General features: G+C 48.7%; 2 protein-coding genes across 2 annotated transcripts in view; both read right to left on the reverse strand.

Annotated features, from left to right (window-relative positions):
* NR2F6 (nuclear receptor subfamily 2 group F member 6) overlaps positions 1-1,140 on the reverse strand; it is a 36,964-nt gene extending 35,824 nt beyond the window's left edge. The window contains exon 1 of the mRNA XM_077331966.1: positions 169-1,140. Coding sequence (XP_077188081.1) covers positions 169-440 — 272 coding nt within the window. The 5' untranslated portion in view covers positions 441-1,140. The remainder of the gene's footprint in view (positions 1-168) is intronic.
* A 36,767-nt stretch (positions 1,141-37,907) lies between these two features.
* USHBP1 (USH1 protein network component harmonin binding protein 1) lies at positions 37,908-57,773 on the reverse strand. Its single transcript, XM_077331967.1, has 15 exons — positions 57,659-57,773; positions 52,795-52,943; positions 51,204-51,319; positions 49,963-50,087; positions 49,312-49,572; positions 47,355-47,447; positions 45,990-46,132; positions 45,451-45,591; positions 44,985-45,085; positions 44,255-44,381; positions 43,605-43,869; positions 42,512-42,730; positions 40,504-40,625; positions 39,034-39,156; positions 37,908-38,705 (listed from the first exon to the last, which is right to left on the reverse strand). The coding sequence occupies exons 1-15, from the start codon at positions 57,689-57,691 to the stop codon at positions 38,516-38,518; spliced, it is 2,208 nt and encodes a 735-aa protein (XP_077188082.1). The 5' UTR covers positions 57,692-57,773; the 3' UTR covers positions 37,908-38,515.
* Between the last annotated feature and the right edge of the window lie 3,175 nt (positions 57,774-60,948).

The raw sequence follows: 60,948 nt of genomic DNA on the forward strand, positions 1-60,948 counted from the left end.
GGAACAGGCCTGGAATTGCGCTGGGGCAAAGAGGGCGATGGGTGGATCCGCTTTGGGATGGGGGGGGTGAGGCTGCCGGCCTTCACCCCACCCCCCTTTCCATAGCATCGCAATGAGGGGGGAGCTTCGGGTGCCCCCATCTCCCCCCACTCCCATCCCCCGGTTTACCTGCACGTGTAGCTGAGGTTCCTGCGGATGCTCCGCTTGAAGAAGCTCTTGCAGCCCTCGCAGGTGAAGACGCCGTAGTGTTTCCCGCTGGACTTGTCGCCGCAGACCACGCAGTCCACCTGGAGGCCGGCCTTGTCCTCGTCGCCGGGCTCCGGGTCGCTGGTGCCGCCCTGCGGGGAGGCCGAGTCGTCCTCGGAATGGCGCGGGTAGCCTTTCTCCACGCCGTTGGCGTCTCCGTTCGGGTCGCCCCAGCCCCCGGCCACCATGGCCATAGCGCCTCGGGCGCGGCCGGGGACAGGGGACGGGGTGGGGGGAAGAGACGGGCCCGCGCCCCTCCGACAGCGACCGACGTGGCGGGCGGCCAAGCGGGGGAGGGTTAATGTTTGACCGCCCGTTTAAGGGTGGGGGGGCGCAGCGAAAGCAGAATCGAGGTCAGGCCGGTTAATGATTAGGGGGATCCCGTCGGGAGGGGGAGGGATCTTGCGGGGGGGGCGGATTCAAACGACCCCCCCCACCCACCCACCCACCCACCCAAAAAAAGGAAAGGGAGATTCGCGCCGCGCCAAAAGGGTCCCTCCAAGTTGCCAGCGCCGCCGCAGCCCGGGGGGGCGAAAGCGAAAGCGGCCCGGGAGAAGTTGTCCCGAGTTGCGCGGCGCTCCGATCCGGCGCCGACCGCAGGGGCGAGCCCCGCCGCCCGCCGCCTCTAGGGAGGCTCTCTCCCGCGGGCGCCCGCCGGCCCCATGGCGCGCCCTCCAACGCGGGCTGGCTGGCTGGCTGGACGGCCGCCTCTCGGCCCTCGCTCTGCGTGCGGCTTCTCGGGGCCGCAGGGCGCACGGCTCCTTTGGAACGGAGCGCGGCGCGGCGTTGCGCGGCGGCGCCAAGTTCAGGCCCCGTCCGGACTCGGGCCGTGCGGCCGCCGCGGCTCCTGCTCCTGCCGCTCCTGGTGCTGCAGCCCCCGCCGCGCTCGCTCCTCCCTCGCCGGCCCTCCCCTTCCGCCGGCCCGCCTCGGGCCCCCGCCCCGGCCGCCGCTTCCTGCCTGCCTCGCCAGGACGCACGGCGGCCCGATCGGCCAGGCCCGGGAGTGCGGGTTGTTCGGTTGGGGGGGGGGGTTGGGGAGAGTGTTCCTGAGCGTACGCAGACAGCTGGAGGGAGGGCTTTCGCTTTTTTTTGCTCTCTCTCTCCTTTCTTTTGCAAATTCAAATAATAAAAAAACCCTTTACTGGCATATAAAGACGTCTAGCCTTTCTTTTGCTTTTTGGCTCCTCCAGGGACACAGCCTTGCTCCGGGTTCCGCTCCCCTCCTCTCGTCCCGGAGGGCAGCGGCTAGGGCCTGTTCGGGTGCCCCGCAAACAGAAGAAGGGATCTCTGAGCACGTGCAAAGTTCCTCCCGACTCCAAACCCCGGGCGCAAAAGCTGAAATTCCTGCGAGGGTCCATTACTCGTTCAAACCGGGGGGGGGGGGGGGGGGGGTTCGTCCTGGAACTGTAGAGCGCGAGAGCATCTCGGAGGGTACACAGAGTGCCTTGACCTCCTACGGAATGGTTCTTCTAACCGGTGTTTGATGGACGTTGTAGTCTGCATTTCCCAAGGGGATTCAGGATGGATTTTTGCATAATGATCCTGTAAAGTCACAAAATGGGATGTTCAGTAACAGGTGCATTCGGATTTTAGATTTTAGAAGTCTGGAAGCAACAGAAGGAACTGGAGCATAGCATGACTATTTAGATCAGGGGTAGATGACACATTAAGTGGTACAAAAATTACACAAAGAGGATCCTGCTTACAATAATAATGTTGCTGTTGTTATTCAATTTCTAGACCGCCTCTCTCCTTTCTTACTAAATGCAAATGCCTGGGTATTATACCTAAAGGACAGAATTTATCATAATTCACTTGTGCCTTATATGTAGAAGAGGTGTTCTGTTATTTTGGCTGTCTTTAATAAATGACATTACATGAGTTTTACTGTGGAGCTACTAACTTCTCTTATTTTCTCAGAGGTTAAACCCACAATGTGATGATCACTGTAATATTGCCAGTTAGAATTGAAACCTGCCCTGACCTGGATGGTTGGGTTTCCTCAACTATTGGAAGCTAAGCAGGGTCAGTCCTGGTCAGTATTTGGATGAGAGACCACCAAGGGAATCCAGGGACACACAGTGGCAAATGAACTCTGAAGATCTGCGGGGTTGACATCAGTTGGCTGCAATCTGATGACAAACGAAGAAGAGTTGGTTCTTATCCTTAACGCTATTTCGCTCCCTTATATATTTGGGAAACAGCCTCCTGGGAGGAGACTGTCCGGGGCCCTGTCCGTCCATGATTGACCCTCCCCCTCCAGCTCCCACCCTCCCTCCTTGCCTGCTAGAAGCCTTGTGGCTGCAGCCTCCATTGTCGCCCATGAGGAGAGAGGCAGCGACAGGGCTTTGCAGCCCACAGGTACGTTCCTGCTTCGAGGGAGCTGGGGGAGGAGTTTGCAGTCTCCCTGCGGGCTGCAAAGCCCTGTCGCCACCAGCGGGGAAGGGGGGATTCTACTCCCTTTAGCCCAGGAAGCGCTCTGGCCACAGCAACAGTGCTTGCTGGGCCAAAGGGAGCCTCCCATGGCAGCTTTCCACTCCCTTTAGAAGAAGAAGAGTTGGTTCTTATATGCCGCTTTTCTCTACCCGGAGGAGGCTCAAAGCAGCTTACAGTCACCTTCCCTTTCCTCTACCCACAACAGATGCCCTGTGAGGGAGGGGAGGCTAAGGGAGCCCTGATATCACTGCTCGGTCAGAACAGTTTTATCAATGCCGTGGTGAGCCCAAGGTCACCCAGCCAGCTGCAGGTGGGGGAGCGCAGAATCGAACCCGGCATGCCAGATTAGAAGTCCGCACTCCTAACCACTACACCAAATTGGCTCCTAACCACTACCCCAAACTGTGAGCCAAAGGGAGCTGTGGCCACCCTTTCACGCCCTCCTGCCTGCTGCCCCTTTCAAAGCCCATTTTTACAACAGGCTTTGATACTAGTATGAAATAAATGAGGAACTTCTAATAGGGGAGGGGCGTGAGTTGGCACATTTGTTTACATTCATGGCTCTTTTGCGTCCGGTGTGCTATCACAATGAAGATGAAGAGTTGGTTCTTATATGCCGCTTTTCCCTACCCAAAGAAGGCTCAAAGCCGCTTACAATCACCTTCCCTTTCCTCGCCTTCCCATCCCATGAATACAAAGAAACTGAAGATGCCCTAGTGTAGATGAACTTTTGATTTGGAATTCTCAAGATGCCTTAACCTTGACATACTGACCACATGGAAATATATTTCATTTTAATAAAATAAGAAGAGCCAGCTTGGTGTGGGGGTAAAAATATCAGACTAAGATCTGGAAGACCCAGGTTCAAATCATAGAATTATAGACTTGAGAGGGGTGCTGGAGGCCATTTAGTCCAACCTCCAATGCAGGGTCACCCTAAATCATCCAGGATAAGTCTCTGTCCATCCACTGCTTAAAGGCTGCTAGTCAGGGAGAGCTCATCACTCACTTAGCCAGCCCATTCCCCTGCTGGAACTCCTAGAATCCTAGAGTGGGAGGGGGCCACACAGGCTATCTAGTCCCACCCCCTGCACAATGCAGGATCAGCCTCAAGCCTCCAGGAGAAGGATCTGTCCAACATCTGCTCAGAGACCGCCAGTGTGTCCAACTGCTCCCCACCTCCCCACCTCCTTAGGCAGCCCATTCTATGGCTGAACTAGACTCATAGAATCCTAGAGTGGGAAGGGCCACACAGGCCATCCAGTCCCACCACCTGCTCAAGTAAGGATCAGCCTCAAGCATCCTTGAAAGGGATCTGTCCAGCCGCTGCTTGAAGAATGTCAGTGAGGGGGTGCTCACCACCTCAGGGAACCCACTGCTGAACTACTCATACTGTGAAAAATGTTTTCGTGTTATCTAGCCAGTACCTTATTACAAAGTGCCAACTAGTCTTCCCCATAACAACTTATGGATGTGAAAGCTGGACCCTGAAGAAGGAAGACAGGAGGAGAATAGATGTTTTCGAATTATGGGGGCATTTCCCACGGCTTAAAAATAGCACAATGGTTGCCGATTGAAAACGCTACTAATTTGCCATAACGCACGACGTCGTCAACAATCTGCAACAATCCTGAAACCGACCCGCCAAAAGCGCTTCGTTGTGGCGCTTTCAGGGGAATCCAGAAAACTGGATTCACCCTCCGGATAGCGATACACTCCTGCAACCAATCTGCAACAATAGCGCTAAAGACCTGTGCGTTACCATTGTAGCTGGTTCTTCAAAGTCCCTCCCCCTGGATCTCTCCTCCAAACTTCCGGCGAAGCGATCGCCATTTTTTTTTCTCGGAGCGAGCGGGGATAAACGCACCGGCGAGCCTCTTTCTGTTTAGAGGCTTCCCTGGCTTCAGTCCTTCACCTTTAGTCACTAAGCACAAACCACTTAAAAGCCCGTTTGCTGAAATAAAGTCCCTTTATTTTTTACACATAAATTCAGCCGAAAATCGAGCCCGTGAGAAGGGGGGGGGGGATTTTTTTTTATCACTCGAGGCAGCGTGCCAACGATCATACAATCAAATGATAGATCACATTAGGCAGCTGGATGGGTCTCTCCAGTGCAAGGAATCTACGTAGATTCGTTGCTATGGGTCTGTTTTTTTTTTTAAAAAAGCTTTCTTAAAGGGAAAGGGGCTGTTTGGGAGCATGCTAACGGCTGCCCATTGGCTGCTTGACGGCCAGGGGCGGGACAAGCTTGGCAATAGCGCTTCCTTTCTAGCGATTTCTGCCGAGACCGGAAGCCTGTGGGAAACGCTAAAAAAACGCAACTGATTCCACTACAAAGCCAGGTGTGCAAAACGACGAATTCCACTATTTTAAATGGCGATTTTTCATTCCGCAAACAATTTGCAACAAAGATCGCCGTGGGAAATGGCCCCATGGTGTTGGAGACAAATGCTGCGGATACCATGGACAGCCAAAGTTAACAACAAGAGAGGAGCAAACCAACTATGTCATTCAAGATAAAGGTATCCCCTGTGCAAGCACCGGGTCATGTCTGACCCTTGGGGTGACACCCTCTAGCGTTTTCTTGGCAGACTCAGTACAGGGTGGTTTGCCAGTGCCTTCCCCAGTCATTACCATTTTACCCTCAGCAAGCTGAGTACTCATTTTACCAACCTCAGAAGGCTGGAAGGCTGAGTCAATCTTGAGTCGGCTACTGGGATCGAATTCCCAGCCTCATGGTCAGAGTTTCAGACAGCATGTTGGCTGCCTTACCACCCTGCGCCACAAGAGGCTCTTATTAACTATGTCATTAGAAGGGAAGTTGTTATGGCTAAAGCTCACTTACTTTGGACACATCATGTGATCAAAGTTGCTAGAAAAATCATTAATGCTCGGCATGGTCAGTGGCAAAAAGAAATATGGTTGCCAAAGGATCCGCTGGCTCGACAGAGATGACCATAAACCAACTAAAAGAAGCAGTCAGAGACAGGGGCGCATGGCGAAGACTTTCTTATAGAATCGCCAATTGTTGGGCACGACTGAATGGATGACATCATCATCATCAGCCAGTACCATTCTACACGTAGTTTAAACCCATTGCTTCAGGTCATCTCTGCCATCACCAGAACTGTTCCCTGCCCTCCTCCAAGTAACAAAGTTTCAGATACTTACAGATAGCCATCCTGTCCCCTCTCCACCTTCTCTCTTCTAGGCTGAACATTCCCAAATCCTTCAGCGTCTTCCCCAGGCCCTGGATCATCCTTGTCACCCTCCTCTGCACCCTCTCAATTTAGTTCACGTCCTTTTTGAAATGAGGCCTCCAGAACTGCGTACAGGACTCCAGGTGGGGGTCTGACCACTGTGGTGTACATCAGGACTATGGCATCTTGTGATTTGAGTGTGATACTTCGATTGATACAGCCCGCATTCAGCTCTCTCACATTGGAGCTTGCTGGGTGATCTTGAACTGGGGACAGTTTCTCAATTGAGCCTACCTGTCAGGGTTGTTATGAAGACAAAATGTAGGAGAGGAGAAGCAGGGAAGCCGCTTCAGGTTGCCATTGGGGGAATTGTGAGCTACAGATACGATAAAAGGGAAATGTTGAATCAGCTGCAATGTCAGCCTTTCGAAAGAAAGGAAGTGAAATCGGCAAGGATACCCCCCCCCCCAAAAAAAAAAAAACCACTGCTCAAAAGAGCTGTGCTTGACAGAATTGTGGAGGGGAAGAGAAGGCAGGCCTCTCAGAAATTAATTTTTAAACAACCCTCCCAAAGAAAAGCATGTCCGTGGGGCAATGGCCTGTCGCAGCATAGGGTGGGGCCCCCGCTTTGCCTATGTTCACGGCTTGCTTTCTTGTGTAAAAGGGTCAGCTGGGGGCTTCCGTGCTTGAGTGGTTCAGTCACAGGAAACATGGGGGCTCTTTATTTTAAAAAGGCCTTTCGACCACTCACATGTGGAGCGAACAGAATAATAGCTGCCAATCGGATGCCACTGGAAATCATCCTCTGGAAGAAAAGCAGTCAGGGAGCCGAACGCTCAGGTCCTTTTGCATGTTGCTTTATTTACATTTATAGGCTGTCCCCATCGAACTCTCCAGGCAGTTGACATTCAATTAATAGAAAACAATCAAAGTTGAAATCATCAAACGACCAATCCTGGGCGTGCACCTCTTGAGAACGTAGAATCCCAGAGTTGCAAGGAACTGTCTAGGCCAGGGGGAGTCAATCTGTGGCCCTCCAGCTGTCCATGGACTATAATTCCCATGAGCCCCGGCCTGCAAATGCTGGCAGGGGCTCATGGGAATTGTAGTCCATGGACAACTGGATGGCCGCAGTTTGACTCCCCATGGGCCTTCTAGTCCAGTCCCCTGAGCACTCCTTGAAGACCGCCAATGATGAGGCGGTCTCTCTAGACCAAGGATTCCTGGGGTTACGTGAGAGCTCCCCAGGGGTTACGAGGCCTCTCACAGCAGTCTGGACATCACTGGAGCCCCCTTCCCCTGTTGCTCTTCGGGCCTAGTCTCTCCACAGTGGAAATGGTCAATGACCCCGCATCTTACTTCCACCCCCACCTCTCTGAAGGGGCATGGCATCACTTCTGGGGTTCCGCAAAGCCTGGAAAATATTTCAGGGATTCTTCCATGGTCAAACAGTGGAAAAAGGCTGCCCTAGGCAGCAAACCCTGTAGCGGAACGACTATTGACTGTAAAACTAAATTCCTAATATCCTTCTGGTATCTTTCCGGTGGTTATGTAAACCTATAATTGCAATGCGTTGTTATTATATTCAGCCACTCTTGCCTCTCTCCTCATAGGGTTATGTAGATACCATACCCATTTGCCAGGGCTTTGCTAGTTCACATTTAACACTGGGGATGCCTGAGGTTTCGTATGCACGCTTAACACCGCGAAGAGGAGAGGTGGAAATATCAGGTTCTGCTTTCGCCTTTATCGCCTTTGAGCTGGTTTTACTAGTGAGTGGATCGCCATGGGTCCTTAGCATCTGTATTTAATTCTCAACTCTCGTGCTACAACAAAATCTGGGCATGTTAGTTCTTCCTAGACGAGTTATTGAGAGCTCGGTCAGAAGGACCCAACTTATGGGACTGGGTCTTTTAAAAGGATGCTTTGTTTGATAAAGACCCGGTTAGAAGAAGAAGAAGAAGAAGAAGAAGAAGAAGAAGAAGAAGAAGAAGAAGAAGAAGAAGAAGAAGAAATTTCAAACATACGTAACAAAAGCACATTTTAAAAACTACCATTTGTTGTTGTTAGGTGCGAAGCTGTGTCCGACCCATCGTGACCCCATGGACAATGATCCTCCAGGCCTTCCTGTCCTCTACCATTCCCCAAAGTCCATTTAGGTTTGCACCGACTGCTTCAGTGACTCCATCCAGCCACCTCATTCTCTGTCGTCCCCTTCTTCTTTTGCCCTCAATCGCTCCCAGCATTAGGCTCTTCTCCAAGGAGTCCTTCCTTCTCATGAGGTGGCCAAAATATTTGAGTTTCATCTTCAGGATCTGGCCTTCTAAAGAGCAGTCAGGGCTGATCTCCTCTAGGACTGACCGGTTTGTTCGCCTTGCAGTCCAAGGGACTCACAAGAGTCTTCTCCAGCACCAGAGTTCAAAAACGACATAACCAAACAAAAAAGGATATATTTATTATACGAGCTATGCAATGCACCTGTAAACACGTGACTCCCATGGCAGGGCATAGCAGGAAGGTGTAGCCAGCTAGCATAGCTTCCAGGGTAAATCGAAGCCTGAAGAATATTTCAGGGGTTGCTCCACGGTCAAAAGGTTGAGAAAGACTACCCTATAGCATTATCACCCTATAGTACAGTGGTTCTCAACCTGGGGGTTGGGACCCCTTTGGGGTCCCTTTCACAGGGGTCGCAGCAGGGCAAGTAGCTTGGCCTGGGGGGGGGAAGTACCATCCACACAACAGCCTTGCAGGGTAGATTAAGATAGGGCGTTCATCTGTCTGGAGCAGTTGAAGAGAGAGGGATTGGCATGGTGGGACAAGAGGCAGAGCTGAACTGAGAAATGGGTGGGGGGGTCCGAGCTGTCTTCTCAGTTCTTACTCTTCTTTCTGGCCTACATGAGGCAGAGCCACCATAGTAGTAGTAAAGGCGAGAGGAAGGACCAAAAGGAGGACTATGGATACGGATAGTGATGTCACTAATGGGGGTGTGGCTGGGGGCGTGGCCAGACGACATCACTTCCGTGGCTCCTTGAAGTCTGAAGAATTATTTCAGCAGCTCTTCCACGTTCAAAAGAATGAAAAAGGCTGCCTTAGAGTGTGGGACTAGGTTCTGGGAGACCCACATTTGAATCCCTACTCTGCCACAGAAGTTCTCCCAGTGACCTTGGGCCCAGTCACCTTCTCCCAGCCTAACCTACCTCACAGGGTTGTTATCAGGATAAAATGGGGGAGGGAAAAGATGGGGAGGAACGTGGGGTATCGATTTAGCAAAGAAATATATTTGGAGAAGCCATGAGAACAACAAGAAAACTTCCAGTGCGAAAGTATCAGATCCTCACATCTCGGAAGCAAAACTCCCTTTAACAAGGTCAAGCGGCAGATGGAGGAAGCCAAGACCACCGGCCATGGCTTGGAATGAAGGCCAAGGACCTCTGCCAACCACGCTGATTTCAGCACAGAGTCTCCTCCTTTACAGCAGGCCAAATTGATCCAGCCGGTCCAAATAGGTCAGGGGCAGTGTGGGGGGTCACACCTCACTGCCCCACCACCTGCTTCCCTCCCCCAATGCAGCCTCTGCCATTAACGATTTACAGACTGGGATGAGCTGACCTAGCTCGAATGAGGAACACCCTTCAACTTGTCTGAAGCCCGCAAAAGATTCCGGGCTGCCGGATCCTTATCTGTTAAGGTTTTGCAAGCTAATAAGGCTTGAGATCTGGGATTGTTGAAGAAGAAGAGTTGGTTTGTAGACCCTGCTTTTCCCTACCTGAAGGAGTCTCAAAGCAGCTTACGATCACCTTCATATCCCTGCAACAGACAGCCTGGGAGGTAGGTGGGGCTGAGAGAGCCCTGAGAGAACTGCTCTGCAGCAACAGCTCTGATATGACTGCGACTAGCCCAAGGTCACCCAGCTTGGCTGCAAGTGGAAGAAGAGTGGGAAATCAAACCTGGCTCTCTGGATTCACAGCCGCCGGTCTTAACCACTGCACCAAGCTGGCTCTGTGGGGGTTGCCAGATCATCCCTCTCCAGTGGTGTGGCCAGCTCCAGGTTGGGAAACCTCTGGAGATTTGATGGTAGAACTTGGGGAGGACAGGGACCTCAGTGGGGTCCAATGCCATAGAGTTTGCCCTCCAAAGCAGCCTTTATTTCTCTAGGGGAACTCATCTCTATGGGCTGGAGATCACCTGTAATTCTGGGGGATCCTAGAACAGGGGTAGTCAAACTGTGGCCCTCTAGATGTCAATGAACTACAATTCCCACAAGCCCCTGCCAGCATTTGCTGGCAGGGGCTCCTGGGAATTGTAGTCCATGGACATCTGGAGGGCCGCAGTTTGATTACCCCTGTCCTAGAGGCTGGCATCCCTAGGGCACCCCTATGGTGTAATCCAAGCCTTTTGGCAGAGAGCTGCATTTTTAAATTGCTCCACTGAATCCAAGCCCTGGTCCATGATATCCACCAGGTGGATTTGTTCTCTCAGCCTGGCCACCCTTACAGGGTTGTTGTGAGAATAGAACTGGGAGGGTGAGAACTACATAAAAGTGAGATCTGGGCTACCTGGAGTCTTCTCCCACATATATCTCCTGTCCCCAGAGATCCAGTAGTATAACTTTGATGCATGACCAGACAGGAGATATCCCTCAACTATTAAGTGGATCCCTGCCGGCAATGGCCCCTTGCATTTGGAACTCCCTGCCACTGGAGAGCCACCAGCCCTACTTCATACTAAACCCTGTATTGATATAATATTGTATGGCCTAGGACCTCATTTGTTTGCACCATGTGAAACCAATCTTTGTGAAGTAGTTAGGAGCACGACTTCTAATCTGGCGAGCCAGGTTCAATTCTGTGTTCCCCCACAATCAGCTGGGTGACCTTGGGCTCCCCACGGCACTGATAAAGCTGTTCTGACCCAGCAGTGATATCAGGGCTCTCTCAGCCTCACCCACCCCACAGGGTGTCTGTGGTGGGGAGGGGAATGGGAAGGCGACTGTAAGCCACTTCAAGACTCCTTCGGGTAGAGAAAAGCAGCATATAAGAACCAACTCTTCTTCTTCTTCAGTAATCTCAGGGCTCTCTCAGCTTCCCCTCCCTCACAGGGTGTCTGTTGTGGGGAGAGGAATGGGAAGGCGACTGTAAGCCGCTTTGAGACTCCTTCGGGTAGAGAAAAGCAGCATGTAAGAACCAACTCTTCTTCTTTGTCTTATTTCTGCTTCAGTGTTGTTTTTAAAAATATTTTATAATGCTTAGTGTGTTTTTCTGGTTTTCATGTATATTTTTCATTTGAGATTATAAAACATGCATTACATTTGCCAATTGGTAATAATTAAACATTAGCCAAGACTGTACAGTAATTACTGAACATATTCATAAGAAATTATATGTAATAATTATACAACCGTATAAATAAACTATTAGCAATAAAACTTTATGGATTATTTTTATCTCACACCCTCAAAGCAATTTAGGGAGCACACCTGTTTTCGTATCCCTTCTTTATACTCACAACAACCTTGTGAAGTAGGCTAGACTGAGAGATGACAACCTTTAGTCAACGAGCCTTATGGACTGGGCATTTGAACAAAGGTTCCTCCGGGTCTACGTTACATCCCACTCCATATTTGGTCCACTCTGCTTTTGAAGAACGTTTGCTAGGTTTTTAATAAGAGCCAGCGTGGTATAGTGGTAAAAGTGCTGCAGACTAGTGCTGCAGACTCTAATTTGGGGAACTGGGATTGATTCCCCCCCCTCTCTGCCATGTGAAGCCTGCTGGTGATAATGGGCCAGTCACAGCTCCCAGAACTCTCTCAGCTCCACCTGTCTCACAAAATACCTGCCATGGGAGAAGGAAGGGAGAGGTATTCCTGAGAGACCACCAGATCCAGCATAGGGAGCTCTGCCTTCTAAATGCCCCCAAAATAACCGTGAATCACTAGTCTGAACAATGGATTAAGGGACCATGGAATCCTAAAGTTGAAAGAGGCCTTACAAACCATCTAGTCCCACCCCCTGCTCAATGCAGGATCAGCCTCAAGCATCCAGGATAAGGATCTGTCCAGCCGCTGCTTGAAGACTGCCAGTGAGGGGGAACTCCCCACCTCCTGAGGCAGCCCATGCCACTGCTGAACTAGACTCATAGAATCCTAGAGTGGGAAGGGGTCATGCAGGCCATCTAGTCCCACCCCCTGCTCAGTGCAGGATCAGCCTCAAGCATCCAGGAGAAGGATCTGTCCAGCCGCTGCTTGAAGACTGCCAGTGAGGGGGAGCTCCCCACCTCCTGAGGCAGCCCATTCCCCTGCTGAACTACTCGGACTGGGAAAAATCTTTTCCTGATATCTAGCCAGAAATATCTCCACATAGTTTAAAGCCATTATTGTGGGTCCTCTATTTGGCAGGAATTGCTCCCTGCCCTCCTCCAAGTGACAACCATTCAAATGCTTCAAGAGGGCCATCACATGTACTCTCGATCTCCTCTTCTCCAGGCGCCGGAGATGTCTAGTGATTTCAGCAGTAAACTATGCAACGGTCTAAATTAGAAGATAAGGTTCCAATTTTAAAAACTACTTACTGACAAAAACTGTCTTGCCTGTTTTCGAAAAAGGAAATTTATTGCTGGTAGAATTCTCAAAGAACTCTGAAAAGAATTGTTCACAAAGGAAGACCTTTTGATCCAAAATGGATCATGACCAGATCAAAATAGTCTGTAGTTCAGTGGAACCCCCAAAATGCTTATTTTGGGATAAGTGCTTACATGGAACCTCAATAAGAGTTCACACCTTCACTTTTGGTGTGTTTAATATCCCCACGATTCCATCGACTACGTCCAAAGGGCTCTGAGAGATCATTTAATCATACATTCGATTGAGTCGTGGGGATATTAAACACAACCAAATAATTTTTGCACAGTATGGTTGGCTTATGATGTTATCCGCCCTGAACCATCAATACTTGGCAGGATGGTATATAAATTCAACAAATAATAATAAATAATAAATAAACAGAAAGAAGCTTGCCGGGCCACAAGCTAATTGGCCGCCTTGGCAGCTGATTTGCTTGCGGCCTGGGAAGTTCCTTGCTGCTGGGGGGGCGGGGGGGGGGGAGCCGCAGCCCGGTGGTTGGGGACCACTGCTGTAATCCACCGTGAGCCAGCTTGTCTGCAAGCAGTGGGTAACAAATCCAATAAATAAATAAATCTGTTCCACTATATATTTCTGGTAAGGCCTTGGAGGAGGAGCATGTCTCATGGCTTAAGTGCCACTCAGCGCTTAACATGCCTGACCTGCCCCTGAGTGTCTCCTCCTCCAATTGGCTTGCCTGTCTGTCCAGCAGCCAGCCAATCGCCATCCATCCCCCCCTCCTCCTTCCACCTCCCTCCAAGGCTCGGAGGCTGCAAATTCCTGCCAGGTGAGAGCTGCCCCTGCTGGGGAGTTCCCTAACAGCTGCCTGCAGCCTTTCCAGGTCCTGGGGGAAGGGGGGAGGGCAGTCCGCAGAGTTCTTCCATGCCTCCCCCCCACCCCCAATCTAGCACCTGTTGTATTCCTGAATGCAACAGGTTTGGTCGCTCGTATGCAATAAAGTTTTACTGTACTATTTATTAAGTAGGCGGAGGCATACATTAAAATTGCAGCTAGGGGAAACGGTAATCTTGCAGCATCTGCAAATTGGACAGCTTCGTCTTGGCCAAAACTTCCTCAGGCTAGGGGGCCACACTGCTAGCTGCAAAGAGGACTGAAGCAATTGCAAATAGCCCTGGAATTTCCCCAGGAATGCCATCTTCTCGGGGTTTTCCGCTTGAAAAGTGACCTTCCCTGTAAACTGCCCTCAGCAGGAGAATACAGGAGTGGTTCATGCCCCCAGAAGAAATGTTTCTGCAGAGCATTTGCATTTGAAAATGTCCTTAGTTCGTGGGAAGAAATCCATTCCCCCCCCTCCTTTTGCTGCTCTGAAAACTGTCCAGACATGTCAACTCCTTGTGTAGAAAAGGTTGCTTTTTAAAAAAATGCATTATTTTAATGAATTCCCGTTGCTTATTAGCTGACCAAGATAAAACAAAGCAAATGACAAAAACAGAAAACAGAGATTCCAAAAGAGCAGATCAAACAACAATGTAAAGGCAAAGGCATAATTTCCGTCTACGGTTGCCAGAGGTCAAGTGCTGGGAACCCTGAAATGGTGTCACCACATTGTGCAATGCTCTAGGAATGTCCCCAGTCTCTATGGTTCTTACTATAGATTTCACTGTCTCTATGGTTTTTACTATAGAGACAGTGAAATCCAAGAGCATACTTTCTGAACTTTTTTGCCACTGAGAACCCTCTGAAACATTCCTCAGGCTTTGGGAAACCCCAGAAGTGGTCCAATAATGCCGAATATGGTTGGAGGGCAAAGCTGTATGCACACCCACCCCAGGGCCCCTCCCCTTCCCACCCCCTCCAGGCCCAACATTGGCCATTTTGGAAGGGGTGTGGCTGGTCAATATGACCATATATAGTCATATAATCTGATAAATCTTTAACACATTTTAAAAAATACATTAAATATTGATGAACTCCCACCCATTCAGGAAACCCTTCCAGGGCTGTCAAGAAACCCCGGGCCAAGATGGCAAAACAGACACTGATGGTCAATGGGAAAGCCTTTCAAGAACAATGGGGTCCCTATTTGAACTATTTAAATAGACAGCTGAAGTTGAATTAGAAGAAGGTTATTCTTAATGTCTTGTGATTATAGTGTGTACAAGTAACATGATGTACTAACGATAACAATTTTATCTCTTTCTGTTCTTTTTTGAAAAATAAAAATCTATTTAAAAAAAAACCTAGAATTTCACAAAACCCTGGTTGAGAAAACGGATTGTCATGACAGCTGTTTTTGTTTCACAGCTGCAAGTGGCCTCACAGGATCATGCTCTGCGGCATTGCCAGGTCTTCAGCCCCCTGGGCTTTCGCTGGTTGGCAACCTTGGTCCAGCAACCATATTTCCATCTGTTGGGTAAAGGGTGTGCTTTGGAAAGGCCGAGATTGAACGCTGTTTAAAATGGTCGTAGAGGAGGCGTCGCTCAGTAGCTCTGACCCACAATGCCTCAAAAGGAGCCTCCATGGTCAAGAGCAATCTACCTCTGATCTCCAGGTGCTGGAGGGCAACCATGATCATGCCACTTCTGGGGTTTCTCAAAGCTTGAAGAATGTTTCAGAGGGGCCTCAATGGTGAAGAAAGCAGAGAAAGGCTGCATTACGTCCTTTCTGAGCATTCTCCCCAAACTCCATCCCAAATGTCCAGGAATCGCCCAAACTGGAGGACACAACTTAGTTCATCTATAGCAGGGGTAGTCAACCTGTGGTCCTCCAGATGTCCATGGACTACAATTCCCATGAGCCCCTGCCAGCAAACGCTGGCAGGGGCTCATGGGAATTGTAGTCCATGGACATCTGGAGGACCACAGGTTGACTACCCCTGTACTTTAGAGTTTCCAACTCTGGGTTGGGAAATACCTGGAGCGGTTGGTGGGATTTGAAAAAGGAAAGGATTTTGGCGGGGGATAATGTTGTATAGTCCAGAATGGCTGCTCTTATACATGCAAGCCAGCCACAGTGTCCTGGTTTCTTTTTTTTTCTTCTAAAAGGAAAAGGGTTCCCGCATAGCTTAATTCGGAACCGCCACATCTGGCAAGGTCTGGCTGCCTTCTTTTCTGCAGCTGAGTGGACCACTAATTTATGGGCCTGTGTCCTCTCCTCCTCTCAACTTCCCACTCTTCTCCCATCGCTGAAATAATAACTTCCCCAACAAAGGAGGAAATCAGATCTGTCCCTCTTGGGCCCAGCCTCTCCCTCCGCTCTGGACAGGGCCTGGGTCTGTTTTGACATTTCTGCCCAGCTGGCCATGCTGTTTGATCTCTGGAGGAATTCCGGCCTCCAGCTTCCTTGGAGCTGCTTGGCTGGCTCTGGGACACAAAAGGGGGCCAAAAAGAAGATTCGGCCTCCCTCTTCCCCCCCCCTCTGCTCTCTCTCTCACTCCCCCACCTTTCTCTTTGTGTTATTCTTTGAGGTTTCCCAATAAGCCAGTGTGTTCTCAACCCCCCAAAATTCCAGCCTCACATTCCTTCAAATGTGCGGTGGCCGAATGAGAAATAATAATAATAGAAGAAGAAGAAGAAGAAGAAGAAGAAGAAGAAGAAGAAGAAGAAGAAGAAGAGTTGGTTCTTATATGCCACTTTTCCCTACCCGAAGGATTCTCAAAGCAGCTTAGAGTCGCCTTCCCTTTCCTCTCCGCACAACAGACACCCTGTGAGGGAGGGGAGGCTGAGAGAGCCCTGAGATTACTACTCGACCAGAATAAATTTATCAGTGCTGTAGGGATCCCAAGGCCACCCAGATGGTTGCATGTGGGGGATCTGAGCTTGTAAATGTGAGTGCTTAGCTGTAACCCACTCGTCGCAGAGGGCTAGGAACTCATCAACCTGATATTACTTAAGAAGAAGAGATGGTTCTTATATGCCGCTTTTCTCTACCTGAAAGAGTTTCAAAGCGGCTTCCAATCACCTTCCCTTTCCTCTCCCCACAACAGACACCCTGTGAGGGAGGGGAGGCTGAGAGAGCCCTGATAGTACTGAAGAAGAAGAAGAGTTGGTTCTTATATGCCACTTTTCTTTACCCAAAAGAGTCTCAAAGCGGCTTACATTCACCTTCCCTTTCTTCTCCCACAACAGACACCCTGTGAGGGAGGTGAGGCTGAGAGAGCGCTGATATCACTGCTCGGTCAGAGCAGTTTTATCAGAGACGTGGCGAGCCCAAGGTCACCCAGCTGGTTGCATGTGGGGGGGTGCAGAATCGATCCTGGCATGCCAGATTAGAAGTCCGCACTCCTAACCACTACACCAAACTGGCTCTCAGCAGCAGACATGCAGTCTGAAGCACTCCCATGAGGCTGGGAGTTCGATCTCAGCAGCCGGCTCAAGGTTGACTCAGCCTTCCATCCTTCCGAAGTCGGTAAAATGAGTACCCAGCTTGCTGGGGGGTAAACGGCAATGACTGGCAAACCACCCTGTATTGAGTCTGCCATGAAAATGCTAGAGGGCGTCACCCCAAGGGTCAGACATGACCCAGTGCTTGCACAGGGGATACCTTTACTTTTATTCTTTGATATATTGTGATTTTACATATTATATATAAATAATACCAAACAGACTGTTGATTATTGTGGATTTTGTCTTAGAATTGATTAGTGAGCCACTGATTAGCAGCTTCTCTCTGGGGCCAGCCCCCGACTCACTAGCACGGTTGCAAAATTCAGTGCAGCAGCAATCAAATTCCGTCAAATAAGTACAAATCCCTAAATGATTTTAAACAAATCTAGCTGTATTTTATAATATTATTACTTTTTTGCAAAATATTATTCTCTATATTCCCCCCCCTTTCTTAGCAAAACTATTTCTTCTTAATCTGTTTGAATGTTTTCTCTTATTCTTAGTAATTTTTAGGCTTATTTCTTTCCCCTCTGTTTCATGAGTGGTTATTACATTACAATTTCCTGAACCACTGTAGTTTTAATTATATGGTAAACTATTTTTTTATATTCAATTTTGTATTTGTATCTTTTTTTTATTGTATTACAAACCGGTGGGATAGCCATAAGAAATGTACTTGACTTGACTCAAGTTGCTGATAAAAAATTTGGTCTGAAAACTTTTTACGCATCCGGACTGCGTTCTGGTTCAACTTTAAGGAAAGAAGAAAAAGTCTTGAACTTATGCCAGTTCCTTTAGGTTTGGCTTCACGTAACTAGCTGGTCCATTTGGTCTGAGAATGAAGAAGGAGCAGAGGTTTGCAGTGGCAGGGAGGTAGTGGCAGGGAGGTTTGCAGTGGCAGGGAGGTATTGGCAGTAATAGTGGTCTGCCTTGGGAGCACCTCCAACCTGGGTGAGGCCACTGCTAATGGATCCAATTGGTTTGCACAATGCTCTAAGGCAGGGGTAGTCAAACTGCGGCCCTCCAGATGTCCATTGACTACAATTCCCATGAGCCCCAGTCAGCATTTGCTGGCAGGAGCTCATGGGAATTGTAGTCCATTGACATCTGGAGGGCCACAGTTTGACTACCCCTGCCTAAGGGATTTCCCGTTGGTGTCAGCCAGATCAATGGAACAACTTAACTTAAGCACTTGACTCTTTTTTTTTTTTTTTGCTCACTTGGTTTGCATAAAGATTGCTTGGGGAATTCCAAGGCTCCACAAGCCTGTGTCTGTTCTGAAGGAAGGAAAAATCCCTTCCACAAAATGCTGTCATTTATGTATTTCAGGTGTTCAAAGAGGAGCAAATTACCAAGATGGTGTGTAAACACCAAATGAGCCAGAAGCAGGGATGCCAGACTCCAGGTGGGAACTGGGGATCCCCCAGAATTACCCTTCCTCTCCAGACTAGCAGCATAGAATCTAGAGCAAGGAAAAGCATAATACCGTTCCATTCTTCATTGGTTAGATTTATTTTGGAATATTGTGTCCAGCCAGCCCTTGGCAGAGTCAAGATCCTGTCTCCCTCTGTCTATGTTCTTGCCAAGTAATGCTTTTTGATCTGTTTATGTGGAATTGTTTTTACTGGTTTCAACTTGTTATGTGTTTCAAAGCTCTGGCTAAATCATGTTCCCGCTGACCTGTTTTTAACCTGTGTCTTAGTTGTGTAATGGTTTCTCCACAACTCCTCCGCTGGCAGGTATTTTATCTCTGTGACCTTGCTAGCCTCCTTTCCCCTTTCTGTTATTTTGCTATTAGGAATGCATGCTTTTGATGGGAAAACTTTGCTTGGGAAAGTGGGGGCTTGCTACATTGGTGAGCATCCAACCGAACCAAGAATCTGTGTTAGCTCTAAACATCGACATGAAATAAAGTTAATGCAGAGAAACCTGTGTAAAATGTCTTCTTTCTTTTATTCTAGTATATTTATTTATTTATTTTATTAGATTTTTATACCGCCCTCCCATACGGCTCGGGGCGGTTTGTAAAACCTTGTAAAACACAATTTCCGGAAAAGGGGCTCTGTTTCAAATTCTTCTTCAGGTAAGGTCTAAAACATACAATGTAACAATTACAAACAGATAGATGGAAACAAATACAAACAGATGGGAGATGAAAACAGGAAAGCGATACACTCCAATTACCTAATGTTATGAGTTGTTCAACAAAAGGTATCATAGCCAGTTTGGTGTAGTGGTTAGGAGTGTGGACTTCTAATCTGGTGGGTTCGATTCTGCGCTCCCCCACATGCAACCAGCTGGGTAACCTTGGGCTCGCCACGGCACTGATAAAGCTGTTCTGACCGAGCAGTGGTCAAATTTCAAATTTATTTTAATACAGCACTGCGGCCAGATAAAACAGATAGCAAGAAAAAAAAAACATTTCACAGCAGAAAGTTGCATAATCAGGGAGCCAGTACAAAATTTAAAACATATGAAATTGTATAATTGATGGGTAAATTATAAAAATGCATAGTAAAATTCCTCTAAAAATCTTTACTTAAACTTAAGTTGTCTTTCCTGTGTGCTAAGCACATGCACACAGAATTTGGCAACCTGTTTAATAATATGGCCCCTACTATTCCACAGGAGGAATTTAACTTTTTCTTTGTTTGAGCTGTTGGAGGAATCCATGAGTAAAGGGAGGATGAATTTATTTCTTACAGAGCTGAAGGTACGGCACCTTAAGAGGACGAGTACGGTTGACTCTCTCTCCCCAGAATTATAGGGGCAGAGTCTTTCAGCTACTGGGGTTTTCTTGAAGCGGCCCACCAGCATGGCAGAAGGCAACGCAGAACATCCAGCCAGTGTGAATGCTCTCCTATAGTACCTTGTCGACCAAGCAGTGATATCAGGGCTCTCTCAGCCTTACCCACCTCACAGGGTGTCTGTTGTGGGGAGAGGAAAGGGAAGGCAATGTTAAGCCACTCTGAGACTCCTTCAGGTAAAGAAAAGCGGCATAAAAGAACCAACTCTTCTTCTTCTTCAGTAATGTCAGGGCTTTCTCAGCCTCATCTCCCTCACAGGGTGTCTGTTGTGGGGAGAGGAAAGGGAAGGCAACTCTAAGCCGCTCTGAGACTCCTTTGGGTAGAGAAATGGCTTCAAGGGATGCAAGTATACTTGTAGCTGTGCTTGCCAGTTTCAGCAAGGAAACCCCTTGCTTCTGTTCACCGTTTCTTTCAATAAAGATATTTCTTGTTCAAAACGGATCTGCTTCTTGGAAACTCGATAAGGGCATGATAGGTGGTTGGTAACCCTACACAGGACATTTGGGGGATTCTGCCACATCCAAAGTTGACCAATTAATGTTTGCAGTGTCATGACAACAGCTTGAGTACACACAGGAAATGTTGCTCAGCATAATGGCGCATGTCCCATCTCTCCTTGCCCCATCTCTTCCCCTCCCCAGGCTTCATCCTCAAATCTCCAGGGATTTCTGAACCCAGAGCTTGCAACCCATGGAAATGCTGATATCTACTTCGGGATTGGGAGGTGAATCTCCTCCAGGCCAGGGAGATTCTGGGAGTTTTTAAGTTGTGAATTCACTGAATTCTGCAGGGGGTGGGACAAGATGGCCCTGGAGATCCCTTCCAACTTTAAGATTGTATGGTTCTATGATTCTAACCCCAGCAGATCACCCTGGGCAAGACCTACCAAGGGTTTGACTCTCATCATGGCTTCTTCACATGTTCCCAACCCCAAGATGTCTGTAGCAATGTCCTTCTACTTTCAGTTGGGCGAGGGAAGAAAGTCTGGAACACCCACTGTGGACACAGGAGGACCCGGGATCAGTCCTTCCCGTCGCTGGTAGGCCTTGTCGCTACAGGCCTGGATATGTTCCCTTTCAGCACAAGGACACTTCAGAGGTAGCTCAAAACTAAGAAACCTGAAATGGGAGGGGAGGGGGACACAAGGACACCAAAACCCTGCAGAGGAGCACTAGGGAATGCACAGCAAGTACGCTTTGATGTTCTGAATGCACCAGGGGTCCCTCCCCCTCTGGGATCTCCCCGAGCAGGAAAAACAGTTTGTTTCTGTGGGAAGGAGCGCCTGGGGCAGGGTGGGGGCTGGGTCCAAGGGGTCAAGGAGCCTGCAGCATCCCAGGAGGCAAGAACATGTTTTGGTCTTCTGAGCCCCTCCCCCCAGGCACTGACTCCCCACCACCACCTCCTCTGACGCGTGGAGACCTCTGCCCCCGTGGCTCGCCAGACCAGGTTAACATTTGACCTTGGTTGGGTCTTGGAGGCAAGGCAGGAAGGGAGAGACGGCCAACAAAGGGAAGGACCCCACCCACCACGCCAGGCGGCCCAGAAGGAACATCTGTTAGGGATAGGGAGCGACCCACATCTGCAATGCAGCCGAGGCGGAGGCTGAAGGGCCCGCACGCCCGCTCATGGCCCCTTCTCCCTCACTTCCAGATGGGAGAAATTGGGGAACAGGCTAGGAATTGCGTGGTGCAGGAGACAAGAACTGCCTTGCCTGCTGCTTTGCTTTCTCACTGCATTTACACACTGCCTCTCGCCTCAGCCGGAGCCCAAACGGGTCACTGGCCGTCTTCAAGCAGCATCTGGACAGATCCTTATTCTGGATGCTTGAGGCTGATCCTGCACTGAGCAGGGGGTGGGACTAGATGGCCTGTGTGGCCCCTTCCCAATCCGGGATTCTATGAATCAAGTTCAGCCGTTGAATGGGCTGCCCAAGGAGGTGGGGAGCTCCCCCTCACTGGCCGTCTTCAAGCAGCAGCTGGGCAGATCCTTCTCCTGGATGCTTGAGGCTGATTCTGCATTGAGCAGGGGGTGGGACTAGATGGCCTGTGTGGCCCCTTCCCACTCTAGGATTCTATGAGTCTAGTTCAGCAGTGGAATGGGTTGCCAAAGGATGTGGTGAGCTCCCTCTCACTGGCGGTCTTCAAGTAGCAGCTGGACAGATCCTTCTCCTGGATGCTTGAGGCTGATTCTGCATTGAGCAGGGGGTGGGACTAGATGGCCTGTGTGGCCCCTTCCCACTCTAGGATTCTATGAGTCTAGTTCAGCAGTGGAATGGGTTGCCAAAGGATGTGGTGAGCTCCCTCTCACTGGCGGTCTTCAAGTAGCAGCTGGACAGATCCTTCTCCTGGATGCTTGAGGCTGATCCTGCACTGAGCAGGGGGTGGACTGGATGGGCTGTGTGGCCCCTTCCCACTCTAGGATTCCATGATTCTAAGACTATAGGTCTAAATAATATTCTTAAATCTGATTTAAACTGTACAATTATATTAAACTTAAACTTAATGTGACTGTGACCTTACACCTTTCAGCCAAACTGCCTTCTTCAGTATTTATACAATGGCTCCAGGTATTGCAATATTAATCCAATAATTTCTTAAAACCCGGACCAAGTTGAAAGTGTAGTAACCAGTAGCTGTTTCACATGGCAGAGATATCATTTCCGAGGCCTCATATAGATAAACTCCTGCCCTCGTTAAGTATACGTGTCTGGAATGGTATTCGGATAGCATGGCTTCCTATCCTGGGTAAGGAAACATAGTGCAGATAGAGCGTACAGCCAGGGTTGTGGAATACTGCCTGGACTTGCTGGGGCCATGCAGGTTGGGGGCAGGGATGTGTTAGAATTGCAGCCAGCAAATCATTTGGTGAAGTCAGCCTTGAAGGGCTGTTGTGAAGCTGTTTGAGCAGCTGAGCCGGACCTGTGTGCTCTTGAGTGGCATCTAGTGGCCACAGGTGTGGTTGCAATGGGAAACCCCCCAAGCTCAGGCTATCTGCAGCTCCCAAAGAATATGTGTGTAGTTCAAAAATCCCAGCTCATGGGCTAACTCAGATTCAAGTTGTGTTGGAGTTGAACATGAATGGTGCAGGTCTTCTGCGGAAGTACTGTCCAATGTGCACAATGCCCTATATAGAGAGTGTTCTCCAGCTCTTCAGGGGATTGAATCCCACATTTCTGTGCCGCTAGCAGCCATGCTTTCCTCTGGAGCAAAGAAGCCAACCTCTGACCCAAGAGGCTGTTACACTTGAGGCAGGGGGCCAATTCTGGGCTGGGGATTTCCTGGAGGTTCGAGAGGGACCCCAAAGGCGTCACTGGTGGTCTTCTAGCAGCAGCTGGACAGATCCTTATCCTGCATGCTTTAGACCAGGGGTCATCAGTACCAGGCCGCCGGCAGCATCGCCTGCCTCTGCCACCTCCCTGGCAGCGAGAAGCTCGCCAGGCCCTGAGCGAAGCGGCCACCAAAGCACATGCACAGCAGCTCGGCACATGCACGTTTGCGTTCGCTGGCATGCCGGAGGCTGCTCCTGCCTCTTCCCCCCCCCCCTCACAGCAAGAAGCTAGCCGGGCCGCGAGCGAAGCGGCCCGGCTAGCTTCTTGCTGTGAGGGGGGGAAGAGGCAGGCGCAGCCTCCAGCATGCCAGCGGATGCAAACGTGCATGTGCCGAGCTGCTGTGCATGTGCATTAGCGCCCCTGCTGGTGAAAACGCTCATGCGCGGCTACTCTGCGCATGCACGTTAGCTCCACCTGCTGGCGAAAATGCGCATGCACGGCACCCGGGCTGGCAGCTCTCCCCCACCCCCAGAGGCGGTCCTCTCCCCCACCCCCAGAGGCGGTCCTTTAAAACATGGAGAAAGGGGATTGGATGCCTGGATTGATTGACAGGCGGAAGAGAGTCATGTATAAAGCATGTTTCTCTCTTCTGCCATTTCCAGCAGCAGTTGTAGAGGGTGAGAAGCACCACAAGGCAGCATACAAGAGCTAGATAGCAAAAAGGTGAGGAGTAGCTGGGAGGCACGATAATATATAGCTCTACGCCATTCAGCTGGCGTAACGCTATTTTTAGTGATGTGCGGAAATGCCCAAAGAGTAAGTTTTCATATCCCGCTTTTCTCTACTTTTTAAGGAGTCTCAAAGGGGCTTGCAGTCTTGTTCTTCTCCCCACCACAGGCACCTTGGGAGGTGAGTGAGGCTGAGAGAGCTCTGAGAGAACTGTGACTCTCCCAAGGTCACCCAGCCAACTGCCTGTCGAAGAGCAGTGGGGCATTGGACCCAGTTCTCCAGATGAGAGGCTGCCGCTTTTCACCAAGACAGCGTTCTGGCTCTCCGCCCCGAGGCAACGGAAGGCTGACCACCGTGGGCAGCAGGATGCTGAGGGAGACGGACCTGATCCCCCACGGCTGTTTCCATGTCCCGTAGCACTAGGGTAACGTGGGTCAGTCAAGAAAAATCTTGTGCTTCAGAAGGCTGCAGCCTACAAGACAGATGGCTGCATTGGGAGCTTGACAAGGGAGACCTTTTGTCTCGTCTCCGGCGGATGCTCCATTGCAGGCTCACAAGCAGAGCCCCGGAGAGCCGTGATAAAAGTGTCCTCCTGCCCCCCAACCTTTTTTTTTTTTCATTCCACTCTCAATCAGGCTTGACCTGCCCACACAAAGCCCTCTGCCCCCAATTTGAATCTGAAAAGGGCAGTGGAGGAGAGAGCGCTGACCTTCAACCTGGGGGTCAACCCGTCCATCCTGGCTGTCACCATGGGCCAGGCCCCTCCCCTGGGAAAGCTTCAGCAGGAGGAGGAGGAGGAGAGGCTGGGGGCTGCGGAGGGTGTGTGTGTGCAATATAGGGAGTGTCTGCCTCCTCCCCTCCAAAAAAAAAACAGCTGGAGGAGAAGGGCCTGAAGGGCAATTTGGAAAGGTATCCACAAAGACAGGGGCAGCAGTGTGCCAGTTCCCCAGGGAGGGAATGTCTGCACAGGATGAGTCCCTGGGGGTGCGTGTGGCTGGAGAGATGATAAAGGGACCAGGGGAGAGATAGGCAGACAGATAGATTGCTGGTGGGTAGAGGCGGAGGGGGGGGAACCTGGTCGATCTGGATTTAGGTCTGGGGAAGGAAGGAAGGAAGGAAGGAAGGGAGGGAGGGAGGGAGGGAGGGAGGGAGGGAGGGAGGGAGGAAGGAAGGAAGGAAGGAAGGAAGGAAGGAAGGAAGGAAGGAAGGAAGGAAGGAAGGAAGAAATTGGGATGAAAGGGTAGTTCATTTGAGGATGCACAGAAGAATAATCTATGGGAAATGTTTAGTAAATATATATATATATATATATATAATAACTTATGAACTGCCAGTACGGTGCAAGGGGAAAGGTGTCAGGGTCAGTTTTGACAAATGAGTGTAATGCTAAACATTATTTACTGGAATCTGAAGGCCTCACATGAATATTATGAACCAAAGAAAACCTGACAGTAAACTGCCAGCTAGCTCAGTTCTCCCTCCTCTCCAACACTGTCAATATATGACCTCCAGACTATATGCTGCTTTCTTTTGTGGAAACTGTGTAATAAACGACAAATCCCTTTCAGATTCTTAGACAAACTCCCCACCTGCCTTGGTCTTCCAGCATCAGAGATGGAAGCGGTAGGCTGCCCCTGAACACGGAGGTTTCATCTATTCATCCGGGCCATGTAGCCAAAACAGTCCTCTCCTCTTCTGCGGAGACATTTCATCCACCTTGAAATCCGTCAGCTAAGCTAGTGGCCACGGCTACATTTTATGGGAGTGAGTTCTGCACGTTCGTTGCACATCAGGCGAACAATAACTCACAGGTATGGCTGAGCTCTCTGAAAAGGACCTGGCCCCGGTTGAGGCCCACTTGGTGTCAGACCAGAATAAATGGGTTGAAATTAGTTCCCAAGAATTTCCAGCTAAACACCCGGAAGAAGTTCCCAATAGAGCAGTTCCTCAGTGGAACAGGCTTCCTCGGGAGGTGGTAGGTTCTCCTTCTTTGGAAGTTTCTAAGCAGAGGCTAGAGAGCCACCTGACAGAAATGCTGATTTTATGAACTCAGGCAGATTGTGAGTGGGTGAGCAGGAAGGGATGTGCCAGTGTTTGTCTCTTGTGGCCCTTCCTTGCCTATCCAGGGAAATGCCGATCACCACTTTGGGATCAGAAGGCAAATTTCTTCCAGGTCAGACTGGACAGGAATTCTGGTTGGGGGGAGGCATCAGGGGTAGTCAAACTGCGGCCCTCCAGATGTCCATGGACTACAATTCCCAGGAGCCCCCTGCCAGCAAATGCTGGCAGGGGGCTCCTGGGAATTGTAGTCCATGGACATCTGGAGGGCCGCAGTTTGACTACCCCTGAAGGTCCCTTGGAACTGTATGATTCCTGTATGATTAAAACAATCTAACAAAAATATTACACAGAATAATGCTTTTCATAGGCTTAAGGCAGGTGACATGGGAGGTATTTGTAGAACAATCAGGAGGTAGCCTGAAAACTGTTGGGAAACACTGATCTGGCTGAGCATCTCCCAGTTTATAAGTTCCCAAGTGAAGAGAGACAGGGGCCAAACACGGGTCACGAACTCTCTGAAAGCGGGCCACAGGCGAGCCCTTTCCATGGTTCGTTTGAGTTCTGGAAACCAAGATCTGACCCAATGGGAAACATCTCTTCCACCTCATGCAACAACTGGTGTTGTTTTCTTCACCCCCTAGGAGCGTTGAGTCCTTCTCACAGACAAGTTTAGCGCAATGTCTTTGTAATGAGTCCCCCCAGGGGACAGCTGCAGGGACCAACATATTGACTTAGTTAATGAGGAGGCGGCAAAACAGGCCAGTCCTGGGCTGGGGGGGGGGGAGTGTGGGGGGGAGACAAGGAATGCCAGAGGCTGCACTGTGAGCTTTAAGAAGGCCCACAGGTCTGGAGAGAATGCAGGAGAAAAACAACTTACCAACATTCGGGAGAGCTATAAAATCAAGCAATGTTTCACAGGGGAGAAGAGAAAAAGAACTGGTGTTTATTGTACCTTTCTTTTTTTTTTTTACTACCCGAAGAAGTCTCAAAGTGGCTTATAATCACCTTCCCTTCCTTTCTATGCAACAGGCACCCTGTGAGGTAGGTGGGGCTGAGAGAGCTCTGAGAGAACTGTGACTGGCCCAGGTCACCCAGCAGGCCTCATGTGTCTGAAAGCAGCTGACAGTCACCTCCACTTCCTCTCCCCGCATTAGATACTCTGTGAGGCATATAGAACTGAAAGAGCTCTAGCCCCAGCAAGCCTCAGGAGTCTCAAAGCGGCTGACAATCACCTTCCCTTCCTCTCCCCACAACAGACACCTTGTGAGGCTGGTGGGGTTGAGAGAGCTCTGAGAGAACTGTGACTGGTCCAAGGTCACCCAGCAGACCTCAGGTATCTCAAAGTGGCACACAATCTCCGTTCCTTCTCCTCCACTGTGAGGTGACTAGTCCAAGGTTGCCCAGCTGGCTGCATGCGGAGGAGGAGTGAGGAATCACCCAGTTCTCCAGAAGAGAGGCTGCCACTCCCAACCACTGTCAATCAAGCTGGGTTGCCATGCTGATTCGCAGTACAGCAGCTATATCTGAGCCCAGGAGCACCTTAAGACACCAACAAGATTTTTGATTCTCAAATGTTTATTGCCCAAATAATGTTGTCAGACTCTTAACGTGCTGCTGGAGTCAAAGTTTGCAGAACTAAGCAATGCTTTTCTCACCATAACTGTTATTGCCAGGATCCGTAATAGGTTAATGCCAGGAACACTATCAGGTTACCACCAGGAACTTCTATTCATACTCCAGTGTAAGATCACACCTGCACTGTAGGGCTGCTTTTCAACCATGGCCGAGGGTGCCTTCTCGAACTTTCAATGGCTTGGCAAGTACAAAATAATCCTGTCCTTTTGATACGCAGTGTAGTGTTTAAAGTATCAGGCTAAGATATGGGAAGTCCAGTTTTGAGTCCCCCCCCCCCTCTGCCATGGAAGCTCACTGGCGTTGGTGCCCAGTTGACTTCCCCAAAAAGCAGACTCTTGGCTGGAGAAATCTCTTTATTGAAAGGATTAGCAAAACAGGTACATGATGCTCTTTGTCAAAACTAATGTTAGCAGAAGGCTGCCTACCTATATGGTTGCCCCAGAGCCCGCCCGCCCCCCCAGGCACCCTTTGGTGTACAAAATTCCAGGTGCAATGTTTCCACGCCACAAACCTGCCAGAATGAAAGCATAAAGCAAACTGCCCAAGGCAAACCAGGAGCCTGGTCCCGGCCACCTACCAGAAGACTCAAAGGACGTTCTTTGGATATTTACTGTGAGGCACCCCGGGTTTGGAAGGTAAAAATAACAAAGTTCACGAAATGGTTTCCCAGCTGGCCTCATTCTTTGGTCAAGCACTGCAAAGTCATGACAGCAAATCTGAGGCACACTAACACAGAGAGAAATGCAATGCAGATAATGATTGATGCCAAACAGGTCTTTGAATCATTAGAGCTAGAACATGTGACAACAGGATTGTGACATCTGAGCGACTTTGGGCCAATCACACATCCTTTCCATGGCCTACCTCAAAGGGTTGTTGTGAGGATTGAACGGAGGACAAGGGAAAGACGTAGGCTATTTTTGGGTCCCCGTTGGAGAAAAAAGCAGAATGTAAATAAAGTAAATAAAAGCAGAATGTAAATAAAGTAAATAAATAATGCATGCTAAAAGGAAGGCTCTCTAGCGCCATGAAAAAGCCTCCCTTGCCCATTTCAATACATTAAACGTCTCTGAAAGGGAGAGGGCATTTCTCTCTAGGCCTCTTGCTCCCCTCCCTACAGCCTTCACATCCAGCTTTCTGCCCTCCCCAATGCTTCCTCAGTGCTTCAGACAGGCGCTTCTTAAATGCATACAGGTGAGTTGATTTGGAATATTTGGGAGTGTGCCAAGACAAGAAAACAGACAGGAAAGTCTACCTAACTAAGGAATGGTGCCAGAAGTCTCCTTTATCTCTTCAGATTTTTAGAGTTCCCAAATTATCTGGCCTTCTTTTGCAGAGTGGAATCGAAGCATGAAGAATCATAGACTCCTAGTAGAAGGGACCCTAAGTCTCTGTCAATCCACTACTTGAAGACCGCCAGTGAGGGGGAGCTTCCCACCTCCTGAGGCAGCCCATTGCACTGCTGAACGAGACTCATAGAATCCTAGAGTGGGAAGGGGCCATGCAGGCCATCTAGTCCCACCCCCTGCTCAGTGCAGGATCAGCCTCAAGCATCCAGAATAAGGATCTGTCCAGCTGCTCCTTGAAGGCTATCAATGAGGGGGAGCGCACCACCTTGGGGTGCCCATTCCACTGCAGAACTACTCTGTGAAAAAAAAATTCCTGATATCTAGCCAGTACTGTTCTCCGTGTAGTTTAGACCCGCTCTCGTCCTGGGTTTTTGTTCTTCGTTGCCAATTGCAAGCCACTTGTCTCCTTCCCTTCGTTTGCCCCTCTGCCCGCTCTTTCAATTCTTGACACGTATGTGCACACTGATAAAACGCAGCTGTCACGCAACGCAGCTATGACAGTTGATAAGACAGCATCAATCTTTGGTGGGATATTTTAGCAATATGCTGGATTGGTGTTGGTGGAAAAACCTTCCCTGCCTGAACCTCTATTTTGTGGGGTCTTGTGACCCTTTAAAGACTTCTCAGTGTTTCACTCCTGCTTGGCAGGATGATGTTTGGTTCCTCTTTGATAGGCCACAAGACTCCTGTTCAGCTTGGCTGCCGCAGACAAACACCATGTGCCCTCTGGAATTTATATTTTGCCCGTCCCCCACATTTAATTAACATAAAACACATCAACCCTGAAGTGGAGAGTGGGGTGGAGGGCGACTAATGGGGGGGGGGGAGATCTCGAAAGCCGGGGGAGGGCGGGGCTTCTGGATTTGGTATGCAGCTGGAGTCTGGCTTTCAAATTGCCCCTTTTGTGGGGTCACTAACCCTGTTGTCTGAGGAATATTTATCAAACCTCTGGCTCTCACCTTTGATCTTGCTGACAGTGGTGGAAAAAAAGAGGGAAGGGGAGAATCACCCGGGCTGGAAGATAAGGCATGGGGGAAGGGAAGGAAGGCTTCTAGCTCAGAGAGAAAGGGAGGGAGGGGAGAGAAAAAGATAGCAGGAAGAGTTGGGGTCATGGAATTAGCATGAATTGCTTCCTGGGGGCTTAGAAAGGGTTAACTCCCTGCTCCCCCCACCCCCATCCCATCCCCAGTCTAGGTCTCTCACCCTCCCCAGTTCTCATGTGGCCGACAATACATAAAGTGGGTGATTTTTGTAGCCAGGAGAGCAGTTATGATTTGGGGAGAGCTCTGGTCCTCATCTGGAGGTTGGCAACCCTATCCTTTGAGCTCTTGTGTTTTATTCATCCCCACGTGTTGGGCCTCCTGTTTGCTGCCAGGAATTGTTTTGTTCTTAGATGTGTTTTCCCTACAGAGGTGATGATTTACAATCATTTTAATACAAGTTTGTATGATAAAGTAGTAAAGGACTGATGATCCTTTTCATGAAGAAGTAAGGCCAACTATCTCGTGAACGCGTCTTTTGACATGATTGGGGACCGTGTGACTTCTGAATAAACAATCTGCTATTCATCTTGGAACTGTGCATGCTAAACTCAGAGGCTGGACCTCCTTGCATCCCCCTCCTCATGCATTTGTGTGTGTGTTTGTGTGCTCATGTGTGTCTGTATGCGCACGGGTGTGCATTTTTGTGGGACAATGAAGGTAATCATTAGGCCATGAATGTTACCTAGAGGCCATTAGGCACTTGGGCATTACAAAGTTTTCAGTTGGGTCAGCTTCAGTATAATTTTCACACGTTTCCGATTAACATTTAGCACCTATGGCAGTGGTTCTCAACCTTCCTAATGCCACGACCTTTTAATACAGTTCCTCATGTAGTGGTGACCCCCAACTATGCAAGTGTGCTTTCACAGAAATAAAAGAAAAACTGACCAATGGCGTGAAGATCCATTGTTTGTGATTGTATATAAATAGTTTTTTCCTGGGGTTTCTCAGTTCACTTTTGCTTTCTTCCATTTCTCCCACCATGCTGATCTCGCTCTTTTCCACGGCTCCAGACAGATGAACACTCTATCTCGATCTACCCCGCAAGGCTGTTGTGTGGATGGCACCCAACCTGGCCAAGCTGCTTGCCCTGCTGCAACCCCTGTGAAAGGGTCGTTCGACCCCCCCCCCAAAGGGATCCTGACTCCCAGGTTGAGAACCACTGGACTATGGAAACATGGTTCATGTTATCCTATATCTATTGTATTTCTGAATTTATGCTATAATTGTCAGAGTCTGCTGAGAAAGCAGTCCCAAGCGAAATGCAGGGCTTACCGGTTTATTTATTACTAGAAATTAAGCCTGCTATTAAAAAAAATACATTGAGCGCTAGCCGTTCCCAACCGCCTGGCAGCGATGCCCGGGCGGGTGGGAAGGGCTGGGTCCCCCCTAACTCTCCCCCGCAGGGTGAAGCTGTCCCCAGGCCTTTTCCCAGGGGGGGGGGAGGGAGGAAAAAGCCTTTCCAGCCGCCAGAGAGGCTTTCCAAACACTGGGCTTTTACCTTCCCCCCCCCCCCGGGAAAAAGCCTTCCCAGGGTCCGGGGAGCGCGATCACCGGGTCTGCAATGCGCTCCGTGATGCCTGTGAAGGCTCCCCCCCACTCCCCAGGCCAGGCAACAGGGGGCTGCGGGCCTACCTTCCCTCTCGGCGGCCAACAAAGGAATGGCCACCATGGGGTGGAGGTTTGCCCTCGTGGGGGGTTGGGCAGGTATTGAAGACAAGATACTGGTCCTTGCCGGGGCAAACAGCCAATCAGCAGCCGTGCTGTGCGTGGCTGCTGATTGGCAGTTTGGGGCTGGACTGACAAGTGGAGGGCCCAATCGCGAGGCATTTCACACCTCCCGATTGGGCCCTCCGCTTGTTAGTCCAGGGGAAGGGGCCAATGGGCACCCTTCCTCATCCTGGACAGGGCCCGCCTTTAGGGTCCTTACACGTTTATTTTATCCGCTCCGCAGGAGCAGTTAAAGATTTATTTACTAGCATGAAAGCCCATTGCAGACAGGAATGCAATGGACGCTAGGATGCAGGGTATACCGGTAGGTGCACATCTCTCTCTGTGTCTCTCTTTCTATGGGTGTCTTTCCCTGTGCCTCTCAGCAGAAGCCATAGCAGATAATTAAGACCCGTTCTTAGGAGGGAAGCAGGGCTGGTCAGTAGTTTGTGGCAGCTCTCGCTGTTTCTCTCTCTGCTACCTTCGCAGCAGGAGTGATAGGAGGGAATGAGGGCTCGTGTTTGGTCTGGCAAGGCTCTGTGTGTCTCTCTGTCTCAGGTGCGTCTGAGAGGAATGTGGCTAGCATCCAGGGTGGGAGGCTGGGAGCTTTAGGGGCAGGGCCAATCATTGCTGGCTGCACCCTGATTGGCCCTATTCCAACTTGGACAACCACCACATTCCACCCCCTAGGCGGTTTCACAAATATATAGAGGAACCATGGATGGATAAGGATTCTTGGACTTATATTCCGCCTCTCACGACTTTTGTTGCCTCGAGGCGCCTAACAATTAAAACCATAAGCATAACAATTACCCCATAAAAACCCCATTAAAACAGTAACAGTACATATAACAACCCACAAGATGGCGGAAGTAACTATCCCAACTCAATCTACCTAGTCCAGCAAAACAATTCAGCACTAGTTTCTCATTTAGATTTGGAATTTCCAGGGGAATCCCTAGCCTTATGTCACATTTTTGTAGAATTGCTATGTTATATTTATGCTTGTAAGTATCAGATAAACTTTGTCTACGTTGTGCAAATTCTGATTTAGTTGTGTTATTACTCAGTGGTTTTTCTTCTTTTGTACAAAGGCAGAAAATATCACAGCATACATCTTGACAATAAACAATTCAGGGGACGCTGGGACACCTGTATGGTAGCACAAAATAGATGAATCCAGCATAATAAGTAGACACACAAGGAAAATATATGTTTGCTGTGACATGTAAGCCCCACACCCCTTTGACAGATCTGTGGGGTTTTACATATCTACCTATTTTGCTAATCTATCCCCCTTCTTCTGTCAGTATAAGCTTTCCTTGGCCTAGAATGGCCTGGAAAAGCTGCTCTCTAGAAACTCTCTCTTCCCCTATTAGAAAATTTAAGCCTGCAGGGAGATATGCTGGACATACACCAATGTAATATCTAATTGACCACTAGCAGGAGCCAGACATGTGCAGAACATGTAAAAAAAAACCTCACAGAAAGCAGGAACTTATAAGCAAGTAAAATGAGAATGTGGAAAGGCCTTTTATCACCCACCAGTTGGGAGAACAGAGCAAACCATCTGACTGGATTCCCAGGTGCAGTCTCTGAATGCAAGTCCCAGTAAGTCCCAGAGGTATGTTCTTGGTGTGCAAAAATATGTGTAGTTTTCCATGCTTCAGATCTTGATGTGCCCAAAGAATGCTGGAGGGGGATCATCTGGGCATGGAATTGGGGCCACTATGAGTGGGTGGCTAGTTAGGAATTGCCTGAATTCTGCAGGGGGTTGGACTAGATTACTCTGGATGTCCCTTCCTACTATAAGATTACATGATTCTGTTCATGAGATACAAGAATTCAATGGGCAGATCTTGTCCCCCTCCACCCTCATTGTTTTGCTGTGAATTTCTGTCATGCTCAGTCAGTCACAATTCCTCAATTGGTTGAAGTACTTATGGTGCATTAGTTGAAGTACTTATAGTGTATTACTGTTTTATCTGTTTTGCTGTTGTTTGTTTATATTTATATTTCCTCTAGTTCTGACCTTCTGCCATATATGCTTTGTAACATTCTGGAACGCTGATAAGGATGAATGAACAAACACAGAAATGAGTTTTTGGCTGGGGCAGAACTGCCAGTCATTGAAACAAAAATGCTCAAATAACACACAGACAAACACACACACACACAAAAAAAACATTTACTGTTACGGATCATACAGTGTAAAATGTATGGATGTTATGGATCATACAGTGTAAAATTTACAAGACCACAACAAAGACAGCTAAGCAGCAAGAGGATTTATTTAGGATACATGTTTGCAAGCATGGAGAGAAAGCTAATTGGTGCATTTCTCTGAAGTCTGCATCAGTGCAGCTCATTTTTAAGACCTTGATACGTCATCATGAGGTATCCTGATGCTCAGTCCCTCACTGTCCCTTTGACCAATCAGGTCAACGACGAAGGGCGTACAATCTGACCTATCACGGATGGCTATATATCTTATTACAATTTTCTCGCTCTATGTTTCAAAGAATACATTCCTTTACATGGAGGGATGCTACATTCAGGAGCTATCTGCTTTTGACAAACTCAAGGTTACTTTGAGAGACAAAAAAATAACTATACACAATCATAGTGCCACAATGAACTCAAGATACATTCTGCCTGACCTAAAAATAAACCATAGACAGACTGTGTCTAAAGTGTGTTCCACAAATCTGTATTTGTGTTCTCAATTGTGTTCCACAAATCTATATAATCTATATCAAAAAGAAAGAAGATCAATGCTCAGGAGTGTTTTATACAGTCCTGAGAGGTTCATGTAACTGAGCATAGATAAGATGCCATACCCTAAATGGGGGGGGGGGGGGTCAGACAGATAGACCGTGGGTGGGAACTGTGCCGTCCAGGGCTTTTAAATCTGGCCCCGCAAGAGAGGGAAAGTAGGTGATGAGTGGGCAGACGTGAGGTTTCTGAAACAGGCTCCCCAACAGGCCTTCCCATCTCCCACCCCCAGCCCTCCTGCTTCTGTGGGAAATACAGGGGTGGGGGTATCCCAGTGAACACTGGGAGAATGGGGATCTGGGAGAGCCTAGTTCAGATTCCCCGCCCCACCAAGCAAGAGCTATGTCATTTGGGTCAGCCTGGCCCACTTCACAGGGTTGGTGGTGATGGTAGAGATCCTCCGAGAAGGGAGAGGAAACAAAGAGCAAGAGACGGCTTGTCTCATTTACTTGTGAGGACAATGACTCACCTTCCTGCTTTGTGTTCCCCGAGAGACGTTGAGCTCGGCCTGAATTTATTGGTCATGTGCAATTATTATACCACTGAGGAAGTCCAACAACACAACCAGCTATCACCCGGGATACCCATTTTGGCTGGGTCTGATGATCACTACTAAAAGTATTGAAGACAAGATACTTTTCTTCCTGCTCAGCTTCATGTTGGCCTCCAGTTGAAAGAGAAGTCTATATTGTGACAGGTGAAATGAATTATTTAGAATTTATTGTGTCATGCATTTTTTTTCTTGTTCGTGCAAATATTTACGCCAGGGCTTCCCAACTGCCCCTTGAGGTTTCCAAAATGGTGGCTGGAGAGAGCCCTCCCACACTGTACCTGCCTTCCAACTCCAAACAAAAAGGAAAGGGGCTTTAAAAAATGCTATCCTTACTTGGACAGGCTGACCTGCCCCCTCCCAAGGTGGCCAATTAAGGGCCTGGGGGTGGTGGGGAGGGACCCGAGCTATTTAAACTTTACCCCCCCTCCTTTCACTTCTGGGGGCGTGGCAGAGAGGTGTGGCCAGCTGACATCACTTCCTGATATCTCAAAGTCTGAAAAATCAGCAGTTGAAAAGGGCTCATTCATGCTTTTTGTTGAGTCTATACTTCTAAAATCCTAATGCACTGTGTGGCACAGATTCACTAGGAGAAAAAGCAGATGATAAATAACGTTTTTTTAAAAATGCAAGCCTGGTCTGAATTTCAACTACAAGTCTTGCATAAAATGCAGAAGACATCGAAATTTCTGTGTCAAGGACTGGCCTTCCAATGCAGAACTGGGTGAAGCCTTCGAGCAGGCCTGCTTGCTCCCAGTGCAAGATTTCCTGCCTTTCTGCATGCATTTCTTGAATCTGTTCGGTGGTTTTTGAAGCGGCCTGCCCTCTGGCACTTTTTCTTTTGATTGTTTTACGAGGGGCAGAGGTTGTGTGGCAGAAGCAAATACCGGCGGTGATTGCAAAATGAACTGGCTAATAAAAAGCGCATTGGAATTCAGGCCTACGTAGAGTTGCCAGCTCTGGGTTGGGAAATACTTGGGAGATATTGCAGGGTTGAGCCTGGAGAATGTGGGCTTTGGGAAGCAGGTTTGTGTGCGGGTCACACAGGGTGCCATGTCTCAGAGTTCATCCTCCAAAGCAGCTGTTTGCTCCAGGGCAGGGGTAGTCAAACTGTGGCCCTCCAGATGTCCATGGACTACAATTCCCAGGAGCCCCCTGCCAGCATTTGCTGGCAGGGGGCTCCTGGGAATTGTAGTCCATGGACATCTGGAGGGCCGCAGTTTGACTACCCCTGCTCCAGGGGAACTGATTCTGTAGTCTGAAGATCAGTTGTAAAAGCAAGTGGGCTCCAGGGCCCAGCTGGAGTCTGGCAACCCTAGTTCTACAGCACATAGAATCATAGAGTTGGAAGGGGCCATACAGGCCATCTAGTCCAACCCCCTGCTCAACGCAGGATTAGCCCTAAGCATCCTAAAGCATCCAAGAAACGTGTGTATCCAACCTTTGCTTGAAGACTTCCAGTGAGGGGGGGCGCTCACCACCTCCTTAGGCAGCCTATTCCACTGCTGAACTACTCTGACTGTGAAAAACTTTTTCCTGATATCTAGCCTATATCATTGTACTTGAAGTTTAAACCCATTACTGCGTGTCCTTTCCTCTGCAGCCAGCAGAAACAGCATCCTGCCCTCCTCCAAGTGACAACCTTTCAAATACTTAAAGAGGGCTATCATGTCCCCTCTCAACCTCCTTTTCTCCAGGCTGAACATTCCCAAGTCCCTCAACCTATCTTCATAGGGCTTGGTCCCTTGGCCCCAGATCATCTTCGTCGCTCTCCTCTGTACCCTTTCAATTTTATCGATGTCCTTCTTGAAGTGAGGCCTCCAGTACTCCAGGTGTGGTCTGACCAGTGCCGTATACAATGGGACTATGACATCTTGTGATTTTGATGTGATGCCTCTGTTGATACAGCCCAAAATGACATTTGCCTTTTTTACCGCTGCATCACACTGCCTGCTCATGTTTAGTTTACAATCCACAAGTACCCCAAGGTCTTGTTCACACACAGTGCTACCTAGAAGCGTATCCCCCATCCAGTAGGCATGCTTTTCATTTTTCTGACCCAGATGCAGAACTTTACACTTATCTTTATTAAATTGCATCTTGTTCTCATTTGCCCATTTTTCTATTGTGTTCAGATCTCGTTGAACTCTGTCTCTATCTTCCGGAGTATTTGCCAGTCCTCCCACTTTGGTGTCATCTGCAAACTTGATGAGTAGTCCCTCCACCCCCTCATCTAGATCATTAATAAATATGTTAAAAAGTACCGGGCCGAGCACCGAACCCTCAGGTACCCCGCTACTCACCTCTCTCCAGTCTGATGAAACCATTGACAACAACTCTTTGAGTGCGGTTCTCTAACCAATTCCCTATCCACCTAACGATCTGAAAATCCAGATTGCAGTCCTTCAACTTATCCATCAGAACATCATGGGGAACCTTGTCAAAAGCTTTACTAAAATCCAAGTAAATGACATCAACCAAATTTCCCCGATCCAGCAAACCTGTTACTTGGTCAAAAAAGGAAACATGTGGTGGTGTGATCCAGGCACCCTCTTTGTGGAGGAAGCAGGCACTGTATCAGCACAACAGTATATAGCGTGAGCTGAATTGATTAGGGGGGGAAAAATCTCCTGGCTGTAGGAGGTCCAAAAGCAGGTACATGTAAAGAATTGTCCTTCCCTTGCCTGCCAAGCAGATGGCCTGCCCCTAAAAATGGAGGCTTCAGTCTATTGGGAATGCTTACTCTTCATACATTGATCCTTCACAAATCTGCCTACTTCCCCGTTAATATGTCACAACAGACCAGCCCAAGACATACTGTTTCTAACAGCCAGCTTCCATCAGGACACCCACAAGCAGGGCAGGAAAACTAGTTGCCTCTCCCTTGTCTTCTACAAAGGTAGACTGCTTCTGGAGATGGGAGCTCTATCAACCTGTGTGCCGTGTCTCAGCCAAAAAGGCCAGCTATACATGAAAACAGACAAGTACTTTACAGGCGACGCACCTTGACAGACCTGTTCTCTTCCTCTATGGCAGGGGTGGGCAAACTGTGGCTCTCCAGATGTCCATGGACTACAATTCCCATGAGCCCCTTCCAGCATGCCAGGGGCTCATGGGAATTGTAGTCCATGGACATCTGGAGAGCCACAGTTTGCCCACCCCTGCTCTGTATGGATCGTTCCAGTCGCCTTTAAAGAATGCTAGTTGCTACTTTTGGTGAAATTCCTGCATGTGCTCCTCAGTATTTCCAATAAGCCTGCACTTGCTTGGCTCATGTGCACCCTCTAGTGGGAGTTTGATTTGCTTGCTGGTATTAGGTCCAAAATGCAGGCAATCTACCCCTGAATATTCCTAAAGGGCTTAACAGATGAGAGAAGGGCTGAGGTCCTTCTACTCTGCTAGTGGGTGTCTAGCTGATCACCACTGGAGACAGGATGCTAGGCTACAGTTGTGCTTATTCTATGGCAATCCAAGAAATTCAGAGGACAGATCTACTGATCAGGCCAAATCAAGCCTCCACATTCCAAGGCAGTGTACCTCTGAATCACAATTGCTGGGGATGAGCCCCTGGGAAAACCAGCTCTCTTCCTGGCCCGCTTGTGAGCTTCCCACAGGCAGCCAAATTTGGGGGTCTAGACCTTGGCCTGATCCAGCAGAAGTCAATGAGGTTATTCCACACTGAGGTCAGCATCTGTTGCGAGGCATGCTCTGGAGTTGCAATCCTGCCTCGCAGGGCTGGGCATCTCATGCACAGGCACTGAGCCTCCCTGGGGGGGGGCGGCCTTCCGCTTGGCTCTCCAACTTCTGTAGTGTGTGCATCAGCGACTCCAAGTGCGCTGCCTGCCGACGACTCATCAAGCCAATCTGGGTCTCCAGCTGGTGCATCTGGGCTCCCTGTTTCCTCCGAGCATTCCGATAAGCATGGACCATCGCACTGCCAAGAGAAAGGATGGGCTGGATTAGGACGGAAACCAAGCAGGAGGCAGGACCCAGGGCTTCTTGCAGCAGCCTGGAAAACATCGATGAGCCATGGAAATCTCTGCCTGCAAGCAGGTGTGGGGGGGGGAGATGATGGGCCCACATGTGGAAGCGGGTCCACCAGTACTGGTTTAAGGTTTCATGGGATCTGTAGCACCAGAGCTTCTGCGCCCAGCTTGTAGACCTTTGAGGGACATCCGGAGACAAACAGGATGCAAATGGCCCCCCGGTCTGATCCAGAAAGGGCTCTTCTGATGTTCTTGGATGAGACTCCCCAGCACTACCTATGTGCTTTGAAGAAATCCCTGGTGAGCTCCGTCAGCTGCATCTCCTGAACCCGGCAGTCTCCCAGTTCTTCCTCCAGCTCTCTGAGAAGCGACTGGATCTGACTCTTCAATTCCCTGTTCCTGCCATTGACACAGAAGGAAAAAGAAATGGGATTGTGGTTCTTGCATTTACAGCCTTGAGGCTGTAATGTCTAAACTTCACCCTGGACGGCTTCCCACTACGGTTGCCAACCTCCAGACTGGGGAATCACAACTGGTCTCCAGACTCATCAACTGTTTGTTGGTTTCTTGTTTATTCCACCTTTCCTGGGGAAGAGCCTCTGCTTGGCAGGCAAAAGGTCACATAATCCCTGGCAACACCAGTTGTAACAGGACTGGGAATGGCCCAAGGCCACCCCAGCTGGCTCCATGAGGAAGAATAGGAAATCCAACCCAGTTTGCCAGATTAGAAGCCACCGGTTCTAACCACGGCACCAAGCTGGCTCTCACAACCCCCTCTGCCAGTTTCTTTTAATTGGTGTTGCTGGAGATTATTGCAAACTTTTTGACAGGACAACAACAAGAGTTGGATTTTATATGCCGCTTTTCTCTGCTCAAAGGAGTCTCAAAGTGGCTTACAATCGCCTTCCCTTTCCTCTCCCCACAGCAGACACCCTGTGAAGGAGGTGAGGCTGAGAGAGCCCTGATATTACTGAAGAAGAAGAGTTGGATTTTATATGCTGCTTTTCTCTACCTGAAGGAGACTCAAAGCAGCTTACAATCATCTTCCCTTTCCTCTCCCCACAACAGACACCCTGTGAGGGAGGGGTGGGGCTGAGAGAGCCCTGATATTCCTGCTCAGTGAGAACAGCTTTATCAGTGCTGTGGCCAGCCCAAGGTCACCCAGCTGGCTGCATGTGGGGGAGTGCAGAATCAAACTGGCTTGCCAGATTAGAAGTCCCCACTCCTAAGCACTCAACAAAGTTGAGCCACAACTCATGCTCCACCACTCCTAGCAGAAGGCACAGCTCTGGATTTTGACTCATGAGCCTGTGAGATCGTCTTATGCCTAGTCAGGCTATAGGAGTGTTCTCTCCACTGGGTAGCAGTGGATCTCCAGGCTCTCAGTCAGAGAAAAGTCTTTCCTGAAACCTGAAGTCCTTCGAGACAGTAGGGACTGAACACACAACCTTTTGCATCCAAATCGCTGAGCGATAGTCTCTCTTGTTGGACCCAGAACATTGCTGGGAATGTTTGCTCCATTCGTCTGGAACTACTAGTGACTGACCCGGGGACCTTTAGTGTGCCAAGTGGGTACTCTATCTACTGAGGAATAGCTCCTCCCCAAACCCTTCTGACTGGCTGCTTATGATACATGGTTTCAAAGAATGTGACTGGATGCAGTCTGGAAGCAGGTGGATGAATCTGGCTGGGGAGCTGGCTGTTGGAGAGGCGCCAGCTTCAGGTCAGGGAAGGGATTGCACTTACCGAGCCAGAGTCTGGCAGAGCTCCATGGTCTGTGCCCCCGGCTCTGCGGCAGGCTGCCTTCTGCCCGCGTCTGGAACTGAACAGAAATGGGTCCCTTTGGAGGTACGCATGGGAATGTAGTCCTAAGCATAATGAAAGAGGGAAGATACAAAACAGAGGCTCACTCTCCGAGAAATGGCAGGGAAGGCCTTATTACCAAGGATGAGTATAAACAAATAACCAGTATTTGTAGGGATGTTAGAAAAGCTAAAGCTCAATTTGCGCGTAGGCTAGCAAGAAGTGCTAAACATAGCAAAAAAAAAAAGGCTCCTTTAGCTATATTTCAAGTAATAAAAGGACTAGGGATATGGTAGGACTACTGCTAGGACAAGGAAGTAAAATTATAACAGATGATGAAGAGGGGGCTGAACTGCTTAACTCCTATTTCTCCTCAGTTTTCTCTTGTGAGGGAAATAGTGCTCAATGTGGAAAGAACATAACACAACAGGGGAGATGGGAATGGTGCCCTAGGATCACTGTTGGGGAAGTTCACAAACACCTAGGCAGAGTCTGCACTTACTTTGTTTATTCCATTGTCAATCCTGTTGAATTCAGATCACTTTGAACTCGGATCTCCCCCCCCCCCATTGAAACAGGAAAGTCTTCTGCACGTGGTTAGAGGGGCTCAGAAGGTGGGGGGGGAGCCAAGCCTCTTTCTTTCTTTTCTTGAAGGGGGCGGGGAGAGGAGTCAGGCAGGGAGCCTCTTTCTTTTCTTGGAGGGGAGGGGGAGAGGATCGAAAAAGGCAGAGGAGGGAGGAAAAATCCAGGACTGACAGAAGTTGAGAGAAATTAGGGGCTTCTCCTTTAAGTCAAGCGTGTCACATGACCAGGTGTAGCCTATCAGAGGTTCTCTACCATGGAGCTTTCTTTTCCAAGCTGATATCCAGGATTAAAAGCAGTCTGAGATATCACACAATAAAGGTAGGGTCACTCCGGATCAATCCTTCTTGCCGCAGAAGGAAAATTAACATCGCCTAAAATCCAAACAGAAATCGCATTCTGTGTAGAGGGCAGGGACTGAATCAATCTGGGGTTGGAATAAAAGCTCCGTGCAGTTTACACCCTAGTTTCTTTAAATGTAACATAGTCTTCTGGGCCAGATGAATTGCACCCGAGAGTACTAAAAGAACGTGCAGATGTCATCTCTGAACCTCTGTCTATTATTTTTGACACTTCTTGGAGAACAGGTGAGGTGCCAGATGACTGGAAGTGGGCAAATGTTGTCCCCATCTTCAAGAAAGGGAAAAAAGAAGACCCGGGTAACTATCGACCTCTGTCAGCTTGACATCTGTAGCTGGCAAAATTTTGGAACAAATCATCAGTCAGTCCTTGAGCAGCTGGAACTGAGAGCTGTGGTTTCTAAGACTCCGCATGGGTTTTGCAAGAACAAATCATGTCAGACCAACCTTATCTCTTTTTTCGAGAAAGTGACTACCTTGCTGGACACAGTTTATCTGGATTTCAGTTTGATAAGGTTCCACATGATATTCTTATTGACAAGTTGGTAAAATGCGGTATGGATCCTAATTCTCTCAGGTGGATCAATAACTGGTTGACAGACTGTACCCAAAGGGTATTTGTTAATGGTTCAGCATCCTCTTGGAGAAGAGTGGCAAGTGGAGTTCCCCAGGGATCTGTCCTGGTGCCTGTGTTGTTCAACATAGGGTAATAAGTGATCAAATCATTCTAAATAACTGAGCCCGGCATGAGGTAGAGAATGTAATGGAAGCCACAAAGTACTCCTTTGTGGTTTCCACTGCAATGTCATAGGCTTCATAAATGTCCTATAAGATGTTCTTGATGCCTCGTCATGAGGCTTCCTCCAAATCCGCTCTAGCCATCTCAACTCCTGCTTCTTCTCTTCTTCGAGAAACAATGACTATTTTGAAAATGCAAACATTTAATTCCATTTGCTTCGTAGCGCTGGTCCCTTTCTCATATCCCTGAAAAAAAACAGCAGTTTCCTTACCCTTAGGTCTTCATCACTGGAGCTGCTGCTGCTGCTGCTGCTGCTGCTGCCAGAAGGTCCGGATTGCTGCCCCTCGCTCTTCTTGCAGTCCCCTTGCAGAATCCGAATGATTAACAAGCAAGCAGCCTCATGGGCCTTCAGGGTATATGTCCGGAGTTCCAGGCCTTGCTTCTCTTTCCCCATTAAGTGCTGTTGGATATTTAAGTCAGCCAGAGCTTCCTGAGATGCCAATGTCAACAAAAACAGATATTAATTAATAAGCTAATGAATGCATCACACAAACAGTGCAAATTGGTGGATGACTAAAACCAGTTTTGAAAGAAGATGCAGGGGGAAAGATTCCCCTAGGGCCGATCTCTGTGCATTACAATGTCCCCGTCCCTTTGGGCCCCATCAGTGGTGGCATTCTGGCAGTTCTATGCTCAGAATTTAATCTGCAGCCCAAATTGGGTCTCTGCTTACTAGGAAATTTAGTTCCAAGCACAGAATTCATTGATAGGGTTGTGAGTGTCCTGCATAGTGCAGGGGGTGGGACTAGATAACCCAGGAGGTTCCTTCCAATTCTATTATTCTATGATTCTATGAAATATGTAAATAGGACCAGGGTGATACGAGGACTTTGCAATGTATGACTCAATCCCCTTGTGAAACCTGGATTTAGGAGAAGTGGAGTGGAGCATTCTGGACTGAACGGGACCAAATGGGGGGCTCTATTCCTCCCTCTTGTTGGGCAAAGCAGCAGACATGCTGTCCGAAGCTCTGTCCATGAGGCTGGGAGTTCAATCCCAGCAGCTAGCTCAACGTTGACTCAGCCTTCCATCCTTCCGAGGTCGGTAAAATGAGTACCCAGCTTGCTTGCTGGGGGGTAAACGGTAATGACTGGGGAAGGCACTGGCAAACCACCCCGTACTGAGTCTGCCAAGAAAACGCTAGATGGCATCACCCCAAGGATCAGACATGATCCTGTGCTTGCACAGGGGATACCTTTACCTTTAATCCTCCCTAACTCAAAAGGAAACAGGCTATCTTTGGGATTTCCTGCTCCTCAGTGATTTGGGGAGCCACACCCCACCCACATGTGGTTCTCGCTTACCCTGCTCGTCTGCAGTTCTTGCACCAGATGTGACTTCTCCATCTTGGGACTGGCAACCTCCATGGGAGGAACATCACACAAAGCTCTCTGCACCTCTGCCACCTTGGCTCCGATCGCTGTGTTAATTCTGGCGGCCACAGAGTCAGCCCTGGGGGGTGCCCGTGAGGCGGGGAGCTTCAGAGAGGCCTGCTCGGCCCTCAGGCGCCTGATGTATTCTTGCAAAACCTCCTTTCTGTCCACCTTCAAAGCACTTGGCGCTTGGGAGCTGCAACGAGAACCAACTCTTGTTGTGGTCTTTCGATAACAGACAAATCTCACCGGGGAAAACTTGCAAGAAGTTGATTGCCTTCCTCAATCAGATTCCCCTGTTGTCATGCCTGTATTGGATATTGGGGCATTGCGCTTGTGTGTTCCACCAAGGTTTGAGAAATGTTTTCAGCAAAGTGAAGCTGTCAGTTGTTTCCAAAGTTCTGACTATCCCTGGGAGGGGACCCCTATGGGTACTCAATGCAGCCCAAATCGCAGAACCAGTTGTCATCTGCCAGGCCCCACAAATCTTGAATTGGCTCTCCTGCTACAGGCCCAGCAAATCCTTAAACCAGGCCTGCCCAACTCAGTTCCTCATCTAAGGACAATCCACCCTTGAGTACCTCTGCTTGAAGTCAGCGCACCCGGATCTCTCCTCATTGCTTGCATCGCCTCTTCTCCACGATCTTACAGCTTCATTTATCACCGCCATTTTCATCTCATGACAGACCCAGCCGAGGTCACCTGGAGCTGGAGGAAGGGGACCACAAGAGGTCAGTCACTGTGGCAGTGCAGAAGGGAAAGAACTGCTGTTGTCTCTGTGCAGGACCGGTAGAGGAGGGGGGCAGGGTATCTGCACATTGCCTGGGAGATGGTCTTTTTCATGGATTTTAGCACCCAAGGGAACGACGGGGCTTTATACCCTATGCTCCGTTGATCAGGAGGAAGTTCTAGCACCTCTGCATTTATACATTGAGACTGCACAGTATAGCCCAGCCTTTTTCAACCCTTTGACTGTGGAGGAACCCCAGAAATATTTTTAAGATTATGAGAAACCATGCAAGTGGTGACATGCCCCTTCAGAGAAGTGGGCATGGAAGTAAAATGTGGGAGCCAACCGATCAACTGATCAATCAATCATTGACCATTTTGATTGTGGGGAAAGAGACTAGGCCTATAGGGGAAATGGGCTAGGCCTATAGAGACTAGGCCTATAGACAACAGGGAAAAGGGACTCCAGTGATGTCTAGTGATATATCCGAACTTTTGGGAAAGGCCATGTAACCCTGGGGAAGGCCTGATAGGATAAAACCCTCAAGGCCTGCATGGTTCTCTTCCAACTCACTGGCTGACCTGTCACAGGGACATCTCCATCCTTGGCCGATTTCTTCCCGGGCGGCTCCTGTGCTTCGGTCAGTGACCAGAGGACCTCGTAGGCCTCTGCGCACCGTTCGCTGACGGGTCCCAGAAGAGAGGAAGAAGACAAGAGAGAGGGAAGAGTTAAACATACCCGCTCTGCTGACTCTTCCCAAAAGTGCGGCAGAGGGATTTTTATTCATTTCATTTGTACCCCCACCAGTGTTTTCTTCTCTTCCATTTTATCCTCACCTGTGAGGTGGGGGTCAGGCTGAGAATGGGTTATTGGCTCAAGGTTCCCCAGTGAGCTTCCATAGCAGAAGTGCAGTTTGAATGTGGGTTCCCCAGATACTAGTCCTTAACACCCTAACCCTCACCGTTACGGGATATAACTGGGTGGAGAGTGATAGGGTGAGAGCTGTCGCTGAGCCCAGGAGCAGGTTAACCCCAACTTAACCCTCACCTGTACTGGGCAGCCAAGTGGAGGGCTGTGGTATTGGACTCTTGGCGGTTCAGCAGCATGCTGAGGTGTTCCGAGTCGCTCTTGCACTCCTGCAGCACGGCCGAAAGAAGCTGGTTGAGGCATTTCAGCTTTTCGACAAACCTGAGGACGGGAGGGCAGACCCATATTGTGTATTCCTTTACAATTGGAGACACCCCTGAAAAAACACAAAGGAAGACTTCTCCCGTTTTGGCTTTAAAAGATTATCAGTAGCGGGGAGGTTTCTGCTTGTGGACATGCAAAGGGAAGTTGCCGAACACTAATCCAGAATTTATTAATCCCCTCTAGAATACAGTCCAGTCTGATAGTTCTGACAGGGATTGAATTTGGGACTTTTTGCATGCAGTGGTTCAGCCGTGGAGCTACACTACTAACTGTGATCCTCTTGCCTCCCATTCTGAAACCTTCCCTCTATTTCAGAAATGAAACGAGTTTGCAGTGAAGCAAGAAGAGAATGTGAATTGTGAGAGGTGACTACGAGATTATTCGAATACCCTTACCCATGGAGCTGCTGGACTTGGGCGTCCATTTCTTTTGTGTGGGTCTCCATAGGCCCCTGATGGGAGAAGAGCGAGAACATGGGGTGGGTGCTGGAGGAGCGCTGGAAGCAGTGGAGCAAGTTCTGGGCCACAGCTACTGGATCCTGCAGAGAAATTTGACAATTCCTAGGTGAAGTATCAGTCTGGGGGCCATTCCATGTCCTTTAGGGATTATTTTGCAAGATGTAGGAATATCTTTTCATTTGATTCAGAATGACTTTTAGCCAGAAACCAGAGATCTAAGGCTAAAACTAAATGCTACATCTTTCACAGATTGGAACAAGGGTGCTCTTCCTGTCTTGCTAACACAGAGAAGAATAGGGCATTCTACCTTGCCTTTTCTAGAACTAGTGCAGGCAGAAAGGTGCAAACAGCTCCCCTCCAGAGTTGTTCGCCTAACACGAATAGGCCCAAAACCATGCTAAACAGGAAAACCTTTTATGAGTTTTTATTAAGCTGCAGCAAAACAAAAGAACCAATGCAAGGGGAACAAGTCCACAAACTCCTGTGCAAAGAATTGTGCAAAGAAAAACAATAGAATTACATAATGTTAAATACCTTCTCCTCAGAGGCTGGGAGGGTGATCAGGCCAATGACCTGGATTCTTTACCCCTTATTCCATTTTCTGGGGCCACCCTACAGCCATACTGGAGTAACCCCTCTGGGGCTCTGAAGTAACCCTGGGGTTACTAGTGACCCTGACTCAGAATGACTGAGCTTACTGCTGAAAACAAGCTGCAGAGTGCAGAGGAAAAGACAATAGCATTTTGCAGCACAGGCAAAGAACACAAGGTGGGGCTATTGGCCAGCTCAGTTGCTTTCTATCAGGATGGCAGGATTTAGTGAATATCATGACTTTGTATCTGTCTGTATTGATGAGACAGTGTTGTTAACAGTAGTTGATAAAAGCCTGGAGATTTCATTCATTCATTCATTCATTCATTCATTCATTCATTCATTCGATGTTTATACCGCCCTTCAAGCACGGTTTAAATATAATGTTGCGGGTTAATTTTAAGGCCAATTAGTGTTCTGGCCAGAATTAGAGTATCATCTTCTATCTTCTATATCAGGGGTAGTCAAACTGCAGCCCTCCAGATGTCCATGGACTACAGTTCCCAGGAGCCCCTGCCAGCGAATTCAGCAAATACTGGCAGGGGCTCCTGGGAATTGTAGTCCATGGACATCTGGAGGGCCGCAGTTTGACTATCCCTGTTCTATATACATGAATAAGGGGACTGAGCGGTTGTTTAACATGGCTGGATGGTCATGGATCTTTTCTAGAGCAGTAGTTAAGTCGCTGACCTATAAATACCCAGCACTCACCTGCAACCCCCACAGCCCTCCTTCTTGATCAAGGCTGGCCAATCTATCCACACGGTTCTCGAACCTGCCGACAGCATCCTGCAGTTCTTTGACCTGCAATGAGAGATGAACACCCCTTGTGACATTGCCACTCCGAGTCCCTGCGCCATTGAGGTGATTCGGGAGATGCCAAAGAAGATCCTGTGTTGTTCGAAGCAAAATTAGCTGATGGAACCTGCCACTGGCTTAGCTGGCTCTGAGAGTGTACCTGACATGTTAGCGGAAGAGGAGAGGTATCTTTGTCTCATATGCCAAGTTGATGAATTCATTCATGAAAATGTGTACACCTCATCGAACAAGACTGTAGCAGAGTTGAAAAACAGACAGTATGGCCTGGTACGGTACATAACTTGCTAAAACAATACCTCTCAGCTTCTGTTCTGAGACCCCAAGACAGACAGTATGGGCAAGAAGTTAAAGTTTCTTTTCACTCCTGGACTGCAATCATAAAACATAATAAAGATGATAAAAGGATACACCCAGATGACTCATAGCCTACCTGATTGGTCCTCCAGGGCAAGTAGTACCCCGAGGGCCCATCAGGTAGGCTGTGCATTGTCCCTAACTGCCTTCTCCTTCTACTTGGCCATCCGGGTCATCACTCGACCCAGAGAACCCCACCCCTGACTGCCTCCAATATCCCAGGGAGGCCAATGCAGCTGAGATCCTGGGGTTGGGGGTGGAAGACCAGGAGATGGCCACCTGCCAGCACAAGGCGGCCCACAGCAGCTTGGACAGGCCACTGTGAGGCCCACATGACTTCAGAGGGGCCAGAAAGGCCCCACAACCAACCAAATGCCCCCCCCCACCTACCTCTGGCCCAAACACCCCTGCCCTCCCCAGCAGCCTGTACGGGCCTTGGTACCACCTGTTGGGGGGGGGGGATGCTCTGAAAATGCTGCACAGTTTCCCAACCAGGGTGGTGCCAGCATTCACAGGCCTCTTCCAGCACTGAGGCAGCCATTGGAGGCCCCGCAAATACTGTGCCCCACCCCAACTGGAGTGGCGCTAGTGTGTGGAATTTTCTGAGCCTCTGACAGCTGGCCCAGTATACGGTGGACCACAAAGAGGCTTGTGAACACAAGGGGCAATCTTGGGCAGGCGCTAGTGAGGGAAGGGGTTTGGGTCTACATACAGACACAATCCAGTTTTAGCAAAGATACCATTCCCTTGTTTTTCTTGCTCTGCAATGGGAATTTTATCCCTCCCCACTAGACACTCAACAAAGAGACTGATTTGGGGGAATTCAACTGCTTTTGGGGAAATCAATGCTTTGGTCCCACAAACCATATAAATCTAAATAAATAAATAAATAAATAAAACACTCACTAGCCAGTGTGTGTCTAGTGGAGAGGGATAAAACTCCCATTGCAGGTGTGATGTGAAGTACTTGTGCCATTCCCCAATAAACACAATTTGTTTGTCATATATAAATGAAGGCTAAGACCCTGGAAAGGAGTCCCCAATCCTTTGAGCGCCTTTGGAATTCTGGCCCACCATGATAGGGACAGCTACAAAATGGCTCCCAGAAAATGGCTGCTGCAATAAGCGAGGCCAGCCACAGAATGGCTGCCATAGCTTGTCTTCTGCTACACACTTGTGTAGACATTTGGGCTCTGGTGGCCAAAGCAATGGTTTTTAAAACTATACATGGCCAATCAAATTATTGATGGCCATTCAGAAGTCTTGCTGGATAAAATCCACAGTGGGCCCAGCCCACTTTCCAAAAAGCACTTTGCAGACACCAGAAAAAGAGTCCGCAGGCACTGTGGTGCCCACGGGCGCTATGTTGGGGACCCTTGCCTGAGAGAGTCGCTGCCTGTCAGAGGCAGTCGGACCTGTGGTTGGACTCGGCCTAAGGCAGCTTCAGATGTTCAAATACCAAGAACTACTACTGTTGGGGTTTCTCTGCGGTCACCTTTCTCTGAAGCTTATCCCGCTCCTCCTGGTATGCACAGAGGGTGGTCTCTGACCGGCGGAGGGCCTCGTCCTTCCCTTCCAGAGCTACCCTCAGGGCTGCGTTCCTCTGCTCATACAGGGCCATTTCTCTCTTGTACTTGCTTATCTCTTCCGGTGGAAGTCCAGTCACCGATGCCTCTTCTTGACTGTGCAGCTGGGGCAGCAGTTCTTTGTTGTCTCCTTGGAACGTCTGTAGACCTTGTCCCAGGCTCTGGCAAACCTACGCAGACATTGGATGAGCTGCACACTGCAAAGCTTCGCCCTGAGAAGGCTTCCCGGGGGAGGGGGGCCTAGCGCCCATTTTATTTCATAATAAAATGGGCTTTAATTCTGGTTTTAATATCTTCCACAAAACCCTGGCTGAGAAAGCCTGTGTTATGAGAAAGCAAGACTTGCTGGCAAAAGGAAAACTGAAGGCAATAGAAAAAGAGTAAGACCCAGCAGGAGATGGGCTGGCTCAACTAAGGCAGGACCTGAGCAAAGCTGTCAGCAATGGGACATTTGGGAGCTTCTTAATTCATAAGGTCACCATAAGTCAGATGGAACCTGACCACACTACACACACATACCCAAGAAGAGACTGCAGCAAAAGGGATCTAAGAGAGCCCACCTCAGCCACCTGGGGGCATCCCTCCAACTCGACTTCTGTGCTTGGGATACGGCTCCGGCAGGATAAAACAGCATTCTCGAGAGATGTCATGGCTTTGTGAACATCAAGGAAAAGGTCAGCATGGCCTGTAATGGGGGTGGAGGGGAGGGATTTGTAAATCTTAGAGATAATGAGGGAGGGGGCTTCAGCCTAGCAGAAAACTGACATGGAGAGGTTCCACCAGACCTGCCATCATGCTAAGAAAGAAAGAAATTCATGGAGAAAGTGGAGGACTTGTTCACACGTTACGAAGTCTTCATGTCTCCCATATGGCTCATGGGGCCTATGAATACCAGGTTCGTTCCCAGGTACGAGCAGGCATGATCCAGATCAGGCATCAATTTGATTCTAAATGTTGGAGATGTGGTGATACTGTTTTTTTCCCCATGTATGATGGAAAGTTTTTAAAGTTGTTAAAAAACTGTATAAAAGTTCATGATCAATTAGTGACTGCCTAGAAAGGCAAATTTCCTCTGGATTAAAAAAAAACTACATTATTAAGTGTTTCCCCTACAGATTTACTGTAACGAGAAGGAAGACTTTCCTTCCACGCATCCACAGCTTCTAGACTTCAAATTTCTTCAGGCTGGAAAAGGCAAGAACTTCCACCCATGAATGCATGGATGGAAAAAATTAGAGACCTCGCTGATATGGCTGAACTGATTAACTTGGTCAATCGGAGACCACTAGAAGAATTTCAAACTTCCTGGGAGGGATACATGAATGCTCTGTAACTTCCTTTCTTTCTATGCAACCTTTTCTAATGCTTAAAAATAAATATATATATATTTTAAAAACCAGGGATAAGGCGTGAGGGTATAAGGATCTTGAGCCTCCTCTCTTCTACCACCATTACCTTGACCTGAAGTGGCCCCAGGGAGTAGCTATTTGTCCCATCAGCAAATGGCAGTACCCCAGGGATGTTCCAGACAGAAACCAGAAGCAGCCTAGTAGCACATCCAGCACATGCTACAGGCCAGCGGGGAACTGGCAACCCTAGGTCAAACTTGAGGGCCCTTGGGTCTCTGCCAGTTCTATGTTGCATTCATCCAGCCTTTTCTCTGCCATTGGTCAGCTTTTAACCCCTGACCAGAGCCCTTCCTGGGAGGGTAGGGCTCTTTTTGCACATGCAGAAGAACCAGTATTATCAGCGTCACATCACTGCCATGTACATAACTGCAAGTTCAGCAAGCCCTTCTTACCTTCCTCTCTGGAGACAGGGGGCGGCAGGGCCAGGGCCAAGTTCGGGGAACGCCAAGGGCATCGAGGGAGGCTTGCCGTATAGTCCGAGCCCAGGTCAGAAAAGTCCTCATCCTCTCTGCGAGCAAGGAGAGTTATTTGAGCCGAGCAGCTCCTGATCTCTGGGATTTCCCACGCCCCAGATCTCAGCCTCTGTTCTGGGCCGAGGGACAGGTGACTTCAACCTCATGCAACCCATAAGAATCACCATGGCCTGTTACTGCAGTTCAGACTCCCAACTCAATTGTACAAGTTTGGAGAGCGTGCGCTACCCACTTCTTTCAGCGAGAAAATCCCGTGTCAACGAAACAATGAGAAGCATGATGAAATTTACTGGTCATTCCCGGCCCCAGGGAAGTGCACTTAGCCTCGACCAGGGCCAGGGCCTTTTCAGTCCTGGCCCCTACCTGGAGGAATAAGCTCCCGGAAGAGCTAAGGGCCCTGCGGGATCTTTCAGGGTTCCGCAGGGCCTGCAAGACGGGAGCTCTTCTGCCAGGTTTATGGTTGAGGCCAGCACACCAGGACGATCTGGACCCCCCTCATGGACTATTCTATGGGCAGTTGAGATCGTTTTCCATGCCACCCCCAGAGTTGGTTGTTAGGGGGATATTTTAGTTGTGTTATGTCATTGTATATGTCTTGGATGTTGGTTTTTTGTCAGGATATTGTTGTATTTTTAAGGGTATTTTATTGGGATTTTTATTGAATGTAACCCACCATGAGCTTTCCGGGAGTAGTGGGCTAAAAATATAATAATAATAATAATAATAATAATAATAATAATAATAATAATAATAATAATAATAATAATAATAATAATAATAATAATAACATAAGAGCACTTTCCAAGCTGAAGCCATGAGAAGTTCAATGAAGGCTGGGAGCTATCATGAACAGACACCCCATGAGGTAGGTGGCATTGAGAGAGATATGAGAGAACTGTGACTACTCAAGGTTACCCAGCTGGCCTCATGTGGAGGAGGAGTGGGGAATCATAAAATCAGAGTTGGAAGGTACCTCCAGGGTCATCTAGCCCAGCCCCCTGCAGGCAATATACAACTACTTACCCACCCATAGTGGCCCCAATTCCATGTCCAAATGATGCCCCCCCCCAAAAAAAACTAGTTCTTCAAATAGAGGCCACCACTCTTAACCACAACACCAAGCTGGCTCTCATGAAGAGAGTCTGTGGGAAGCTGGTGTATTGCTTAACAACCTTGTGTGGCTGATGTATATCTTGCTTCAGTGGTAGATATTGCAACCAGCTTACAGCTCCTTCTCTGCTGGTGGATTTTCTATTTTCTAGCATCCTCCCCCCCCCGGGTGAATCTGCATATGGTTCTAGCCTTTGGTCTGTCGTTGGCAGGCAGCTTAACCGCCCAGAGCTGCAAAGAAATGGGCGGTATAGAAATCTAAATAAATAAAGTGTACAGTAACTTTCAGGTAGCGTAGAAATCTCTTAATTGCATTCCAGTCTTTATTGGTTGGAAACACACTTTTCCTGCACAGTAGTCCTACTTCATTACATAGGTCAGGTCTACTGGGTATACTTACCTGGCCTTCTGATGCTGCAGGTGTTCGATTTTGCCGTGGAGGCTGGCGATGGTGAGCAGCAGTTCTGTGATGTCCTGCTCGTAGCGCAGGATCTCTTCCTCGTCTGAGGTCTTTTCCATGAATGTCTCACCTGCAGGCTCTTGATTACCCTGTTGACCGTAAAGGGAGTAGAGAATCACAGAGTACCTTTGGGGTGGGTTGATGGAGGTATACCTGAGTGGTCCAGGCATGGTGGGTGCACAAACACAGTCAGTGCATGAATTGTCGAAGGCTGCACAACCTGGAAAACCCACAACAACCAGCTGACTGCAGCGATGAAAGATTTCAACAATTCATCGACACCTCTGTGGGGAGGAAATGTTCTCATAGACCCAGAGATTGGAAACTAGGCATGTGCAAAAAAATGTTTGGGAGGCAAGACAAGCAGTCACAGGGGAATCGAGAGTTAGGCCATCTGTGTAATTAGTTGTAATTAGAGCCAGCTTGGTATAGGGATTAAGAGTGGCAGTCTCTAATCTGGAGAGCAGGGTTCGATTCCTCACTCCTTCACGTGAAGCCAGCCACGTAACCTTGTGCCAGTCAAAGTCCTGGTAGAGCTGTTCTTGCAGAGCAGTTCTGTCAGAGCTCTCTCAGCCCCACCTACCTGACAGGGCACCTGTTGAGGGGAGAGGAAGAGAAGACGACTGGAAGCCACTTTGAGACTCCTTTGCTTAGCAAAAAGCAGGGAATCAAAAACAACTCTTATTATTATCATTATTTACAAGTACAGGAAAAGCTGAGGCAACCCAGCAGTCCAGAAAGGCAATGAGTCCTCAGTGCCACATCAGTCCCTGATGGGAGAACCATAACTCAGAGACACCGTCACCTTTGGCCAACTAACTGGTAAGGTGGCCAGCACCGTGTTGGGACATATCTGGATATCTAGGAGTGGAGAGGGTGGGGTGAAATGCCCTGGAGTCCACCCTGCAAAGCAAGCATTTTCTCCCGAGGAACAGATCTCTGAAGACTGGAGATGAGTTGTAATTCTGGGGGATCCCCAGGTCTCACCTGGAGGCTGGCAACCTTTTTTTTAAAGCCAGAAGAACCCGGTGGCCTCCATCTTCCTCTCTGCTAATGCCATTTCTAGCCACAACAGGGACTTCAGGCAGCCTTTCTCAATTTTTTTTTTACTATTAAGAAACTCCTGAAATATCCATCATGCTTCCAGAAACACCAGGAGTGGCGCGATCATGCAGAATATGGTTGGGAAGCAGAGCTGTGCCCACACCCATGTGGGGCCCCTCCCCACCCCCTCCAGGCCTATCATTGGCCATTTGGGGAAGGGGTATACCTGACTTCAACATATATGGTCATGTTACCTGATAAATGTTTAACAATTTTTTTAAAAAGTAATTACATCTAAATAATAATAATAATTTTCACTATTAAATCCTACCCGTGTTCCCTTGCCGTGGGGCAACGGAGGGCCTGAGTCGAGCCATGCCTGGGATGGCCCTGGCCCAGTGTCGACATTGAGTGGTACTGGGAATTTGCTCTGCCACTGGACAAACACTAAGGCAAGGCAAATTCCCAGTGCAGAAACAGTCTTAAGGACTTAACAACCTCATCTCAACCACTTAAGGACTTAACAACCATCTGGGATCACATCTAGATATGATCCCAGAGGGTCGTACTATGACGATTCTTTGCAGTGATTCGGCAGGTGTCTGAGGGTGCCCAATTGACTCTTTTTTGCTCCTCCTTTGCAAGTATTACCTTCCAGGGGAGCCCTTGGGGATGGGGCTGCTCTCAAGTCAGTGTTATCTCTGCACAGAGAGAATTGACGGATGCAAACCAAGCCCTTGGAAAACAGGAAGGCTTTTGTCTTGCCCTGTCTCCTTTGCTCACTCAAAGCCTTTCCTTTGTTCCCAAAATAACCGAGAAGGAGCAGGGCAGCTCAATTGCTCTTCACAGATAGCACAAGTTGGGCAGGTGGTGGGTGGGGGTGTCTGTGCCAGGCTAATCCGGAGTTCTTTGGTGTGCCTTCGGTGCTACCAGCTCTTGGCTAGGGAGATTGGGTTTAGTGGAGCCAATTCTTCAAGAGATCTGAAGAAGGGTGCATGCACAGGGAAGCGGATACCTTTAAGAAAACACTGTTTGTCTTTAAAGGTGCTCCTGGACTCAGACTTTGTCCTGTTGCTTCAGGCCAACACAATAACCCACCTGAAAACCATTTGGTTAATGTCTGTTTGGAAGGAAAATGCTGAGCTAGATTAACTTCATGGTACCCAGTAGGGCTCTTCTTAAGAAAACATGTCCCCTTGTTATCCAGAGTGGAGTTTCCTGCATTGGAGGGTGGCAAAAGTGAGTGAAGTGGAGAGGCCTTAAGGCAGGGGTGGAGAGCAGCCTCAATTCTTTGACGCTCGGCCTTCCTTATGGTCCAACTTTCACAGCCATACATTGCAAATGGGAAGACCATAGCCTTGACTAGACGCACTTTTGTTGGCAGGGTGATGTCTCTGCTTTTTAGGATGCTGTCTAGATTTGCCATAGCTTTCCTCCCCAGGAGCAAGCGTCTTTTAATTTCTTTGCTGCAGTCCCCATCTGCAGTGATCTTGGAGCCCAGGAAAATAAAATAATCACCATATGGCGAGAAATTTCAGCGTCGGCACTACTCAGTGTGGTTTCTCGTTTGGGAAATTTCTGGAGATTTGAGGATGGAGCCTGTGTGAATGGGGGTTCGGGCAGTGGGCTACAATGCCATAAAGTCCACCCTTCAAAGCAGCCATTTCATCCAGGGAGGACTGATCTCCGTCATCTGGAGATAAAGTGTAATCTTAGGATATTGCCAGGTCCCACCTGGAGGCTGGCAACCCTATGTGTGAGAAAGAGGCACCTTTTAAGGTTACTCCCCTCCTGGGCCCACTAATGGGCTGGCAAACAGAACTGGCTCTCTTATTGTTATATGCTAATTGGCTGCTATTCACAGGTTTCACCAATTGCTTTAATCTAGGGTTTCCTAGAATGGACAGTACACATCCCCCTGCCACCCTGGGTGCTGGAAGGATCCAGAGTGATGGGGAGGAATTTGGGGGCAGTCAGGGCTGTCTTAACACATGGGCATGCTGGGTCATTGCCCGGGGGCCCCACGAGCAAAGGGCCCCATACTAATCTAGATATGTATTGATATTTTGTGATATGTGAATGGACAAGCTGTTAATATGAGATGTGAACATTTTGGAGGTACTGATAAATATAAATTTGATTTTCATCAATAATTTACATTTTTATTCTTGTGAGCAGTTGAGTAGGTTGGGCCCCAGTCTACTACTTTGCCCGGGGGGCTCTAATGATGTTAAGACAGCCTTGGGGGCAGTGAGGGATTTGAAGGCAGTAGGGGGCCTGTAGTCCGACGCTTCCTGCCTCGACTGCGTTTTCCTAGCGCAAGATGTGCCAAGGTGGCTTGCCACTGCCTGTCTCTGGGTAGTAGCAACCCTTGACTTCTTTGGTGGTCTCCCATCCCAGTGCTGACCCTGCTTAGCTTCCTGAAGACAATGGCAGCTTCAGATGGTGGCTTGGAGGGGACCGTATTCCTGCTGAGCTCCTTCCCCTCCTCAGACTCCGTCCTTCCCAGGTTCCAGGAATTTCTTCACCCAGGGCTGGCAACCCTTCCCCCAAAGTCTCCATCTTTGGGAGGCTGGAAAAGCCTTCTCCTGCTTGCTCCTGGCCATGGGGTTTTCCATTGCTTGCCTCTCTTTCCCCATCTGTCTTTCTCCCACATGAGGACACGTGGCTTTTACAACTGGCTTTCACAAATAATTTATATATTATTTCCCAGATTAAACTATGATCATTGCACAACAACCAAAGAAGAAGCATAGACAATATAGTATGTTTTGAATTTGCAGTAGACAGAATACCAGGAAAGACATGTGTTTGTATTGGGGGGGGGGGCACTCTGGTTTGGGTCCTGGCAGCCAAGGGGATGGCAGCCCAAAAAAGTCTGGGAATTCCCATTTTAGCTATATTTATTGTTCAGTTCCTTCTGCACCTTGACCCTAACTAGCCTTTCCTGGCAACAACCTCCAGTCTCTACCTATATGTAATAGCTGGTGAATCTGAGAGAGAATATCCTGAGAGAACTTTGACAGAACTGCTCTCAAATACACAAATATGTGTAAAAGGGAGAAAAGCCCTAAAACAGAGGGGGGGGGGTAATTCAAACAGAATGTGGATTCGGGGCGGAGTCATCCTAAATAGTTCACCACCTGTCCCCTCCTCCTATAGGTAAGGCTGGCATGAGATGAGGATCAGACATAGTCACTGTTTATGGACATTAAATTAAGTGTGGATTCCTGATCCTTGGTGTTTTCCCCCATCTGGGCCAAATGTTAATATTTTAATTAGTCCAAATCTGTGTAGAGTCATCTCTCAGGCAAGGTTCAACGTCATGCCTTCAGCAGTTTTGGAAGGCGGATTCCAGGAGATACCTGCTGAAGAGAGATTATGCTCGTGTGGTGCTGGTGATAGAGACTTTGGTTCATATGATGCTTTATAGCACCTTTAATGAATTTCAATGGAAATTTTATATCTTATTCAATAAGACTCTATAGTCTTTTTGTTGGCATGAAGCCTGAGAGAACGGAGAAGACAGCGAGATTTCTACAGAGCGTTCAGTTTATTCGCCAGAGCAATTATGATACTAACTGAAAATTCCTCTAATGTATGTTTGTTGCTAACTTGTCAACCGGGTCTTCTTTGTATCATGCCAATAAAGGTGCTAAGACGGAAGCAAGTGTGGAGGTGAAGAGAAATGATCAAGGAGACACCACAAAATCAGCAGCACCAAGAAGCCCCTCTCCCAATACTCCATCCCCATGCTTACCTTATCCATTCCTGCTTCTTGGACCTCCCCCATCAGTGGCTAAAATGTGGCCACCCGTCTGAGCGACGCCACCAAAGTGACCCAAGGCTGGCAGAGCAATGTTGGCTGAGATCCGTACCGCCCGTCCTTTCCTGTTTCCCCTAGCTGCACACATTTCCTGTCCTCAGCTGGAAAAGAAAGGACTGCATAGTGAGCATTGTTTGTATGGCTGTTTTCTTGCTTGCTTGCAGGCTGCCCTTGACCATACTTGGGAAGTTCTGGATTTATAAATCCAAGCAAGAAAGAGAGCAAAGGAAAAGACTGGGAAGAAATGAACCAGTAAAATTGATCAATTTACAGTTTCCAAAGTCTTTATGGCCCCCATGGATCCACTGCATGGGCCCCCTCAGTCAGACTTCCACTGGGAACACCATGCTCCGAATTTAGTTGGAGCCTCATTCATGTTAGGGCCACAGTGTATGGCCTGAAGGCGCTTCACAACCTTCCCTGCACACCACTTTCCCAAATAGAAATGGCCCCAGGGAGCCCCGATTTGCTCCTTGACGGAACTGATGGACACTGGTGGGCAACATGTATATTGATGAGCCATGCGCATGCTAAGGAAAAGAAAGTCCCCTGCGCATTCCCGCCTGCTTGCGCAGCTCTTTAAGACTTGGGTTGCCAACCTCCGGGTGGCTGAAGCAATGGAAAAACCGCCTGAGATGAAAAGAACAAGGCATACTTGAAAGTCTTGAACAAATCCTTCAAAAAGATAAATAATATTTTCCACCCTGAAATTATTTCATAAATCTGTTGGTCTCATAAGAACTGATAAATTCCAACAAAGATGGAAACACAATCACAGAGAGTCAGTCTAATGGCCTACGGCATAATCGATTTTGACCAGAAGCTCCTATGAAGAAATTAATCTTCGGAAGCAGTGTCAAGTCCTCAGGAAGGTTGGATCAAAGTCAAAATCGACTGCACTGGGCATTCCATTGATTTTCCATGACTGACTTTCCATTTTTGTTGGAATGTATCAGTTCTTATCAAACCAATAAAGGTGGGGGGAAGGTAAAGGTATCCCCTGTGCAAGCACCGAGTCATGCCTGACCCTTGGGGTGACGCCCTCTAGCGTTTTCTTGGCAGACTCAATACAGGGTGGTTTGCCATACCCTTCCCCAGTCGTTACCTTTTACCCCCCAGCAAGCAGGGTACTCATTTTACTGACCTCGGAAGAATAGAAGGCTGAGTCAACCTTGAGCCGGATGCTGGGATCAAACTCCCAGCCTGGTGGTCAGAGCTTCAGACAGCATGTCTGCTGCCTTACCACCCTGCGCCACAAGAGGATCTTATCAAACCAATAGATTTATGGAATAATATTTAGGTGGGAAAGTATTGTTTACCTTTTTTGAACTATCTATTCAGTACTATCAATTCTATAGTAAATCTTGTTCTTTTTGCCTCAAACTTGCTTCAATCTGTACTGTTGGGCCAATTTTTTTTTTGTCATAACCTTCAGGTGATAGCTGAAGCTCTCTTCGGATTACATCTGATCGCCAGGTGATAGAGAACAGTTCACCTGGAGAAAATGGCTCTTTTAGAAGGTGGACTTGACGGCATTATGTCCCTCCCTAACTCTCACCCTCCTCAAGGTCAACCCCTCAAATATCCAGGTATTTCCTAAATTGCGTCTCAGTCAGAAGAAAGTCCCATTTTATTCAAAGTGAATTCCTCCGAGGGAAGTGTCCTTAGGACTGCAGCTTGCTTCTCGGATCAGGGTTGTTTTTAGTAGGTTCATTACTGAATCTGTAATACCTGGTAAAAGTTCTGGCCCCCACACTTTGCAAATAAATTTCATGGATGACAGAAAGGTACAGAATGGTTAGGGCAGCCGATACCATTGGGGGACTGAAGCCTGTTCTCTAGCAGGAAACTTTGGGGGTTTCTAGCTTAGACAAAAGGATTGTGGGGCAGGCTAGATTTATAATATTATGTACGGGATAAGTGGAGAAATGAAACAAATACTGGGCTAGAAGCCACAGACAGCCAATACAGTCTGAAAAAACTTTGGGGCTTTACGCACCGGGATCTTTGTTGCAAATTGGTCACTGAATGAAAAATCGCCATTTAAAGTAGTGGAATTCATCGTTATGCATACCTGCCTTTGTAGTGGAATCCAGTTGCATTTTGTAGCGTTTCCCACAGGCTTCCGGTCTTGGCAGAAATCGCTAGAAAGGAAGCGCTATTGCCAAGCTCGTCCCGCCCCTGGCCGTCAAGCAGCCAATGGGCAGCCGTTAGCATGCTCCCAAACAGCCCCTTTCCCTTTAAGAAAGGTTTAAAAAAAAAAAAAACAGACACATAGCAACGAATGTGGGTAGATTCGTTGCAACGGAGAGACCCATCCAGCTACCTGGTGTGTTTGAGCTGTCGTTTGATCGTTGCCACGCTTCCTCTGAGTGAAACCCCCCCCCCCTCTCACGGGCCAGATTTTCGGCTGAATGAATGTGTAAAAAATAAAGGGAAAATACTTCAGCAAACGTGCTTTTCTGTGGTTTGTGCTTAGTGACTAAAGGGGAGGGACTGAAGCCAGGGAAGCCTCTAAACAGAAAGAGGCTCGCTGGTGCGTTTATCCCCGCTCGCTCGGAGAAAAAAAAAATGGCGATCGCTTCGCCGGAAGATCAGAGAAGAGAGCCAGGGGGAGGGACTTTGTAGAAACCGCAACAATGTTAACGCACAGGTCTTTTTCGCTAGTGTTGCAGATTGGTTGCAGGACTGTATCGCTTTCCGGAGGGTGAATCCACTTTTGGGGATTTCCCTGAAAGCGCTACAAGGAAGCGCTTTTTGCAGATTGGTTTCAGGTGTGTGGCAGATTTTCGACGACGTTGTGCAAAACAGCAAATCAGTAGCGTTTTCAATTGGCAACCATTGTGCTATTTTGAAGGCGTGCAAAAAGCCCCTTCAACTTCTGCAATAACTTCCAAAAGAGAAACACATGTAGCCGACCCATTTACTTAGGAGCCCAAAGGGAACCATATAGGACCTAGGAATTCCTAATGGGAGGGGCACTCCTGGGGGAGGTGGGAGGGGCCTTGGAGGGTTCTAAGAAGAGAGGATTCCAAGAAGAGCAGTTAGAGAAAGAATGCGAGATAAGAAGTCAGAGGAAGAGGGAGGCAGACACTGGAGAGAGGTCTGAGATGGAGGTTTGGTGGAAGAGAGAGGGTATAGGAGATCCTCCGGGCCAAACAAGGTCATGTATCTTAGAAAGTCAGGGGAACTGTAGCTCCTTTTGTACTCACAGGAAATACAAG

This window comes from Paroedura picta, chromosome 4 (genome assembly GCF_049243985.1).
Source record: "Paroedura picta isolate Pp20150507F chromosome 4, Ppicta_v3.0, whole genome shotgun sequence".
Classification (NCBI taxonomy): domain Eukaryota; kingdom Metazoa; phylum Chordata; class Lepidosauria; order Squamata; family Gekkonidae; genus Paroedura; species Paroedura picta.

Bases quoted from the DNA above. Each gene is read 5' to 3' on its own strand.
- USHBP1 (XM_077331967.1), bottom strand. From the start codon at position 57,691: ATGGGGGAGGTCCAAGAAGCAGGAATGGATAAG. The intron at 45,592-45,989 runs GTAAGGGTATTC...TCCCGTCCTCAG, and splicing joins CAAGTCCAGCAGCTCCATGG to GTTTGTCGAAAAGCTGAAAT. The intron at 39,157-40,503 runs GTAAGTGCAATC...TGTCAATGGCAG, and splicing joins CTCTGCCAGACTCTGGCTCG to GAACAGGGAATTGAAGAGTC.